This window comes from Coregonus lavaretus (assembly GCF_964263955.1).
Source record: "Coregonus lavaretus genome assembly, chromosome: 28".
NCBI classification, from domain to species: Eukaryota; Metazoa; Chordata; class Actinopteri; order Salmoniformes; family Salmonidae; genus Coregonus; species Coregonus lavaretus.
The window spans coordinates 17179150-17244095 of record NC_140015.1 but is presented as its reverse complement, the minus strand read 5'-3'; the positions used below and the strand labels follow the sequence as shown (position 1 = coordinate 17244095).

Genomic DNA, 64946 nt, shown 5'->3' with positions numbered 1-64946 from the left:
AGAAGAAGTTACAGGTCTGTGAGAGCCAGAAATCTTGCTTGTTTGTAGGTGACCAAATACTTATTTTCCACCATAATTTGCAAATAAATTCATTAAAAATCCTACAATGTGATTTTCTGGAGAAAAAAATTCTCAATTTGTCTGTCATAGTTGATGTGTACCTATGATGAAAATTACAGGCCTCTCTCATCTTTTTAAGTGGGAGAACTTGCAGAATTGGTGGCTGACTAAATACTTTTTTCCCCCACTGTATATACAGATACTGAGTTCCACAGCAACGTATGGCCCTCATCTCAATAATTTATAGCCACTATAGGGCAATAAATATGTAAAGTGCACATCTTTATAGTTGCAGAAAAAATGGCCTTTACTGACCATATGTCAAAAGTTAACTCTTTACTATCATTGTAAAGGTTTGACAAACTCCACTGTCATTCTCAAATAGTGTTAATTATTGTGTAGAGTTTTTATTCAGTTGTGTTTCTGTATTGTTCTTGTTTTTCGTGTGTATTTTAAAAATAAGCTATTTGATCTGTGCATTTGTATGTCATAGGGGAGAAACAAAACAAGCTCCGAATCTGAGAGGAGGTACAGTGGGGAGAACAAGTATTTGATACACTGCCGATTTTGCAGGTTTTCCTACTTACAAAGCATGTAGAGGTCTTTAATTTTTATCATAGGTACACTTCAACTGTGAAAGACGGAATCTAAAACAAAAATCCAGAAAATCACATTGTATGATTTTTAAGTAATTCATTTGCATTTTATTGCATGACATAAGTATTTGATACATCAGAAAAGCAGAACTTAATATTTGGTACAGAAACCTTTGTTTGCAATTACAGAGATCATACGTTTCCTGTAGGTCTTGACCAGGTTTGCACACACTGCAGCAGGGATTTTGGCCAACACCTCCATACAGACCTTCTCCAGATCCTTCAGGTTTCGGGGCTGTCGCTGGGCAATACGGACTTTCAGCTCCATCCAAAGATTTTCTATTGGGTTCAGGTCTGGAGACTGGCTAGGCCACTCCAGGACCTTGAGATGCTTCTTACGGAGCCACTCCTTAGTTGCCCTGGCTGTGTGTTTCGGGTCGTTGTCATGCTGGAAGACCCAGCCACAACCCATCTTCAATGCTCTTACTGAGGGAAGGAGGTTGTTGGCCAAGATCTCGCGATACATGGCCCCATCCATCCTCCCCTCAATACGGTGCAGTCTTCCTGTCCCCTTTGCAGAAAAGCATCCCCAAAGAATGATGTTTCCACCTCCATGCTTCACGGTTGGGATGATGTTCTTGGGGTTGTACTCATCCTTCTTCTTCCTCCAAACACGGCGAGTGGAGTTTAGACCAAAAAGCTATATTTTTGTCTCATCAGACCACATTACCTTCTCCCATTCCTCCTCTGGATCATCCAGATGGTCATTGGCAAACTTCAGACGGGCCTGGACATGCGCTGGCTTGAGCAGGGGGACCTTGCGTGCGCTGCAGGATTTTAATCCATGACGGCGTAGTGTGTTACTAATGGTTTTCTTTGAGACTGTGTTCCCAGCTCTCTTCAGGTCATTGACCAGGTCCTGCCGTGTAGTTCTGGGCTGATCCCTCACCTTCCTCATGATCATTGATGCCCCACGAGGTGAGATCTTGCATGGAGCCCCAGACCGAGGGTGATTGACCGTCATCTTGAACTTCTTCCATTTTCTAATAATTGCGCCAACAGTTGTTGCCTTCTCACCAAGCTGCTTGCCTATTGTCCTGTAGCCCATCCCAGCCTTGTGCAGGTCTACAATTTTATCCCTGATGTCATTACACAGCTCTCTGGTCTTGGCCATTGTGGAGAGGTTGGAGTCTGTTTGATTGAGTGTGTGGACAGGTGTCTTTTATACAGGTAACGAGTTCAAACAGGTGCAGTTAATACAGGTAATGAGTGGAGAACAGGAGGGCTTCTTAAAGAAAAACTAACAGGTCTGTGAGAGCCGGAATTCTTACTGGTTGGTAGGTGATCAAATACTTATGTCATGCAATAAAATGCAAATGAATTACTTAAAAATCATACAATGTGATTTTCTGGATTTTTGTTTTAGATTCCGTCTCTCACAGTTGAAGTGTACCTATGATAACAATTACAGACCTCTACATGCTTTGTAAGTAGGAAAACCTGCAAAATCGGCAGTGTATCAAATACTTGTTCTCCCCACTGTATTTCCTCAAGGCTGCCAAAATATACTGTATATTTCACCACAGTCATATTTCAAGATGTACAGTTGAAGTCGGAAGTTTACATACACCTTAGCCAAATATATTTAAACTCAGTTTTTCACAATTCCTGACATTTAATCCAAGTAAAAATTCCCTGTCTAAGGTTAGTTAGGATCAACACTTTATTTTAAGAATGTGAAATGTCAGAATAATAGTAGAGATAATTATTTATTTCAGCTTTTACCCAGTGTGTCAGAAGTTTACATACACTCAATTTGTATTTGGTAGCATTGCCTTTAAATTGTTTAACTTGGGTCAAACGTTTCGGATAGCCTTCCACAAGCTTCCCACAATAAGTTGGGTGAATTTTGGCCCATTCCTCCTGACAGAGCTGGTGTAACTGAGTCAGGTTTTTTAGGCCTCCTTGCTCGCACACGCTTTTTCAGTTCTGCCCACACATTTTCTATAGGATTGAGGTCAGGGCTTTGTTATGGCCACTCCAATACCTTGACTTTGTTGTCCTTAAGCCATTTTGCCACAACTTTGGAAGTATGCTTGGGGTCATTGTCCATTTGGAAGACCCATTTGCGACCAAGCTTTAACTTCCTGACTGATGTCTTGAGATGTTGCTTCAATATATCCACATAATTTTCCTTCCTCATTATGCCATCTATTTGGTGAAGTGCACCAGTCCCTCCTGCAGCAAAGCACCCCCACAGCATGATGCTGCCACCCCCTTGCTTCACAGTTGGGATGGTGTTCTTCGGCTTGCAAGCGTCCCCCTTTTTCCTCCAAACATAAGGATGGTCATTATGGCCAAACAGTTCTATTTTTGTTTCATCAGACCAGAGGACATTTCTCCAAAAATTGCAATCTTTGTCTCCATGTGCAGTTGAAAACCGTAGTCTGGCTTTTATATGGCGGTTTTGGAGCAGTGGCTTCTTCCTTGCTGAGCGGCCTTTCAGGTTATGTCGATATAGGACTCGTTTTACTGTGGATATAGATACTTTTGTATCGGTTTCCTCCAGCATCTTCACAAAGTCCTTTTGCTGTTGTTCTGGGATTGATTTGCATTTTTCGCACAAAAGTACGTTCATCTCTAGGAGACAGAACACGTCTCCTTCCTGAGCGGTATGATGGCTGCGTGGTCCCATGGTGTTTATACTTGCGTACTATTATTTGTACAGATGAACGTGGTACCTTCAGGCGTTTGGAAATTGCTCCCAAGGATGAATCAGACTTGTGGAGGTCTACAATTTTGTTCCTGAGGTCTTGGCTGATTTCTTTAGATTTTTCCACGATGTCAAGGAAAGAGGCACTGAGTTTGAAGGTAGGCCTTGAAATACATCCACAGGTACACCTCCAATTGACTCAAATGATGTCAATTAGCCTATCAGAAGCTTCTAAAGCCATGACATCATTTTCTGGAATTTTCCAAGCTGTTTAAAGGCACAGTCAACTTAGTGTATGTAAACTTCTGACCCACTGGAATTGTGATACAGTGAATTATAAGTTAAATAATCTGTCTGTAAACAATTGTTGGAAAAATTACTTGTGTCATGCACAAAGTAGATGTCCTAACCGACTTGCCAAAACTATAGTTTGTTAACAAGAAATTTGTGGAGTGGTTGAAAAACGGGTTTTAATGACTCCAACCTAAGTGTATGTAAACTTCCCGACTTCAACTGTATTTCAATGGATCCAGGTTGTATATTTTCTTGTTTTCAAACTAAGAAAGTAATATTCCAATATTATGGAGTTATGATTATAAGCACTCACGAGTTGAAGTGTTGGATTGCCAATTTAAAATTGCATGTTAAAATAGTTTTGGGCCAGTCAGGCTTTATTCATTCCTTCTGCTTTTGAATGTTGAGAAGTAAAAGGCCTTGAAATATACCTGTGCATCAGATTGTTTATGTCCTTATTTTGTCTCTCTAAAACTAGATTGCACACTGTCCATGACATTTTGGGGTATGATTTTGATTTAGTTGCAACGTTTTTATGGTTTATCAAGAGTCTGTGCAATATCAGCATCTTTTGCATGCATAGATGCTAACTTGGCCTAACATCACACAAAGGAGGTATTATAGCAGCTCAACATGCAGCTCAACAATTTTCCTCCTTTACCTCTGCCATCCATTTTGCCTCCCAACATGTTGCTGTGGTCTGTTGTCGAGATGCTTCCTCCTGTGCCAGTCATGGCAGCTATAGAAAGCAACTCCAGAACAGCCCGGTTTACCTGAAACCAGTGTGAGGGGTCATAATGCTCACCTTCAAACAAGCATTTGTTCTTCAATAAGCTAACAAAAGAGCAGTAGACCACTGTAGCTACACAGCAGTCAGCAGTACCTCTGTACAGCATGAATATGTAGATAAGTTGTGTGCACCTGCTTTTGTACTTGCTTCCTCTCCAATAAATCTAAACCCCAAAATGTATTGATCCTGTGTGCTAGGTGTTCTTTCTGAACTTACTGGGGCAGCATCCTCTGTTTCCCCAACCAGTTGCCACTACACACTGCAATATGTTTCTGTCTCGGGTGCATGTGTCAGTCTAAAGTGGCTTCATCTCCGCTCCATGACCTGCACCAATCTGGTAGATCTAGACAGTTGAAAGCAAATCAACACTAGAAAAAGTGCACTTGATTGAACAATGTTTTTATTAAGGAAATTCGAACAGCATTGAGCCTTTATGCCACATAGATGTGTAGGGGTTCACTGACAAATGATCAGCATTTGATATGAAGCACAGAAAAGCAAATTAAGTTTTTCAATATTAATTAATCTTGAAGTTCAGTAATGCTTTCAGTGATGGGACATTTGTGTGAATTATCTTTAAAAATTACAAATGTACCTGTTTGTATGCACAACAATCAATTTAATATTATGCAAAAAAAAAATACTTGATTCAACATGACAAGCAGTTTGTATTGCAAAGGACAGTACAGAATGGTACAGTAAAGGAAGGCATAAAATGTCAATTAGTTGCAGCAAATCCCTGACCCAGTTTTTAAACACATGGGACAAATAATTATTGACCCTTATTACACATTCCTTACTTTTGCTACATCAATTAAGCTTTGTTGCATGTATTGGATTGCTTTGACCTAGATTAATAATTTGAGCCAGATTTATTATTACAGTAACTTTGAACAATCAAGTTATATCTTCATCTCTAGTAATACTGGGGCTTGTTCCATTCCTCTTGCGACTCTTGAAAAACAAATATGGAATAAATACATTAGATTGAATTTGTTCTGAAGAATGATAGCTAACATATTTATAATCTGGTAAAGTGCTTGACTCTACCTCCATTTGAGGACCTTCGACCCATGAGTCCAACAAACATTTCTCCTTTATTTCCTGATGAAACACACACAATATAAGTATATATAAGTACAGAATATAGGCTATAGCACAAAGCAGGCCAATTAATAATTTAATTTAAAATGCTTTCAAATTTGAAACACCTACTTTTCTGACCCAGACGCATCGGTTGAGAGTCTCCTAAATCGGGAAATGAAATGTGTTTAATTTATTCGAATTTTAATCATTTCTATAAATTATAGCCTACAAAATCATTTTACTATGACCCAAAAAAACATGACCAAATCAAAAGATATGAAAGTTGAATTTACCTGAGCTTCGCCCCATGAGTCCGTGAAACTGCTGCGATTTTGACCTCTTGATGAGGTCAGCCACGCGGATGGCCAAGCCACTCTCCAACGGATCCCGCTGTAACAATAATTGTCAAAGAGAATAAAAAACAGAAGCCTTCTATCAACCATTGCCATATCAGATGTCCTAAACGTGAAACCTAAAAATAATAGCTTGGACGCAGCAGGACGCTACAACATTCCATTTGAGAGAGACCGATTTGCGCTGTCCATGCTGCTAACTAACTAGCTATGCGCTTCAGAAGATGGACGTGCGTTTTACCTGCCAGTTTTCAATCGACCAAATATCTCCATCGTCGCTGGTTGGAGTTCCCAGGGCACCGTATACCTGCGCAAACACTGCAACTATCAAAACCACAAACTTTAAAACGTCCATATCGGTAAATTTGAGGGAATAGATGATAGGCTGCAGGTGTTTCTTCTGTTTGAAACAAACAGATATCTATTAAGCAAAGCCAAAGTTGTAACGGACTTTATAGTGTTGTCTCTCTCGTGTGCCTGTCAATCGATAGCGCTGTGGTCAATTTATATTCCAATGTTTTGCTCCGCCCCACTCTCTATATAGCATCAAATGTGAATTTTGATGAGAATAGATAATGTGTGTGACATAGCTTTGTGCGCAACTGGTGAGCAAACTCACGATTGTCTAACGCCATCTGACCTTTTTCTCATGATGCATGTGTTGTTTTTTCAACTAATTTGTTTTACATGGTGTGTTCGTATTGTTCACCTCTGGATAAATGATCATCCAATAAGGGCAGAAACCCAGAGGCGAGGACTATTGAGTTAGCCTATAGAGAGAGCACATCGTTGCATCCAAAGCAATTACTTATTGAAGAAATATACATTGCAGTTGCAGTTGACTTGATGAAAAAAGGCTAATGGAACCAATGTTGGACAAATCAAACCCTCTTCGGAAAGTATTCAGACGCCTTGACTTTTTCCATATTTTGTTACATTACAGCCTTATTCTACAATGGATTAATACAAAAAAAAAAAACATCAGCAATCTACACACAATACCCCATAATGACAAAGCAAAAACGGGTTTTTAGAGATCTTTGCAAATGTATTAAAAATAAAAAACAGAAATACCTTATTTACATAAGTATTCAGACCCTTTGCTATGTGACTCGAAATTGAGTTCAGGTGCATCCTGTTTCCATTGACCATCCTTGAGATGTTTCTATAGCTTGATCGGAGTCCACCTGTGGTAAATTCAATTGATTGGATATGATTTGGACAGGTTTGTATCGAGGCACAAATCTGGGGAAGGGTACCAAAAAAATTCTGCAGCATTGAAGGTCCCCAAGAACACAGTGGCCTCCATCATTCTTAAATGGAAGAAGTTTGGAACCACCAAGACTCTTCCTAGAGCTGGCCGCCCTGCCAAACTGAGCAATCAGGGGAGAAGGGCCTTGGTCAGGGAGGTGACCAAGATCCCGATGGTAGCTCTGACAGTGCTCTAGAGTTCCTCTGTGGAGATGGGAGAACCTTCCAGAATGACAACTTTGCAGCACTCCACCAATCAGGCCTTTATGGTAGAGTGGCCAGACGGAAGCCACTCCTCAGTAAAAGGCACATGACAGCCCACTTGGAGTTTGCCAAAAGGCACCTAAAGACTCTCAGACCATGAGAAACAAGATTGAACTCTTTCGCCTGAATGCCAAGCGTCACTTCTGGAGGAAACCTGGCACCTTCCCTACGGTGAAGCATGGTGGTGGCAGCATCATGCTGTGGGGATGTTTTTCAGCGGCAGGGACTGGGAGACTAGTCAGGATCGAGGCAAATATGAACTGAGCAAAGTACAGAGAGATCCTTGATGAAAACCTGCTCCAGAGCGCTCAGGACCTCAGACTGGGGCGAAGGTTCACCTTCTAACAGGACAACGACCCTAAGCACACAGCCAAGACAACGCAGGAGGGGCTTCGGGACAAGTCTCAGAATGTCCTTGAGTGGCCTAGCCAGAGCCCGGACTTGAACCTGATCGAACATCTCTGGAGAGACCTGAAAATAGCTGTGCAGCAACACTCCCCATCCAACCTGACAGAGCTTGAGAGGATCTGCAGAGAAGAATAGGAGAAACTCCCCAAATACAGCTGTGCCAAGCTTGTAGCGTCATACCCAAGAAGACTTGAGGCTGTAATCGCTGCCAAAGGTGCTTCAACAAAGTACTGAGTAAAGGGTCTGAATACTAATGTAAATGTCATATATATATATATATATATATATATATTTTTTTTTTGTCATTTAGCAGACGCTCTTATCCAGAGCGACTTACAGTTAGTGAGTGCATACATTTTCATACTGGCCCCCCGTGGGAAACGAACCCACAACCCTGGCATTGCAAGCGCCATGCTCTACCAACTGAACTACAGTTGGTAGAGCATTAATACATTTTCTTTGTCATTATGGGGTATTGTGTGTAGATTGATGAGGGGGGGGGGGAACAATTTAATCAATTTTAGAATAAGGCTGTAACCTACCAAAATGTGGAAAAAGTCAAGGGGTCTGAATACTTTCCGAAGGCACTGTATGTATTGAAAAAGGTTTCTTAGATCTTAACAGTTCTTATTTGGTAATTTCACTCTTTCTATTTCTGTGTCAGAGAGGGGCGTCATGCAGCCCAAAAACCTGAGGGTGCACAAAGTATGTGAGGATCGCTGGTGGGTGGGCCAGAGGGAGCTAGGCCCCCGTATGGAATTTGGAGAATTTTGCATTTTTCAAACACCTGAAACAGCTTTTATTTTCTGCAATCTAGAGCCATAAGCATTATGATTAATTATTTCTGCATATCTAATCATACCTCTTGAGCTGTCTGTATCCTACTGACTTGTGTTTTATTTTATTTAAGAAACTAAATATGCTACTCTGCATCTCTGCTAAAATCTGAGTAAAACATTGAAAGGAATTAGTCTTATTCAGTACATTTACTAATTGCTTGCTTTTCTAGTCTACCAACCTTGCCAGCAGGCATGCCAGCTAAGATAGTTAGACAAGCTACTCTAACTTGATAGCCTGAAATGTCTTCTTGGTAGCTAGTTATGAGGTTGGGAGATTGGGAACATATTTTTATTTTTTTATTTCACCTTTATTTAACCAGGTAAGCCAGTTGAGAACAGGTTCTCATTTACAACTGCGACCTGGCCAAGACAAAGCAAAGTAGTGCAACAAAAACAACACAGAGTTACATATGGGGTAAAAAAAAAACATAAAGTCAGAAATACAACAGAAAATATATATACAGTGTGTGCAAATGTAGCAAGTTATGGAGGTAAGGCAATAAATAGGCTATAGTGCAGAATAATTACAATAGTATTAACACTGGAATGCTAGATGTGCAAGAGATTATGTGCAAATAGAGATACTGGGGTGCAAAAGAGCAAATTAAATAACAATATAGGGATGAGGTAGTTGGGTGGGCTAATTTCAGATGGGCTGTGTACAGGTGCAGTGATCGGTAAGGTGCTCTGACAACTGATGCTTAAAGTTATTGAGGGAGATAAGAGTCTCCAGCTTCAGAGATTTTTGCAATTCGTTCCAGTCATTGGCAGCAGAGAACTGGAAGGAATGGCGGCCAAAGGAGGTGTTGGCTTTGGGAATGACCAGTGAGATATACCTGCTGGAGCGCAGACTACGGGTGGGTGCTGCTATGGTGACCAATGAGCTAAGATAAGGCGGGGATTTGCCTAGCAGTGATTTATAGATGGCCTGGAGCCAGTGGGTTTGACGACGAACATGTAGTGAGGACCAGCCAACAAGAGCGTACAGGTCACAGTGGTGGGTAGTGTATGGGGCTTTGGAGACAAAACGGATGGCACTGTGATAGACTACATCCAATTTGCTGAGTAGAGTGTTGGAGGCTATTTTATAAATGACATCGCCGAAGTCAAGGATCGGTAGGATAGTCAGTTTTACGAGGGCATGTTTGGCAGCATGAGTGAAGGAGGCTTTGTTGCGAAATAGGAAGCCGATTCTAGATTTAACTTTGGATTGGAGATTCTTTATGTGAGTCTGGAAGTTGAGTTTACAGTCTAACCAGACACCTAGATATTTGTAGTTGTCCACATACTCTAGGTCAGACCCGTCGAGAGTGGTGATTCTAGTCGGGTGGGCGGGTGCTAGCAGCGTTCGATTGAAAAACATGCATTTAGTTTTACTAGTGTTTAAGAGCAGTTGAAGGCTACTGAAGGATTGTTGTATGGCATTGAAGCTCGTTTGGAGGTTTGTTAACACAGTGTCCAATGAAGGGCCAGATGTATACAAAATGGTGTCGTCTGCGTAGAGGTGGATCTGAGAGTCACCAGCAGCAAGAGCGACATCATTGATATACACGGAGAAAAGTGTCGGCCCAAGAATTGAACCCTGTGGCACCCCCATAGAGACTGCCATAGGTCCAGACAACAGGCCCTCCGATTTGACACACTGAACTCTATCTGAGAAGTAGTTGGTGAACCAGGCGAGGCAGTCATTTGAGAAACCAAGGCTATTTAGTCTGCCAATAAGAATGCGGTGGTTGACAGAGTCGAAAGCCTTGGCCAGGTCGATGAAGACGGCTGCACAGTACTGTCTATTATCAATCGCGGTTATAATATCGTTTAGGACCTTGAGCGTGGCTGAAGTGCACCCGTGACCAGCTCGGAAACCGGATTGCATAGCGGAGAAGGTACGGTGGTATTCGAAATGGTCGATGATCTGTTTATTAACTTGGCTTTCGAATACTTTCGAAAGGCAGGGCAGGATGGATATAGGTCTGTAGCAGTTTGGATCTAGAGTGTCACCCCCTTTGAAGAGGGGGATGACCGCGGCAGCTTTCCAATCTCTGGGGATCTCAGACGTTATGAAAGAGAGGTTGAACAGACTAGTAATAGGGGTTGCGACAATTTCGGCGGCTAGTTTTAGGAAGAAAGGGTCCAGATTGTCTAGCCCAGCTGATTTGTAGGGGTCCAGATTTTGCAGCGCTTTCAAAACATCAGCTGTCTGAATTTGTGTGAAGGAGAAGCGGGGGGGGCATGGGCAAGTTGCAGCAGAGGGTGCAGAGTTGGTGGCCGGGTTAGTGGTAGCCAGATGGAAAGCATGGCCAGCTGTAGCAAAATGCTTGTTGAAATTCTCGATTATTGTAGATTTATCGGTGGTGATAGTGTTTCCTAGCCTCAGTGCAGTGGGCAGCTGGGAGGAAGTGCTCTTATTCTCCATGGACTTTACAGTGTCCCAAAACTTTTTGGAGTTAGTGCTACAGGATGCAAATTTCTGTTTGAAAAAGTTAGCCTTTGCTTTCCTGACTGCTTGTGTATATTGGTTCCTAACTTCCCTGAAAAGTTGCATATCGCGGGGGCTATTTGATGCTAATGCTGTACGCCACAGGATGTTTTTGTGCTGGTCAAGGGCAGTCAAGTCTGAGGAGAACCAGGGGCTATATCGGTTCTTAGTTCTGTATTTTTTGAATGGGGCATGTTTATTTAAGATTGAGAGGAAATTACTTTTAAGGAACAACCAGGCATCCTCTACTGACGGAATGAGATCTATATCCATCCAGGATACCTGGGCCAGGTCAATTAGGAAGGCCTCCTCGCTAAAGTGTTTTAGGGAGCGTTTGACAGTGATGAGGGGTGGTTGTTTGACCGCGGACCCGTTACGGACGCAGGCAATAAGGCAGTGATCGCTGAGATCCTGGTTGAAGACAGCTGAGGTGTATTTAGAGGGTATGTTAGTCAGGATGATATCTATGAGGGTACCCATGTTTAAGGATTTAGGGTTGTACCTGGTAGGTTCGTTGATAATTTGCGTGAGGTTGAGGGCATCTAGCTTGGATTGTAGGATGGCTGGGGTATTAAGCATATCCCAATTTAGGTCACCAAGCAGTACAAACTCAGAGGATAAATGGGGGGCAATCAATTCACATATGGTGTCCAGGGCACAGCTGGGGGCTGAGGGGGGTCTGTAGCAAGCGGCAACAGTGAGAGACTTATTTCTGGAAAGGTGGATTTTTAGAAGTAGAAGCTCAAACTGTTTGGGCACAGACCTGGATAGTATGATAGAGCTCTGCAGGCTATCTCTACAGTAGATTGCAACTCCACCCCCTTTGGCAGTTCTATCTAGACGGAAAATGTTATAGTTGGGGATGGAAATTTCAGAATTTTTGGTGGCCTTCCTGAGCCAGGATTCAGACACTGCTAGAACATCAGGGTTAGCAGAGTGTGCTAACGCAGTGAATAACTCAAACTTAGGAAGTAGACTTCTGATATTTATGTGCAAGAAACCAAGACTTTTGCGATTACAGAAGTCAACAAATGATAGCTCCTGGGGAGTAGGAGTGATACTGGGGGCTACAGGGCCTGGGTTAGCCTCTACATCACCAGAGGAACAGAGGAGGACTAGAATAAGGATACGGCTAAAGGCTTTAAGAACTGGTCTTCTAGTGCGTTGGGTACATAGAATAAAGGGGGCAGATTTCCGGGTGTTATAGAAAAGATTCAGGGCATTATGTACAGACAAGGATATGGAAGGATATGAGTAAAGTGGAGGTAAACCTAAGCGTTGGGTAACACTGAAAGAGATAGTATCTCTAGAGGCATCAATTGAGTCGGTCTCTGAGTGTATGGGTGGAGGGACAAAGGAGCTAACTAAGGCTGGTTTAGCTAGGCTGGGGGGTCTACAGTGATATAGTACAATTAGAAATAACCGAAACAACAATAAACTAACCATGTTTGGGCTGAGGCTAAACATAAACAGGATGTAGTACCGTAAAAAGGAACAGTCCAGCAGATATCAGCTGTATAGCTGAGTTATCATAAGGTCCGGTGGTGAAGTGCTAGTGAGTAAGAGGCCACGGCTAGCGTGTGCTACGTCCGTTTTGTTGTAGCCAGCTGGTAGCGAAGAATCCGGAGTTAAAGGTCCAGTGATTCCGGCGGAAAAACTGATATGTTCTGGGTCGATAACGCGCAGTGCTGACTGGCCGAATATCCGGTGATCAAAGTCCAGTGATTAAAATTAATCCCGCGGAAAAAAAATCAAATGTTCTGGGTGAAACACTGCTAGCTGTGGCTAATAGCAAGTAGCTAGTTCAGTAGCTAGTTCAGTTTAGTGAGTAAGCGTGTGCTAACGGGCCAGGGCTAGCAGATGGATGGAATCTTCGTGGTTACGTCGTAACCACATCAGACGATTTCGTCGGCAGACCAGTCGTGTAGGATCGGCGGGGCTCCGTGTCAATACTATGTGGTCCCGTCCGGTTGATAGAGAGGTAGATAGCCGGGAGATGGGCCTAGCTCAGGTTGATTAGCCAGACCACAGCGTCCGTTTTGTTGTAGCCAGCTAGTAAAGGTCCAGTGAATCAGTGATTCCGCGGAAAAACTGATATGTTCTGGGTCGATAACGCGCTGTGCAGACTGGCCGAATATCCGGTGATCAATGTCCAGTGATTAAAATTAATCCCGCGGAAAAAAATCCAATGTTCTGGGTGAAAACACCGCTAGCTGTGGCTAATAGCAAGTAGCTAGTTAGCTGGCTAGCTAGTTTCAACTGGAGATTCTAGATTCTAGATAAAAGGTAAGTCAATAATAGAATCCGTTCCACATTGAGTGAGGCGGGTTGCAGGAAAGTATATTTTGTAGAAGGATGAAAAGTCTGATAGGGAAATATGTACGAAAAATACAAAAAAACAGGGTATTTACAGGGTATTGTAGCCAACTTCATAAAATTGCTACAGATGTAGGATCTTAATTTGATCACCCTGTTGCAGGATAACTTTCCTGCAATGCAGGAAATGTAAAACTTGTAGTGTATTTCGAATGGCGCCGGAGTTGATGGCTGCTGTTTTACGGGCTCCTAAACAACTGTGCTATTTTGTGTGTTTTTTCGCATTGTTTGTAACTTATTTTGTACATAATGTTGCTGCTACCTTCTCTTATGACCGAAAAGAGCTTCTGGATATCAGAACAGCGATTACTCACCTCGAACTGGACAAAGATTCTTTCATTAATGAAGGATATACTGTTTCTCCGAGCTGCCGCTTTCAAGGAGCGGGACACTAATCCGGACGCTTATAAGAAATCCCGCTATGCCATCAAACAGGCAAAGCGTCAATACAGGACTAAGATTGAATCCTACTACACCGGCTAAATGCCTTTTATGCTCGCTTCGAGGCAAGCAACACTGAAGCATGCATGAGAGCATCAGCTGTTCAGGATGACTGTTTGATCCCACTCTCCGTAGCTGATGTGAGCAAGACCTTTAAACAGGTCAACATTCACAAGGCCGCGGGGCCAGACGGATTACCAGGACGTGTACTCAGAGCATCCGTGGACCAACTGGCAAGTGTCTTCACTGACATTTTCAACCTCTCCCTGACCGAGTCTGTAATACCTACATGTTTCAAGCAGACCACCATAGTCCCTGTGCCCAAGAAAGCGAAGGTAACCTGCCTAAATGACTACCGCCCCGTAGCACTCACGTCAGTAGCCATGAAGTACTTTGAAAGGCTGGTCATGGCTCACATCAACACCATCATCCTGGAAACCCTAGACCCACTCCAATTCGCATACTGCCCCAACAGATCCACAGATGACGCAATCTCATTAACACTTTTGTCGTTACTACATGATTCCATATGTGTTATGTCATAGTTTTGATGTCTTCACTATTATTCTACAATGTAGAAAATAGTAAAAATAAAGAAAAACCCTTGAATGAGTAGGTGTTCTAAAACTTTTGACTGGTAGTATACATTAAAATACAGGCTGGATATACACCACAAGAATGAACAAAATAACATGTTAAACAGATGTTAGTTATATCATCCCTCTAATGATAGATGTACCAATTCCAGGCTGAAGTACAGGTGCTATTGGATGTGCGTGACAAGAGCAGTCCAATCAGCACATAGCCATGTGCTCTGCATTCAGTATCCCAGCCAGTCCAAAGGGTTCCTAATTTCCTCATTGTCTTATGGTACATTGGGGTCAACTCTAGGGATGAATCTGTAAAATGAGATTGCCACTCTATCCAGCTCAATCCCACCCAGGCCACAGCGGTAGTTTCAGTGAAATGGCAGGTCTCATTGAGTAGGCAGTCAATCTCAGGCATGTTGCTGCCTGTCTCATGTCTAGAGGTTTGAATATGTGCCAGGAAGATCAGGCTGGCTGGGAAGTTAACTTAACTTAAAGTCTTTGACATGATTAGCTTTTAAAATTTGATTGCTAAAATGCTAAAAAAGTGTATGTAATAAAATTATTGTATCATTGAAGTAGAATGATTGATACAGGTGAGAGGTTATATAGAACCTACCAGAATGACATGATAGAAGCTCAAATGTCTGTAATCAAGCTGCATTGAAAATCAGACCCAATTGAAAATAATACTCCATTGAAGTCATAAGGGTCAGTATCAATGGCCATTGTGGAGATAATTACATTTTTCTGTAAGATAAAAACCAGAAATAAATGTTTAGTCATCTTTATTTTTTGTTTTACAGTCCTGTTTCAGCTGGTATTTGGTATTTAGTAAGACATGGTAATACCGTATAACTGAAACAACATTTTGGTAACATAGCTGTGTTGTGTTTATCATATCTAGCACAGCTCAAGAGATCAGCCAAATTAGATGGAGACATAGCAGCCATGTTGTTTAGTAGTTTTCTCCCAGCTATCTGACCTTTCAGAATCATAAAAACACACGGCATTCTGCACATCGATGCGCGCACATCATTTTTGTGACGTTGTCAGGCAACCCATCTACAAATAGCAATAAAGAGCAATAAAGAATGTCAGTCTTCATGTTTTCAACATCTGACGACAACTTGAAAGCTTCTTCATTAGTTATCGTAATTAATTAGGAAATTAGCCTACTAATTTGGATTGTTACGTAACCCTACCTAACATATGCTACATCTTATAACTCTAAGGGTATTCATGAGTAAAAAAGTGTTCCTAGAATTTGATCTCATTGAAAAGTAATCCCTCCTGGCCGATACATGGCAGTCATTTCTATTACAGGTATCGAGGAATGCATAGGTTAGATTGACTTCAAGCCAATTAGGATGAGAATTTATGTCAGTTCCTTCTCATCACTTCTGCCTTCAGTCTGGGATGTCACACTGCCAACTAAAACCCTCCTGAGGGAGAGCATGATTAGTCCCTCGTGTTATCTCTCCTGTTCCACCAATCAAATCAAATCAAATCAAGCTTTATTTATGCAGCACATTTCAGACATGGAATACAACGCAATGTGCTTTACAGGAAAAAACGAATAAAAAACTATGAAAATAAAAGCTGAAATATTTACTACTCAACAAACATAAGATCAAAAACAAAAGAATGACACAAACTGAACAAGTAAAAAGCAACCCGAGGAAAAGCAAAGATAAAAATATGTTTTAAGATCTCTTTTAAATATGTCCACAGTTTCTCTGGCAGGCTATTCCAGAGGCTGGGGGCATAATAACTAAAGGCTGCCTCTCCACGCCTCTTGGTCCTAGTCTTTGGGATTGGTCAAAAGTGGTGTTTCATTTTTATTGCCCGTGAATTAAAATGTGCGGCCAGATTCTCTCTCTGTGCTTTGGCTCCAACAATAAGTACCTCAGTCTTGTCTTGATTTAGCTGGAGGAAGTTGTGAGCTATCCAAGTATTTAAATCACTAATACAGTCTAATAACTTATCCGTGGAGCTAAAATCCTCTGGTGACACAGAAATGTAAAGTTGTGTATCGTCTGCGTAGCAGTGAAAACCAATGCTGTGATTTCTGATAACGCTGCCAAGAGGCAACATATATAAACTGAACAGTACCGGACCCAAAATCTAATCTTGTGGCACGCCACATGTGATATGTATTTTCTCTGAGTTATGTTCCCCAAGGGTGACAAAAAACTATTGACTGGTTAAATAGGTCCTAAACCAATTTAGAACTGGACCAATGGCTTTCACATAACTCTCCTGGACACTGGCATTAATAAAGTTAACCAGTCCACCATCAACTATCAAGGGATTAATTTTAGGTTAACAAATGTAAGATATCAATCTTATTGAATTGTAGACAAGAACTTTCAATTTGATTGGTAATCATCTTTGTTTGTGCTTTTAGCACGCATAATTCTCACAGATGCCAACATTTTGTGAAGGCACACATCTAATGAAAGGAACCTTTAGGTGAGGTAAGACATTTCTCTCTGACAGTTTCTGGTGATTGAAAGTAGTCAGACATCTCTGGCCATGTTTAGGTGTGGAGTGATGAGGGAAGGGTCAGAGGATGCAGAGAGATGAGATGAGTTAGACCAGGCGAAGGCTGATTGAGGCGGTGATCTAAGGAGGGTCGTCAGATGATCTGAGTGTCCTGATGAGAAACACTGTCACCGCTCTCCAAACTGACAGGGAATAAATTAGGCTGCTGCTGTCCATATGAATTCTTGACAAAAAGGAACGACAATACCATCATATCACTGCACATAACCATCTCTACAGTAATGTGGCTCCAAATATTCTGTAATTCCTTGTCTACAAGGGTAATACTGGTGCTATCTGGAGGCGAAAGAAACGCACACCTGTTTAGGTACTGGCTAGCGGAGTAGAACACTTGAAAAAGAAAAGGATAGCTGCACACTAGGAGCTCAGATGCAATAATTTTATAACCAACGTTTTGACAGCCAAGCTGTCTTCATCAGGGTATAGTACTGGTGCTATATCATATTTATGCACATATATGTTACATATAAATGTATCCTGAGCTGGCACACCTACTAAAATAAGTAGTTCTTATTTCCTACATTGAACACAAAGTGCAATATGTCAAATATCCTTAAGGAATCCTTAGTGTCCTTACATGCCACATCAAAATGATCAATTATTGCAATTTCTTTTTCACATATCTTTCTTCCCCTTTATAAATCAAGATTGTTTGTTCCTAGGGGAATATGAAGAGACAGTGTACATACAATACCTACACAAAAAGTAGCTTCAGCGTCACTAACCTGTCTATTGCACAAGATTACAATAGAAGGCAACATATTTTATAGGCCCATTAAGAGAGCTTACTCCAATGAACACGTCATTAATATGACTGGGCATTTCCCTCATTGATGGATTGACTCAATCATTTGCCTGAGAGACCAACATGTGTCTTTGAGGCATGTTTCCTCTAAAGTCCTCGACTGATTGGAAAGCAGTTAAACTCAAAACAAACATCAGTCTGTTAGTTGGTGTGTTGCAGTATGGCACACACTCGCTCTCCACTGCAACGTGTGTGTGTCACATATGGGCTAGATCTCACTACCTGCCAGACTGAGCTGTGAGGTACACCCACACTGTGGGGAAATTGTCTTTTAAAGAGCGAGTCACTGAGAGGCATCCGCCTTCATCTCCTCTCCACACCACTAGCCACTGTGTGGTAAACTACTGACGTACCCTGGCTTTATAATCAAGTCAACCCCTTTTCACTAAACTATAACTGTCACATCAGAAGATAAGCAGTGTTAAATCACACATGGGATGGCAAGCCACTGTACAGAGTCAATGAATGAGTTGTGTATTCAATACTCAGCAGGATCTTGCCATTTAGTCCGACCTTCTGTATATTATATGAAGATATCAGGGTAACGCATACAGTGGTGTCATTTTATATTAAAGTAATAACTATATAACTACATTATTTTATAGATCATTTATAAATCAGCAATAAACATTTTCTGCATATTCAGGGGAAAGATAACCTTGTAAATAGGTTAATCCCTGAGACATTTCCAAGCTCCTAACTGCTTTCCCTATGCTTCAATTTGGCAAACAAATATGATTTCCCAGGGGCAAAGAGTGTGTACAGTGGGGTCCGAAATTATTGACAGCCACCCATGTCATAGACTGTTCTCTCTGCTACTGCACGGCAAGCGGTACCGGAGCACCAAGTCTAGGTCCAAAAGGCTCCTTAACAGTTTATATCCCCAAGCCATAAGACTGCTGAACAGTTAATCAAATGGCTACCTGGACTATTTGCAATGACCCCCTTTTTTACGCTGCTGCTGTTCGCTGTTTATTATCTATGCATTGTCACTTTACCCCTATCTACAGTGAGGGAAAAAGTATTTGATCCCCTGCTGATTTTGTACGTTTGCCCACTGACAAAGAAATGATCAGTCTATAATTTTAATGGTAGGTTTATTTGAACAGTGAGACAGAATAACAACAAAAAAATACAGAAAAACGCATGTCAAAAATGTTATAAATTGATTTGCATTTTAATGAGGGAAATAAGTATTTGACCCCCTCTCAATCAGAAAGATTTCTGGCTCCCAGGTGTCTTTTTTATACAGGTAAAGAGCTGAGATTAGGAGCACACTCTTAAAGGGAGTGCTCCTAATCTCAGCTTGTTACCTGTATAAAAGACACCTGTCCACAGAAGCAATCAATCAGATTCCAAACACTCCACCATGGCCAAGACCAAAGAGCTCTCCAAGGATGTCTGAAACAAGATTGTAGACCTACACAAGGCTGGAATGGGCTACAAGACCATCGCCAAGCAGCTTGGTGAGAAGGTGACAACAGTTGGTGCGATTATTCGCAAATAGAAGAAACACAAAAGAACTGTCAATCTCCCTCAACCTGGGGCTCCATGCAAGATCTCACCTCGTGGAGTTGCAATGATCATGAGAACGGTGAGAAATCAGCCCAGAACTACACGGGAGGATCTTGTCAATGATCTCAAGGTAGCTGGGACCATAGTCACCAAGAAAACAATTGGTAACACACTACGCCGTGAAGGACTGAAATCCTGCAGCGCCCGCAAGGTCCCCCTGCTCAAGAAAGTACATATACAGGCCCACCTGAAGTTTACCAATGAACATCTGAATGATTCAGCGGAGAACAGGGTGAAAGTGTTGTGGTCAGATGAGTCCAAAATTGAGCTCTTTGGCATCAACTCAACTCGCCGTGTTGGAGGAGGAGGAATGCTGCCAGGACCCCAAGAACACCATCCCCACCGTCAAACATGGAGGTGGAAACATTATGCTTTGGGGGTGTTTTTCTGCTAAGGGGACAGGACAACTTCACCGCATCAAAGGGACGATGAACGGGGCCATGTACCGTCAAATCTTGGGTGAGAACCTCCTTCCCTCAGCCAGGGCATTGAAAATGGGTCGTGGATGGGTATTCCAGCATGACCCAAAACACACGGCCAAGGCAACAAAGGAGTGGCTCAAGAAGAAGCACATTAAGGTCCTGGAGTGACCTAGCCAGTCTCCAGACCTTAATCCCATAGAAAATCTGTGGAGGGAGCTGAAGGTTCGAGTTGCCAAACGTCAGCCTCGAAACCTTAATGAATTGGAGAAGATCTGCAAAGAGGAGTGGGACAAAATCCCTCCTGAGATGTGTGCAAACCTGGTGGCCAACTACAAGAAACGTCTGACCTCTGTGATTGCCAACAAGGGTTTTGCCACCAAGTACTAAGTCACGTTTTGCAGAGGGGTCAAATACTTATTTCTCTCATTAAAATGCAAATCAATTTATAACATTTTTGACATGCGTTTTTCTGGATTTTGTTGTTGTTATTCTGTCTCTCACTGTTCAAATAAACCTACCATTAAAACTATAGACTGATCATGTCTTTGTCAGTGGGCAAATACTTTTTTCCCTCACTGTACATGTACATATTACCTAAATTAACCTGTACCCCGCACATTGACTCTGTACCGGTACCCCCTGTATATAGCCTCGTTATTGTTATTTTATTGTGTTACGTTTATAAACTGTAGTTTTTTTGTGCACATATTTTCTTACTTTTTTAATTTGTTTAACTCTGCATTGTTGGTTAAGGGCTTGTAAGTAAGCATTTCACGTAAGGTCTACACCTGTTGTATTCGGCGCATGTGACAAATACAATTTGATTTGAACCTGAGTCGTATTGAAAATTAATAATAGTAAGATTTCATAATGCATTATTTGTTTTTTGGGGGGGGGAAACCAAAATGCATTATTTGTGTTTTATAATATATTCTTGTTCAAGTTGATATGACAAATGTGTTTGAACACACACATTACTAGAAAGCTAACTCCTGAATAGGTAACCAAAAGTAAAGTCAGAGTTTTGGGCAGTAGCCAGTGCGGTCAATCTCCCCTTGTCATTCAGACATTAACAAAGCAGCAACAGCAGCAACACTTCAGTAAGCATAAACAAAGCCAAAAGCAAAACATGAAACTAGTTATATATCATCTCACTTATACCATCTGACTGTTGTGAATATTGAGCTGTCTTTTCATGGTTTTTAAAATAAAAGGAAAGTAAAACCAATACTATATCAGTAGGCTTATGAGATGCCATCCTTACACTGAACGTGAACCTAAGAAAATCCTGATCGTTGGAAGCACCATTGGGGAAGCAGGGAAGCTGCTCACAACTGTGTTGGGCACTGGTCACATCAGTGGTGCTCTAGCTGCTGCTGCTGCTGCCGCCGCCACTACTGTTGTCTTCCTCACTCTCCTCTCTGATGTCATCCATGATGAGGTCGTACAGGTTCTCCAGGCTTCCTTGGCTCAGGCAGGTGTTGACGGTGGAGCCGGAGCTGATGTGGATGGAGCTGGGGTTCACCACACGAGGCTTCCTGTTCCTCTGGCGACTGCGGGGGTGGACACACTCTGTCCCAGGAACATGGGGCTCTGGAATGGAAGCACAAGTCCAGTTAGTTGGCTGGAGCAAGCAGCCAGACAGACATGTAAAAGGACACCATCTGGTGGTACTTGTTTGTAGTAACGCACACTACAAACTACAGTACATTGAGCTGTACAGCAATCCTGTGTGTGTGTGTGTGTGTGTGTGTGTGTAGTTTAACCTTGTCTGTTGTAACAGTCCTCAGCGAGGCAGCTGTGTGGGATAGGTTTCCTGGGTCCTACTATTCCTACCACTCCCTTGCGTGGAGGAAGAATCTCTGTTGGGGTCACCAGAGTTCGGCAGGAGTAGCAGGGGGAGCCCAAATCCATTCTCCCAAAGCCCCTGATGGACAAATCAAACCAAGGTAATAACAAGTGCATAGAGATGAAATCACATTGAGAATTTCTCATTAGTTCTCATAATCACACATGTACAGGACAGCTCCAGCTTTTACCTGAAGGAGCGTGTGCATTTGGTGCAGCAGAACTCTCCAATACCCCACATTTTGTCATAAGGGACAGGGTCATATTTTTTCTTGCACAGGTGACAGCGAGATACCTAGGAGATGACAGCCAGTGGAGACCCTAGTTAGTAGATGAACTGGCCATGTGAAATACACATGATAAGACAAAGTAACAAGGTAACAGGAACACAGTTACAGACACAGGCATGGATAAATAAGTTTGAACTATTAGGAATGGATTTGGCATGCATATCAAACAGTGTGTACAAATGTGTGAAGAAAACGGTGGATACCAGGTGGGTATGTATGGAAGAGTATTACCCTTTTCCTCTGGGGTACCCGACGCCACCAGTCCTTGTCACAGGTCTGGCAGGCAAACTGGTGCAGGACAGAGGGGGTGAGGTGGCGCTGGGCATTATCAAACATTCGCTTGTTCTTCTCAGTGAGAGGCAGGACCCGCAGACGCTCTCCCAGCTCCTGAAGACACAACACACACGCGCAGGGATGCACGCATGCGCACACACACACACACACACCTACTGTTCAGTTCGCCATCCACTTAACCTTCATCCTTTTCCCCACCAGTTAAGTCGGTAAATAGCCTGTGGATGACTGACCTTAATATCATTATCGTCTTCAGGGTGTCTGCTACCTCGGGGCTGTAGGGATGACAAATGTACATCATAGAATTAGAAATAGTCAAGGCAACCAATTTACCAACCTGATTATCAGATTGGATATAGGACCAGGATAATATGATAGGAGTTTTATTCCCTCTTTCAGCCCTTGAACAGTGTTGTTATAATAGCTCACAAATCTATTCCCAATTAGTTATTACCCATTACCAATATGGTTATAGAATATGGAACTTCAAAATCAACAGAGACTTGCCTGAAATCCAGGTGTCTTCTGATGAACATTGACTCTTTAACCTAATGAAAAAGGGACTAACTAAGACTGTGACTGTTTTGTACCTGTTGTGCAGGAGGGACCTGACGTTCCCTCTCCTCAGCTGTGAGTCTCTGCACCACGTTCTGAGAGAGAGAGAGAGAGAGAGAGAGAGAGAGAGAGAGAGAGAGAGAGAGAGAGAGAGAGAGAGAGAGAGAGAGAGAGAGAGAGAGAGAGAGAGAGAGAGAGAGAGAGAGAGAGAGAGAGAGAGAGAGAGAGAGAGAGAGAGAGAGAGAGAGAGAGAGAGAGAGAGAGAGAGAGAGAGAGAGAGAGATGGGTCAAGGGTACAACTGAACTATCATGTTTATGACCACAAAAAAACACGTTCAAAGACATACAGACCCGCCTGGATACACCCCTAAGCCAAATAAACACACACAAAGCGACAGAGAATAGTATGGAATTTATTAATGTAACCTTGACAGCCTGATCCGTCTGTAAGCATTTTCTGTCCTCATCATCCAGCTCTACATGGCAAGAGTTGAGAAAGAGGAAGAATCAGAGATTAGATTGTCAACATGGCCAACCCTTTAACGCAAATAAAATAGGTATGGTTGTTAAACCACCAGAGACCATGTCTGAATAGAGGTTAAAGAGCCAATCAGCAGTTGAAACAATAACAAAGTCTCTTCCCTGCCCGTTTCTGTCAAAAATGGAGGGATGGGGCTGGAGAAATGTAGCCACTTTTAAATTTATACACAGAGCTACGGATGCAAGGACTGACCATTCATTATATAAAAATGATAGTTTTAACCATGTTTTGAGGCTATATAGTGTTTGTTTACATTTACTTTGTTTACAAACAATGGAGTAAAACAAGCTTATATTTTGGGTTCTAATGGGGTACGACAGTTGAACTAAGCTCATAAATTATATTCTTCAAGAATCAATGGGTACATATCATAAATGTATAAATCCAACAAATGGATGTATCAACTGCAGATTACCCCTTTAAGGGATAGTTTCCAGGACAGATTAATCATAGTTCTGTTCCTGGACTAAGAAGCACGTTTAATGGAGAATCCCCATTGAACAAGCTTTTTAGTACAGGACCCTGTGTCTTGGAAACCACTCCATAGGGTTTCCTATAGTGGTATGACTGGGGTTTGCATTTACTGTAAACCATTTCTTTACCGTTGCCTTTCTTCAGTATAACTGCCCAGGTGACCATGTGATGGTTGTTGGCATAGCGTCTCATCAGTAAGGTTGCCTTTTCCACTGCTATCTTTCCATGGAATGTCTCCCTGAACCGCCTGACACTTTTCTCCAGCTGAGTTAACAGACAAATAAGAAAATGACAATAAGGATCTAAAATAAACAGACTGGTCTCAAATAAAATAGAAGATCAGGCACATTCAACGGGAAGATCGACAGAACATTGCAACAAATGCAAATGCTCCTAAGGGCATGGTTTATTCAAAAACAACACAACGCACAATGAAACACACACTGCTTTTGCCCTGTCCTCTCTAACCTACTTATAAAGTGTAATAACTCTAGTGTTTGATGACGTTATTTATGTTTAGGCTATACTTATGAGAAATGTGATAAAAAAACATAATTCCTATCTAACGTTAAAAGTTTCACATCGACCAAAACACAAATTGGACATTGGATCCGTAGGACTACAATACAATCATGAAAGGCGCATGCAAATTGACCATATAAAACAGTGTTATTGGCCAAATGAAAACTAAGTTGACCGTAGCCTACCTCAAATTCATCTTGCAGACGGCTCATTTTATTATCGTCGAGGCTTTTTCTGTCCTTGTATATGTCGTTCTATGGCAAAATATTTTGCAACAATCGATCTATCTCCTTGTAGCTCTGCAGTTGCAGTGTGTTGTTGACAATCAACTTTCACTTTGATAAAATGCCGCCTTCAAAACAACTGGGAACTCGGAAAAATACGAGGTCAAATCATGACGTCAGTGATCTTCAGGTCAGCAAATCGGAACTCTAGAAAGAGTCCCGAGTTGGATGACCGTTCAAATCGATTTTTCCCAGTCGGAGCTCGTTTTTTCCCCTAGGTCCCAGTTGTTTTGAAAGCACTGAAGTCGGATTTTCCGAGTTCCCAGTTCCGAGTTGTTTTGAACGCGGTATTAGCCGCTGCTTTTTCTTCTTCTTCGGTATCATGCCGTTCTCACATTTTGTTTGTGCATGCCGCCACCTACAGTGCGGTAGTGTATGTTCAATCACGTTATATTTGTGATACTACACCTACAGTTGAAGTCGAAAGTTTACATACACCTGAGCCAAATACATTTAAACTCCGTTTTTCACAATTCCTGACATTTAATCCTAGAAAAAAATCCCTGTTTTAGGTCAGTTAGGATCACCACTTTATTTTAAGAATGTGAAATGTCAGAATAATAGTAGAGAGAATGATTTATTTCAGCTTTTATTTCTTTCATCACATTCCCAGTGGGTCAGAAGTTTACATACACTCAATTAGTATTTGGTAGCATTGCCTTTAAATTGTTTAACTTGGGTTAAACGTTTGGGGTAGCCTTCCACAAGCTTCCCACAATAAGTTGGGTGAATTTTGGCCCATTCCTCCTGACAGAGCTGGTGTAACTGAGTCAGGTTTGTAGACCTCCTTGCTCGCACACACTTTTTCAGTTCTGCCCACAAGTTTTCTATAGGATTGAGGTCAGGGCTTTGTGATGGCCACCTTAACTTTGTTTTCCTTAAGCCATTTCGCCACAACTTTGGACGTATGTTTGGGGTCATTGTCCATTTGGAAGACCCATTTGCAACCAAGCTTTAACTTCCTGACTGATGTCTTGAGATGTTGCTTCAATATATCCACATAATTTTCCTTCCTCATGATGACATCTATTTTGTGAAGTGCACCAGTCCCTCCTGCAGGAAAGCACCCCCACCCCCGTGCTTCACAGTTGGGATGGTGTTCTTCGGCTTGCAAGCTACCCCCTTTTTCCTCCAAACATAAAGATGGTTGTGGTGTCGAGTTAACGTTGCTAATTATGCTGTGATGACCAAGGAGGACCCGCTGACGCTGTATTTTTATCATAAGGTTTATTCATAACAAAGGGTTACAGCGTCGATTTACAGATACCTGCAGATACCCGGAGAATAATCGGCCCATCTCAAATCTGATTATTCTGCTTCTCCTCTGTCCTAACTGTGGTATATATGCTATGTAATCTGATATGGGTGTTCCCCTACAGACCAATCACCTATCTCCACACAACAGACTTCCTCTGTTCTATGGTGTTCCTCTAAAACGGCTCCCTCTAAAACTGAATAAACATCCTCTCAGGTTCCACTTGAAAACATTAGCAAAGTCATAATTCTTCATACACTACATGGTCATTATGGCCAGTTCTATTTTTGTTTCATCAGACCAGAGGACATTTCTCCAAATAGTACGATCTTTGTCACAATGTGCAGTTGCAAACCGTAGTCTGGCTTTTTTATGGCGGTTTTGGAGCAGTGGCTTCTTCCTTGCTGAGCGGCCTTTCAGGTTATGTCGATATAGGACTCGTTTTACTGTGGATATAGATACTTTTTAACCTGTTTCCTCCAGCACCTTCAGAAGGTCCTTTGCTGTTGTTCTGGGATTGATTTGCACTTTTCACACCAAAGTACCCGTATTTTCCGCACTATAAGGCGCACTTAAAAGCCTTTAATTTTCTCAAAAAACGACAGTGCGCCTTATAATCCGGAGCGCCTTATATATGGATCAATTGGTTAATTGGTTGATCCATACTGGTTGTACACGGCGCTCAAGGCGCTCTGTCAAAATGTTTCAGTATGAAAAACCAATAAAAACAATTTAATAATAATGAAATGTTTCAGTACGACTGGTAAACTACAAAGCCGCACCGCTTGCAGCATTACGGCTACCGTAGTCAGTAAACACCGGTACTGTGCTTACTCACAGTCCCACACCACTTGTGTGTGTATAAAGACCCCAAAATGGCACCTTTCAAGAGACACGCTTACGACGCAGAGTTCAAGCTCAAGGCTGTCGGTCACGCAGTAGAATATGGGAATAGAGCAGCAGCGAGAGAATTCAACATTAATGAATCAATGGTACGGAAGTGGAGGAAGCAAGAAGATGACCTGCGCCAAGTAAAGAAGACTAAACAGAGTTTCCGAGGGAACAAAGCGAGATGGCCACAGTTAGAGGACAAACTCGAACAGTGGGTTGTTGAACAGAGAGCAGCAAGTAGAAGCGTCTCTACAGTCACTATTCGAATGAAGGCAACAGCGCTAGCACGGGACATGATCATCGATGAATTTCGAGGCGGTCCTTCTTGGTGCTTTCGTTTTATGAAAAGACGTAATCTCTCCATCCGCACACGAACTACCGTCTCGCAGCAACTGCCAAAAGATTACCAAGAAAAGCTGGTCACTTTCCGCGCATACTGCAAAAAGAAGATCACTGAAAAGAAGATCCGGCCAGAGCACATCACCAACATGGACGTGGTTCCACTCACCTTTGATATTCCCGTGAACCGCACTGTGGAGAAAACGGGGACCAGTACGGTGTCTGTACGCACCACAGGGAATGAGAAGTCATCCTTCACTGTAGTTCTCGCCTGCCAGGCTAATGGCCAGAAACTTCCACCCATGGTTATTTTCAAGAGGAAGACCTTGCCAAAAGAGAACTTTCCAGCCGGCGTCGTCATCAAAGCTAGCCCGAAGGGATGGATGGATGAGGAAAAGATGAGTGAGTGGCTGAGAGAAATTTACTTCAAGAGACCGGGTGGCTTTTTCCACACAGCTCCGTCCCTATTGATCTACGACTCCATGCGCGCCCATATCACCGATGCTGTCAAAAAACAAGTGAAGCAAACTAATTCAGAGCTTGCCGTCATTCTGGGTGGATTAACTAAAGAACTCCAGCCGCTAGATATTGGTGTCAACAGGGCGTTCAAAGCTAGACTGCGAGCTGCGTGGGAGCAGTGGATGACAGAAGGCGAACACACGTTCACCAAGACGGGGAGACAGCGCCGGGCGACTTACGCCACTATCTGCCAATAGATTGTGGATGCCTGGGCTGATATATCAGTCTCAACTGTGGTCCAAGCTTTCACGAAGGCAGGAATAATCTCTGAACTGCCAGGCAACAGCAGCGACACTGACTCGGATAATGACGAGAGGGAGCCGGGCAGGTTGGATGCCGTAGTCGCCCAACTGTTCAATTCGGACACTGAAGAAGAAGAATTAGAGGGATTCGTGGACGGGGAATGAACTGAAAAAGTGAGCTTTACGTGTTATACGTAACTGAACAATGTTGAGTTATGCACTAACGTTTGATTTAGTGGTATCAGACTGTTTCTTTTACTACGTGTTTACTGAATCAGGGAAAAGTTCCCCTCCACGTTTGGGAGAAGAGGGAGCAAGGCTGGGAGATATTGTTAATATGCACATTAACGTTTGAACAACGTTACCATGGGAGTGAACGGAGTTGTCAGAACGCTTAATAAAGTTTGACTTTATCTGACTGTTTTGTTGACATTCCCTTTAGCACAGCTCCATCTAGTGGATGCATAACGCAACCCCAGTCAAACGTTTGACTGCAGTATCTTCTATTCTATGCGCCTTATAATCCGGTGCGCCCTATATATGAAAACAGTTCTAAAATAGGCCATTCATTGAAGGTGCGCCTTATAATCCGGTGCGCCTTATAGTGCGGAAAATACGGTACATTCATCTCTAGGAGACAGAACACGTCTCCTTCCTGAACGGTATGACGGCTGCGTGGTCCCATGGTGTTTATACTTGCGTACTATTGTTTGTACAGATGAACCTGGTACCTTCAGGCATTTGGAAATTGATCCCAAGGATGAACCAGACTTGTGGAGGTCTACAATTTTTTTTCTGAGGTCTTGGCTGATTTCTTTTCATTTTCCCATGATGTCAAGCAAAGAGGCACTGAGTTTGAAGGTAGGCCTTGATATACATCCACAGGTACACCTCCAATTGACTCAAATGATGTCAATTAGCCTATCAGAAGCTTCTAAAGCCATGACATCATTTTCTGGAATTTTCCAAGCTGTTTAAAGGCACAGTCAACTTAGTGTATGTAAACTTCTGACCCACTGGAATTGTGATACAGTGAATTATAAGTGAAATAATCTGTCTGTAAACAATTGTTGGAAAAATTACTTGTGTCATGGACAAAGTAGATGTCCTAACCGACTTGCAAAACTATAGTTTGTTAACAAGAAATTTGTGGAGTGCTTAAGTGATTGTGAACTTCCGAATTCAACTGTATATACACCACTATTTCATTAAAAAAATCTCTAAACAGCTTATAACTCTTCTGCAGTAAAATCTCATACATCCAGCTACCATCTACACTCATTTTTAAAAAACACTACCCCATTCCACTACTTTGACCCTATTTATTCCTGCACCATGCCAACGGCCTGGGAGGACGGGACACCCCCACTCAACACACCCTGTAACTCTTCTGAAGTCAAATCTCATATACCCAAATACTTCTCTGCAGCTGCCACCACAACATCTATTTCTGCGGTACAGTTGATAACCATTGCTATGAACGCTAAGAAGCCAACCTTACTGAAGCTCAAAACACTCTATGGCAGGGGTGTCAAACTCATTTTAGCTCAGGGGCCACATGGAGGAAAATCTATTCCCAAGTGGGCCGGACCGGTAAAATCATGGTATATATAACTTAAAAACAACAACTTCAGATTGTTTTCTTTGTTTTAATACTATCAACATAAAACATAAAGCTGGAGCCTGAGGACAGTGTGTCCAAATAGTACAAGCACAACATCACTATTAATCATAAAACACCTGAAGTTTATTTGAAAATTCTAAAGAAAAAGAACACACAAACACACAATGCCTCAGTGATTCACATAACTGTTTCACAGATCACAGAACTATATCAGGGTGTCATTTCTCAGGCAGAAATGTAGATACAAATAATGAAATCCTGTTCCCCAAACAAGTGCAAGAACCACAGAGTCAAGAATAGGTTAAATATACAAATAAAATAAAATCAATTAAAAACAATAGCACATCAACATAAAAACATAAAAACATAAAGCTGGAGCCTGAGGACAGTGTGTCCAAAAGCACAACATCACTATTAATCATAAAACACCTCAAGTTATTTGAAATTCTGAGGACAAACAACACACAAACACACAATGCCTCAGTGATTCACAGAAGTATATCACAGATCACAGAACTATATCAGGGTGTCTCATGCAGCACTTTAAGTGGGGTTGCATAGTTTATTTGACTCCTGATACCTGGCATCTTTTAGCTTTCACCAGCGCATCAATATCAGGCGTCACATCCTGAGTGGCAGCCAACTTCAGGATGTGATTCAAGTGCTTGTGCGTGAGCCTTGAGCGCAGCTTTGTTTTATTCATGACGTTATCCATCTTTAATGACTTGCAACACAAAGCCTCCTGGTGCAAAATACAGTGAAAAGTCCAAAAATCACGTCCTCCATTTGCAGATTGCACTTTCTCTCTGAACTTTGTCACAACGCCTGCTTTTTTCCCGATAATTGAGGGCGCACCATCTGTAGCCAGGCTGACAGCGCGGGACCAGTCCACTCCGACCCTGTCCAGCGCGCCGACGAGTGCAGTGAAAATATCAGCTGCTGTCGTTGTATCTGTCATCGGCACCAACTCCACGAACTCCTCGGTGACGGTCAATGTGTCATCAACTCCACGGATGAAAATGGCCAGTTGTGCAACATCTGTAATGTCCGTGCTTTCCTCAATTGCAACCGAAAACGCAATAAATGACTTTACTTTTTGCTTCAACTGGCTGTCCAAATCCACTGAAAGATCGGAAATCCTGTCTGCAACTGTGTTTCTTGTCAGGCTGATATTTGCAAAAAGCCTGGTGCTTTTCAGGGCACACAATCTCTGCTGCATTCATCATGCATGTTTTTACAAATTCACCCTCACTAAATTGTTTTGAAGCCACTGCGATTTCATTAGCAATGAGGTAGCTAGCTTTCACTGCAGCGTCACTGATGTCTCGGCTGTGAGTAAACACAGACTGCTGTTTCTTCAGACCCACCAACAGTTCATTCACCTTCTCTCTTCTCCGCTGTCCTTGAAAGTTGTCATATTTGTCGGCATGAAGACTCACATAGTGGCGACGAAGGTTATATTCTTTCAGCACTGCAACATGCTGTGAACACACCAAACATACAGCTTTCCCATTCAATTCCGTGAATAAATAGAAGGATGACAATTTTTCTTGGAACACTCTGCACTCTGCGTCCACTTTTCTCTTTTTTGACAGAGACATATTGGGGCAATGAGGGTGCCAAAGCACATAATGTTAAAAGTAGAAGCCGTAATAAATATCGCGGGCAAAACAAAGTAGCTCATCCGGACTGGCTGCACTTGCTTGACCTATTTGCTCTGCCCCGGTATAAACAGTTTGCTTGCTTAACACAATTGCTATTGCGCCATCCAGTGGACACAATTGGAACAGCAGTTTCTTTTATTGAAAAATTGCAGCTCATTTTTATACTTTACAAAATCATCTCGCAGGCCGGATTAAACCCGTTTGCGGGCCTGATCCGACCCGCGGGCCGGACGTTTGACACCCCTGGTCTACATCATGATTCCATATGTGTTGTTTCATAGTTTTGAAGTCTTCGCTATTATTCTACAATTTAGAAAATAGTAAAAATAAGGAAAAACCCTTGAATGAGTAGGTGTGTCCAAACTATTGACTGGTACTGTATATACTACTCACACACTTTGTTTGTATTGCATATTTCAAATATTTACCTGAATCCCTTACCACCCTACTAAATTTGTCACACTAAAGTTGCAATAAAGGGAGAACCATGCACAGTAGTGACCAAATTAACAAAATAGTAAAAACATGATTTTTGTACCTGATTTTCTAAACTTTAAAAATTCATTTAGAGAAATATAATCCTTATTGTTCTCTGTAAAATGTTCAGTGTTGATTGTATGAATCGTGTTGATTGATTGAATTACTTATGCATCTAATGAAGTATGTTGTTAGATGTTTAAATTATCACTCTACCTACACTATATATATACAAAAGTATGTGGACACCCCTTCAAATGAGAGAATTCGGCTATTTTGGCCACACCCGTTGCTGACAGGTGTTTAAAATCGAGCACACAGCCATGCAATCCCCATAGACAAACATTGGCAGTAGAATGGCCTACTGAAGAGCTCAGTGACTTTCAACTGGGCACCATCATTGGATGCCACCTTTCCAACAAGTCAGTTCGTCAAATTTCTGCCCTGCTAGAGCTGCCCCGGTCAACTGTAAGTGCTGTTATTGTGAATTGGAAACGTCTAGGAGCAACAATGGTTCAGCCGCAAAGTGGTAGGCCACATAAGCTCACCGAAAGGAACCGCAGAGTGTCCTCGGTAGCAACACTCACTACCGAGTTCCAAACTGCCTCTGGAAACAACATCAGCACAAGAACTGTTAGTCGGGAGCTTCATGAAATGGGTTTCCATGGCCGAGCAGCCACACACAAGCCTAAGATCACGATGCGCAATGCCAAGCGTCGGCTGGAGTGGTGTAAAGCTTTATTATCCATCCACGTGACCTGTGGCATATCAAGAAGCTAATTAAACAGCATGATCATTACACAGGTGCACCTTCTGCTGGGGACAATAAAAGGCCACTCCAAAATGTTCCATTTTGTCACACAACACAATGCCACAGATGTCTCATGTTTTGAGGGAGCATGCAATTGGCATGCTGACTGCAGGAATGTCCACCAGACCTGTTGCCAGATAATTTAATGTTAATTTCTCTGCCATAAGCCGCCTCCAACGTTGTTTTAGAGAATTTGGCAGTACCTCTAACTTGCCTCACAATCGCAGACCACGTGTATGGCGTTGTGTGGGCGAGCGGTTTGCTGATGTCTACGTTGTGAACAGAGTTCCCCATGGCGGTGGGGTTATGGTATGGGCGGGCATAAGTTACGGACAACGAACACAATTGCATTTTATCGATGGCAATTTGAATGCACAAAAATACTGTGACGAGATCCTGAGGCCCATTGTGAGGCCCACTGTGAGGCCCAATTTATTTAAGGTATCTGTGACCAACAGATGCATATCTGTATTCCCAGTCATGTGGAATCAATATATTAGGGCCTAATGAATTTATTTCAATTGACTGATTTCCTTATATGAACTGTAACTGTAACTAAAATCAATTAAATTGATGCATGTTGCGTTTATATTTTTATTCAGTATATATTAATTTAACAGTATGTTTGTTATTGCATTGGATTGAATTAGAACATATCATGATGTAAATAAATGTCCTAATTTTGGAGACTTAACTGTTTTCTTAAATAGTTTTTTTTGGGGGGGACAGCAATTTACACCACTTCTGTAGAATCACCCAGGTAACATAAATCTAAACTTTTTTCACAAGTAATAACATATCACAGATGCGTATGTGAATCAAACACGGAAGTAGAAAGGTTGAAAGGAGTCCTGCACATTGTGCATCTCTCTCTTTAGCCAGACAGACTAGTCAATGTTAGCCATGACTTTATCAGTTTTAAATTGATGACCTCAACTTCTGTGCCAAGAATAGATTGATTGTTAAGTTTTTATAATATATTTAAAAATCTCTGAGCATCATTTGGCAGCTAATGGATATGGAGTCCTCCTCTTCGCTCCATTCTGTCCTGTCATGCTTTCACCTGAACTCTATATTGAGATGATACTTGTGTACTGTGAATGGAGAAATGATCCCATATAGATCTAAATCTATCATCAACTTGACCATATTAGTAGTGATGTCATAAAGGAGGGTTGACCATAGAATTAGAATTAATTATATTCTATTGATTCTATGGGGCAAGACTTGTTGGCAGCCTTCTGTGACATCATAATCCACTGTATGGCACTACCATGACAACATACTGTAATTCCAACAGTCCAATCAAACATTCTGAACCTCATAACTCATCTTTCTTTCTAGAGAGTGGTTGATTTGGACATTTTCTCTAAGTTTACTCCTTGTACAGTATTTACAATGGCTTTGAAGTGTAGTACTGTTGTTTTGTTGGTGGCTCTTTACATGGTGGCATTACACGCTGGACTCCCTGACAGGCTCCCAGATGGCGAGGTGTTTCGGGACACCCTGTTACCCCCCATGATCCCTAAGGAGTGGTCCGCCACCCCTCGACTCCAGACCGACACTTACACCGTTCTAAATATCCTGTACAAACGACACTTTACAACTGAAGAGAACATGATCACCACCAAGACCGGACAGACTTTGACCCAGACAACCCAAGATGATGCTACACCTAGCTTTGAATTCCTGCGGACCCGTGTGGCTGACCTCCAGACTTTGGAGAATGCTGGAGCGAGTGAGATTGTATGGAGGAGGCTGGTTCGATTGATTAATGAGACTGAAGACCAAAAGCTGGAGACAGCAGGTTCTGTGATGTTGGGTCTCTCCTGTGTCTTGGGAGGACTGGGCCTGCTACTGAAGATCAGTTTGAAAGGCCTCCTACAGGTACAGTGATGTGAAGGGACACTGGGGCTAGGAGGGGGTCTGAGAAAGGCTTTGGGAAAACACCACAATGTTATACTTGCATTTTACCTGAATGAAAATATGATTCTGTTTTCCTACTGAGACTAATGGCCTAAACTCATCAAAGGCGAGTGTGCGAGGCGTGTGTGATTTATTTTAGAATGCATTGTTTTGAATTATAATGACCCAACCGAATCTGGGCGGGTGGGTTGTCCGCTTTGATGCCTCGCTTAATTAGAACCTTGCTCTGCTTGCGCCACCCGCCTGCTTCTGGTGAGTTTTTCACTTAAGAGCCATGTTTTTTTTCCCCTCAGGCCATGGTTGCTTTGGAGCTTGATGTTGACCAGGACAAGATGAAGGGAGCTGGTCAGACAGACTCCTGTACTGATGCTGCAGCTACTCCAGTGTTGACCTCTAAGAACAGTGGCTCTAGCAAGAAGACAGGTCGACTCTCCAAGAGGGGACACCACTGAATACCCTGCTGCAAATATGGGCCATTATTCTTTTTGCACTTGAAATATTTTGATAAAGATTTTGCTTATGAATATACTTGCTGTTTCCATTTCATTATTTCGCTCAATGGGTATTTTTTGTAGAAGTTTCAATCGTTTTCAAAATGACCTCATTCAACTGGGCATAAAAACAAGACAGAAGGTTGCTTTACCGTGGAGCGTTAAGGAGAGTGGACCCACATATTAAAAACAGTTGGTAGGTAACAACAACTGACACTGTGTATCCACCCAAAAGGACATTTACTTTTAAAGTGCAACGTTTCAGTCACATAGACCTTGGTCAGGCATCATTTAAGTGATATTGAAAATGAGGATGCAGCAGTCTGGCGTTGTGGTTATCTGTCATCATGCCCTGAGTTCATAGTGAAGCACTCGACTAGACCAGACTGCACTTGCCTTTTCTCTCGCTCTCCTCCTTCTCTTTCGCTCCATCTCTCTGAGGACAGAGGGACTAGCATGATGTATTGGTCCTGATGGAACAGAGGAGAGGACTGAACTGAACCAGAATTGACCTGGCGACAACCAAGACTAAACACTTTAGGAATGTGTCTGACGGTGTGAATGCCAAAGATAATGTTTTAGCTACTCCCTGTGTGTGTGTTTTTGTGCGCATGTGCATGTGTGTGCGTGTGCATGCGGGCTTGTGTGTTCTTTCATAAGTGCAAGTGAAGGTTATATAAGTCTACACCAGGGGTGTCAAACTCATTTCAGCTCAGGGGCCACATGGAGGAAAATCTATTCCCAAGTGGGCCGGACCGGTAAAATCATGGTATATATAACTTAAAAACAACAACTTCAGATTGTTTTCTTTGTTTTAATACTATCAACATAAAACATAAAGCTGGAGCCTGAGGACAGTGTGTCCAAATAGTACAAGCACAACATCACTATTAATCATAAAACACCTGAAGTTTATTTGAAAATTCTAAAGAAAAAGAACACACAAACACACAATGCCTCAGTGATTCACATAACTGTTTCACAGATCACAGAACTATATCAGGGTGTCATTTCTCAGGCAGAAATGTAGATACAAATAATGAAATCCTGTTCCCCAAACAAGTGCAAGAACCACAGAGTCAAGAATAGGTTAAATATACAAATAAAATAAAATCAATTAAAAACAATAGCACATCAACATAAAAACATATAAACATAAAGCTGGAGCCTGAGGACAGTGTGTCCAAAAGCACAACATCACTATTAATCATAAAACACCTCAAGTTATTTGAAATTCTGAGGACAAACAACACACAAACACACAATGCCTCAGTGATTCACAGAACTATATCAGGGTGTCTCATGCAGCACTTTAAGTGGGGTTGCATAGTTTATTTGACTCCTGATACCTGGCATCTTTTAGCTTTCACCAGCGCATCAATATCAGGCGTCACATCCTGAGTGGCAGCCAACTTCAGGATGTGATTCAAGTGCTTGTGCGTGAGCCTTGAGCGCAGCTTTGTTTTATTCATGACGTTATCCATCTTTAATGACTTGCAACACAAAGCCTCCTGGTGCAAAATACAGTGAAAAGTCCAAAAATCACGTCCTCCATTTGCAGATTGCACTTTCTCTCTGAACTTTGTCACAACGCCTGCTTTTTTCCCGATAATTGAGGGCGCACCATCTGTAGCCAGGCTGACAGCGCGGGACCAGTCCACTCCGACCCTGTCCAGCGCGCCGACGAGTGCAGTGAAAATATCAGCTGCTGTCGTTGTATCTGTCATCGGCACCAACTCCACGAACTCCTCGGTGACGGTCAATGTGTCATCAACTCCGCGGATGAAAATGGCCAGTTGTGCAACATCTGTAATGTCCGTGCTTTCATCAATTGCAACCGAAAACGCAATAAATGACTTTACTTTTTGCTTCAACTGGCTGTCCAAATCCACTGAAAGATCGGAAATCCTGTCTGCAACTGTGTTTCTTGTCAGGCTGATATTTGCAAAAAGCCTGGTGCTTTTCAGGGCACACAATCTCTGCTGCCTTCATCATGCATGTTTTTACAAATTCACCCTCACTAAATGGTTTTGAAGCCACTGCGATTTCATTAGCAATGAGGTAGCTAGCTTTCACTGCAGCGTCACTGATGTCTCGGCTGTGAGTAAACACAGACTGCTGTTTCTTCAGACCCACCAACAGTTCATTCACCTTCTCTCTTCTCCGCTGTCCTTGAAAGTTGTCATATTTGTCGGCATGAAGACTCACATAGTGGCGACGAAGGTTATATTCTTTCAGCACTGCAACATGCTGTGAACACACCAAACATACAGCTTTCCCATTCAATTCCGTGAATAAATAGAAGGATGACAATTTTTCTTGGAACACTCTGCACTCTGCGTCCACTTTTCTCTTTTTTGACAGAGACATATTGGGGCAATGAGGGTGCCAAAGCACATAATGTTAAAAGTAGAAGCCGTAATAAATATCGCGGGCAAAACAAAGTAGCTCATCCGGACTGGCTGCACTTGCTTGACCTATTTGCTCTGCCCCGGTATAAACAGTTTGCTTGCTTAACACAATTGCTATTGCGCCATCCAGTGGACACAATTGGAACAGCAGTTTCTTTTATTGAAAAATTGCAGCTCATTTTTATACTTCACAAAATCATCTCGCGGGCCGGATTAAACCCGTTTGCGGGCCTGATCTGGCCCGCGGGCCGGACGTTTGACACCCCTGCTCTATGGTCTATCGCTCTGTGCTGACACATATCTACTACTCACTGGGATCCTCTCAGGATTACTCACCCTTGACCCATCCGCCTCTACTTTCTTCACTGCCTCAGCATTCGACACCTTCTGCACTACTCTTTGGCCACTTCAACCTGACACCCCTACAGTTGAAACACACAACTTTGCCGAAACTACACAATCCTCTGTCCCACGCCCTCCTGCACACTTCCCACATCTTGGAATCTCCCTACTACACACTGCTGCGACATGACCATAAACGTTGCACCTGAAACAGCGCAGTGGATTCGCCACAAAAGCTCTAACAGGATAACTGAGATATCCTAACATGACCTTATCGGGTAAAGACTGACTCAAAACTCAAAAGGACTGACAGTGACTCCTCTGTTTCACCACGCTCCCCACCGGGTCTGCGTCACACCAAACGGCAGGCTTCACAAACACCGGGAATCTTCAACTTCAATTGCCCCACCACCACACTTAACGCTACCCCAGAAATCACTCCTTTCAACGGTGCCCTGTTCCTAAGAGCAAAGCACGAAACAGATCTTGACCCAAGTTGTGTGACACGGAGCGCCTGCTCCCTCTGGTCAGAAGAAACACAAACAAATATCAGAAGTCCACTACAGGTTATCTTCACGGATTCTAATGCACCCAACTACTTTCCATCCATCCTGAAACCACAAATAGATCTGCCAAAAGGCAAGGATCCACTTACATCCAAAAATGTCACTACTATTGAACTAGATTATTTTTTATCATGTCCAATTTTTTTTTTTTTTTTTTTTTTTGTCATTTATCAGACGCTCTTATCCAGAGCGACTTACATGAGCAATTAGGGTTAAGTGTCCTTGTTCAAGGGCACATCGACAGATTTTTCACCTAGTCGGTTCGGGGATTAGAACCAGCGACCTTTCGGTTACTGGCACAACGCTCTTAACCACTAAGCTACCTGCCACCCCCAGATGTCATCTCCAATGATGTCAAGCTCTTCACCACACCTTCCACCTCACTTAACTCGCCCTCATTCACTTCAATTTCTCCTCCAGAACTCGGTCTGGCGCACGGCTCACTCTTTGCACTTGACACCAATCTTCTTCAACACCCCATCTCCATTTTTATGGCCATCTTCCTCAAATTCAAATCCAACCTCTGCTTTCCTCATTCTCTTCAACCACATCTTCCTCTTTTCCCGCCTCCATTCCTCCTCAGATATCCACATTTCTGTGTCCCTGTCCCAATTTTCCTGTTCTGGTTCCATGTTTCCTCTTCAGAGCCCCTTTCATTTACATTTACATTTTAGTCATTTAGCAGACGCTCTTATCCAGAGCGACTTACAGGAGCAATTAGGGTTAAGTGCCTTGCTCAAGGGCACATTTACGTCATTTAGCAGACGCTCTTATCCAGAGCGACTCACAAATTGGTGCGTTCACCCTATAGCCAGTGGGATAACCACTTTACAAATTTTTTTTTGGGGGGGTAGAAGGATTACTTTATCCTATCCCAGGTATTCCTTAAAGAGGTGGGGTTTCAAATGTCTCCGGAAGGTGGTGAGTGACTCCGCTGTCCTGGCGTCGTGAGGGAGCTTGTTCCACCATTGGGGTGCCAGAGCAGCGAACAGTTTTGACTGGGCTGAGCGGGAACTATGCTTCCGCAGAGGAAGGGGAGCCAGCAGGCCAGAGGTGGATGAACGCAATGCCCTCGTTTGGGTGTAGGGACTGATCAGAGCCCGAAGGTACAGAGGTGCCGTTCCCCTCACTGCTCCATAGGCAAGCACCATGGTCTTGTAGCGGATGCGAGCTTCGACTGGAAGCCAGTGGAGTGTGCGGAGGAGGGGGGTGATGTGAGAGAACTTGGGAAGGTTGAACACCAGACGGGCTGCGGCATTCTGGATGAGTTGTAGGGGTTTAATGGCACAGGCAGGGAGGCCAGCCAACAGCGAGTTGCAGTAGTCCAGACGGGAGATGACAAGTGCCTGGATTAGGACCTGTGCCGCTTCCTGTGTAAGGCAGGGTCGTACTCTCCGAATGTTGTAGAGCATGAACCTGCAGGAGCGGGTCACCGCCTTGATGTTGGCGGAGAACGACAGGGTGTTGTCCAGGGTCACGCCTAGGCTCTTCGCACTCTGGGAGGAGGACACAGCGGAGTTGTCAACCGTGATGGCGAGATCATGGAACGGGCAGTCCTTCCCCGGGAGGAAGAGCAGCTCCGTCTTGCCAGGGTTCAGCTTGAGGTGGTGATCCGTCATCCATACTGATATGTCTGCCAGACATGCAGAGATGCGATTCGCCACCTGGTTATCAGAAGGGGGAAAGGAGAAGATTAGTTGTGTATCGTCAGCGTAGCAATGATAGGAGAGGCCATGTGAGGATATGACAGAGCCAAGTGACTTGGTGTATAGGGAGAAAAGGAGAGGGCCTAGAACTGAGCCCTGGGGGACACCAGTGGTGAGAGCACGTGGTGCGGAGACAGCTTCTCGCCACGCCACTTGGTAGGAGCGACCGGTCAGGTAGGACGCAATCCAGGAGTGAGCCGCGCCGGAGATGCCCAGCTCGGAGAGGGTGGAGAGGAGGATCTGATGGTTCACAGTATCAAAGGCAGCAGACAGGTCTAGAAGGACAAGAGCAGAGGAGAGAGAGTTAGCTTTAGCAGTGCGGAGAGCCTCCGTGACACAGAGAAGAGCAGTCTCAGTTGAATGACCAGTCCTGAAACCTGACTGGTTTGGATCAAGAAGGTCATTCTGAGAGAGATAGCAAGAGAGTTGGCTAAAGACGGCACGCTCAATAGTTTTGGAAAGAAAAGAAAGAAGGGATACTGGTCTGTAGTTGTTGACATCAGTGGGATCGAGTGTTGGTTTTTTGAGAAGGGGAGCAACTCTCGCTCTCTTGAAGACGGAAGGGACATGGCCAGCGGTCAAGGATGAGTTGATCAGCGAGGTGAGGTAGGGGAGAAGGTCACCGGAGATGGTCTGGAGAAGAGAGGAGGGGATGGGGTCAAGCGGGCAGGTTGTTGGGCGGCCTGCAGTCACAAGTCGCAGGATTTTATCTGGAGAGAGAGGGGAGAAAGAAGTCAAAGCATAGGGTAGGGCAGTGTGAGTAGGACCAGCAGTGTCATTAGACTTAACAAACGAGGATCGAATGTCGTCAACCTTCTTTTCAAAGTGGTTGACGAAGTCATCCACAGAGAGAGAGGAGGGGGGGGGGGGGATTCAGCAGGGAGGAAAATGTGGCAAAGAGCTTCCTAGGGTTAGAGGCAGATGCTTGGAATTTAGAGTGGTAGAAAGTGGCCTTAGCAGCAGAAACAGATGAAGAAAATGTAGAGAGGAGGGAGTGAAAAGATGCCAGGTCGGCAGGGAGTTTAGTTTTCTTCCATTTCCGCTCCGCTGCCCGGAGCTCTGTTCTGTGAGCTCGCAATGAGTCATCAAGCCACGGAGCTGGAGGGGAGGACCGAGCCGGCCGGGAGGATAGGGGACACAGAGAGTCAAAGGATGCAGAAAGGGAGGAGAGGAGGGTTGAGGAGGCAGAATCAGGAGATTGGAGGGAGAAGGATTGAGCAGAGGGAAGAGATGATAGGATGGAAGAGGAGAGAGTAGTGGGAGAGAGAGAGCGAAGGTTGCGGCGGCGCATTACCATCTGTGTAGGGGCAGAGTGAGTAGTGTGGGAGGAGAGCGAGAGAGAAAAGGAAACAAAGTAGTGGTCGGAGACATGGAGGGGAGTTGCAGTGAGATTAGTAGAAGAGCAGCATCTAGTAAAGATGAGGTCAAGCGTATTGCCTGCCTTGTGAGTAGGGGGGGACGGTGAGAGGGTGAGGTCAAAAGAGGAGAGGAGTGGAAAGAAGGAGGCAGAGAGAAATGAGTCAAATGTGGACATAGGGAGGTTGAAATCCCCCAAAACTGTGAGGGGTGAGCCATCCTCAGGAAAGGAACTTATCAAGGCGTCAAGCTCATTGATGAACTCTCCAAGGGAACCTGGAGGGCGATAGATGACAAGGATATTAAGCTTAAATGGGCTAGTGACTGTGACAGCATGGAATTCAAATGAGGAGATAGACAGATGGGTTAGGGGAAAAATTGAGAATGTCCACTTGGGAGAGATGAGGATTCCTGTGCCACCACCCCTCTGACCAGATGCTCTCGGGGTATGCGAGAACACATGGTCAGACGAGGAGAGAGCAGTAGGAGTAGCAGTGTTTTCAGTGGTAATCCATGTTTCCGTCAGCGCCAGGAAGTCGAGGGACTGGAGATTAGCATAGGCTGGGATGAAGTCAGCTTTGTTGGCAGCAGAACGGCAGTTCCAGAGGCTGCCTGAGACCTGGAACTCCAGGTGTGGGGTGCGTGCAGGGACCACCAGGTTAGAGAGGCAGCAGCCACGCGGTGTGGGGCGTTTGTGTAGCCTGTGCAGAGAGGAGAGAACAGTGATAGGCAGAGGCATAGTTGACAGGCTGTAGCAAATGGCTACAATAATGCAGAGGAGATCGGAATGAAATGAACTAAACATCTGGGAGAGTAGAGAGCAGGGCCTCCCTCACCAAAAACTTCTACCTCAGAAACTATAATTGTTTCACTGAACCACCCGAACAAAAACTCTACCAACTTCCACCTTTAGAAATCAGAATTGTTGTGAACCACAGCGGTTCAATGTTTAAAGGAATAGACTCAACCCACTTTATTCAGCTAGCTAACTATGACACCATAGTTAGCTTTCAAGTGAACCGTTCCAACCAGCACCTTCTGCTTCTTCTTCTTTGGGATTGAGTTGGCGGATCACATCCAACTTTTAAGGTGCATACACCACCACCTACTATACTGGGGTGTAAGGCCAGTCACGGCCTACCAAAATGTAACTTTCTTCATTAGTCCTGTTCCTCTAAGAAAGTGAAATACCACTTCTCCCCCCTTTACACCACCCAAACCCCAATCCCGTCCAGCCTCTCAAAGCCTATCACACAATCTCTCCCTATCTACATCATACAGTTCACAAAATATCAACACATGCTCCACCGTTTTGTCCACTAAACACTCATCACACAGACCTGTTTCTTGTCTCCCTATCATCCACAATTTGGCATTCAAACCTGTGTGTCCAAACAGTAGTCTACTCCACACAACTTCCTCTCTCCTACATCCCATACTCCCCACCTCTTCCATTACTGACCGTTGCACGTGATAAAATTGCCTCCCCTTACTACTAGCATCCCACTGCCTTTGTCAAAGATTGAGCCCTTTTGCCCGGATCAAGGACTTGACTTCCCTGTGGCCCAGCAGGACCTGAATATCTACCCTCTCTCTCCTCACAGCACTCTTAGCCACCACATCAGCCTTCTCATTACCCTCCACACCAACATGGGCGGGAACCCAGCAAAAGCTTACCACCACTCCCATCCTCTCCAATCCCATTAACAGCACCATCCTCTCCACAAACAAGTCTCCCCTATCCGACCTGCCCATCTTCACAATACTCAACACTGCAGCCGAATCAGAGCAGATCACCACCCTGAGTGGTTTGACCTCCTCCACCCATCTCAAACCTATAATCATGGCCATCAACTCGGCCGCATACAGTCGTGGTCAAAAGTTTTCCTACTCACATCAAGTGAACACGGACTCTGTTACGAGCCGCTCTCTCCTCTCTCTATTTAATGCTTTGCCTGGTGCTCCAATTCCTCCCCTCCCCCAAACCTTCTGCATCTGCCTCTACAGTCATGGTCAAAAGTTTTGAGAATGACACAAATATTAATTTTCACAAAGTCTGCTGCCTCAGTTTAAAAAGTACAGCCCTCTACATGCTTTGTAAGTAGGAAAACCTGCAAAATCGGTAGTGTATCAAATACTTGTTCTCCCCACTGTACACAATCCATGTCTCAATTGTCTCAAGGCTTAAAAATCCTTCTTTAACCTGTCTCCTCCCCTTCATCTACACTGATTGAAGTGGATTTAACAAGTGACATCAATAAGGGATCATAGCTTTCACCTGGATTCACCTGGTCAGTCTTTGTCATGGAAAGATCAGGTTTTCCTAATGTTTTGTACACTCAGTGTATATACCTACAGTATATCTACTGTACAGAAGTCTACCATATAAGTAAGTGTGTGTTTATTCACTCTTACCAATAGGGTCATGGTTTGAGATGACTCAAGGGGGTCTTCATGGACACCCCCTGTCTAGGGAGCAGGTTTACGTTTGGGGAAATGGTTGAGAAGAAAATAGGAAATGGACATGGTCAAACTGCAAGGTAAGGCCTCCACTTATGGCAGGATAAGGTATCTGTCAATGGGGCTAGTGTTTATCTTTGTAAATGTTTACATTATTTAAGCAATAAGGCACAAGGGGGTGTGGTATATGGTCAGTATACCATGTCTAAGGGCAACACAGAGTGCCTGGATACAGCCCTTAGCCATGATAAATTAGCCATATACCACAAACCCCTGAGGTGCCTTATTGATATTATAAACTGGTTACCCAGGTAATTAGAACAGTAAAAATAAATGTTTTGTCATACCCGTGGTATACAGTGAGGGAAGAAAGTATTTGATCCCCTGCTGATTTTGTACGTTTGCCCACTGACAAAGACATGATCAGTCTATAATTTTTATGGTAAGTTTATTTGAACAGTGAGAGACAGAATAACAACAACAAAATCCAGAAAAACGCATGTCAAAAATGTTATAAATTGATTTGCATTTTAATGAGGGAAATAAGTATTTGACCCCTCTGCATAACATGACATAGTACTTGGTGGCAAAACCCTTGTTGGCAATCACAGAGGTCAGACGTTTCTTGTAGTTGGCCACCAGGTTTGCACACATCTCAGGAGGGATTTTGTTCCACTCCTCTTTGCAGATCTTCTCCAAGTCATTAAGGTTTCGAGGCTGACGTTTGGCAACTCGAACCTTCAGCTCCCTCCACTGATTTTCTATGGGATTAAGGTCTGGAGACTGGCTAGGCCACTCCAGGATCTTAATGTGCTTCTTCTTGAGCCACTCCTTTGTTGCCTTGGCTGTGTGTTTTGGGTCATTGTCATGCTGGAATACCCATCCACGGACCATTTTCAATGCCCTGGCTGAGGGAAGGAGGTTCTCACCCAAGATTTGACGGTACATGGCCCCGTCCATCATCCCTTTGATGCGGTGAAGTTGTACTGTCCCCTTAGCAGAAAAACACTCCCAAAGCATAATGTTTCCACCTCCATGTTTGACGGTGGGGATGGTGTTCTTGAGGTCAAAGGCAGCATTCCTCCTCCTCCAAACACGGCGAGTTGAGTTGATACCAAAGAGATCCATTTTGGTCTCATCTGACCACAACACTTTCACCCAGTTCTCCTCTGAATCATTCAGATGTTCATCGGCAAACTTCAGACGGCCCTGTAAATGTGCTTTCTTGAGCAGGGGGACCTTGCGGGCGCTGCAGGATTTCAGTCCTTCATGGCGTAGTGTGTTACCAATTGTTTTCTTGGTGACTATGGTCACAGCTGCCTTGAGGTCATTGACAAGATCCTCCTGTGTAGTTCTGGGCTGATTCCACACCGTTCTCATGATCATTGCAACTCCACGAGGTGAGATCTTGCATGGAGCCCCAGGCCGAGGGAGATTGACAGTTATTTTGTGTTTCTTCCATTTGCGAATAATCGCACCAACTGTTGTCACCTTCTCACCAAGCTGCTTGGCGATGGTCTTGTAGCCCATTCCAGCCTTGTGTAGGTCTACAATCTTGTCCCTGACATCCTTGGAGAGCTCTTTGGTCTTGGCCATGGTGGAGAGTTTGGAATCTGATTGATTGATTGCTTCTGTGGACAGGTGTCTTTTATACAGGTAACAAACTGAGATTAGGAGCACTCCCTTTAAGAGTGTGCTTCTAATCTCAGCTCGTTACCTGTATAAAAGACACCTGGGAGCCAGAAATCTGTCTGATTGAGAGGGGGTCAAATACTTATTTCCCTCAGTAAAATACAAATCAATTCATAACATTTTTGACATGCATTTTTCTGGATTTTTTTATTGTTATTCTGTCTCTCACTGTTCAAATAAACCTACCATTAAAATTATAGACTGATCATTTCTTTGTCAGTGGGCAAACGTACAAAATCAGCAGGGGATCAAATACTTGTTTCCCTCACTGTATGGTCTCATAAACCACGGCTTTGAGCCAATCAGCATTCAGGGCTCAAACCACCCAGGTTTTAAATCCATATAGACATGTGGTGCGCACCAATATTGATAATTTGCAGTGGTGGATAGAGTATCCAACTGTCATACTTGAGTAAAAATAAAGATAACTTAATAGAAAATAACTCAAGTAAAAGTGAAAGTCACCAAGTAAAATACTACTTGAGTAAAAGTCTAAAAGTATTTGGTTTAAAATATACTTAAGTGTATGAAGTAAATGTAATTGCAAAAATATTCTTAACTATCACAATTAAAAGTACAAGTATAAATCATTTCAAATGGTTTATATTAAGCAAACCAGACGGCACAATTTTCTTGTTTTTACTGATCGATATAGTTTCTATATTGGTGCCCATTTGTAAATGGTACATAGATACATTATGTTGCACTTGTATGTGTTATAGTTAGTGTTGGTCCGGTTATAAATGCTATATAACAGATACATGTAATTAATTTGATCAGTTTGATCCACACATATGTTTGTCAATGGTGATGTCACTAATTACAGGTATCTTGGGATGTTCTCTGGCAGATGAGAAGGAGATCACAACTGACTGGATTAAAGCTATTACTGTGTGCTCTTAGATGGGTACAGAGGGAGAGAAGAAATTAGAAGAAATTAAAGGAGTAAAGGAATAAATATTATTTGTCATCTGGAACAAAAATTATCCAGCGCTATCCCCTGTCCCCCAGAACTTGGAGAGATGACCAATGCCTTGGATTACTACTACTATCAGACCTATCAGATGCTGTTGACAGTGCTGGAGCTGATGAAGAGGTCTGGAGAAGAAGACATTGGCTTGTCCACCATCACCAACCTCGAGAAAATACTGAAAGGTGTGCCAAACAAAGAATGGCACTGTATCTGGTTCTGTATCCAGTCACAGTGACAACTAGGATGGTTTGTGATGCTGCTGCTGATGACAATAAGATACTGTAGATTGGTCATACTTGTTGTACTAGTAGTATTTGTAAGAGTAGTATTACTATAGTAATATTCCATCTGTCTACTTTGCAGACAAACCAAATTAGACCAAGACACATTTTACACTGGAGCCAGAGAGCTTGAAAAAGAAAAATATATATATTTGAGGCAAATCTACCTTTAATTTTTCCCTTAGAAATGTCCTTTGATGTATAATACTACATTTCAATTCAAATGTGACACCCCCAGCCTAGATGGTTCTGCCACATTCAAAGGTTGCATCTCAAATGGCACCCTATTCCCTATCTAGTGCACTACTTCTGACCAGAGCCCCTGGTCTTGGTCAAAAGTAAAGCACTATATAGGGAATAGGGTGCCATTTGGGACGAAGCCTAATACCATCTTTACCCACAGATGGCGATGCACGCCAAGGACTATGCAAAGTTGATGGCAAAGCCTTTCCACAAAATAGACGACAGTGTGACAAAGGACAAAGACCATCCAAAGGACTGCCACGTGTTTGAGGGGCAACCGAGTGACCCCAACATCATATAAATGCACCTCTTCAATATGCAGAATTGTAAAGGTATTCAATCTCATTCTATGCTTTCCTTCTATTTGTGTATCCTTGTTTGCATGATGTGTCTGATCCTGATGTTTCTTATCCTGTCTCTAGAATATTAGTATTGACATTAGTGGCAACATGAGCAACATGAGTTCTCATAGGAACCCATAAATGCCAGTGGCCCCAAACTCCTCCATTCTGTCATACAGCATAGGCCTACCCCTTAGATCAACACCTGATACAGGGGAAAGCTGACTACCAGTTATAGTGTCCCAACAATAATTGTTTTCTCAACTCAATTACAGTGGGGAGAACAAGTATTTGATACACTGCCGATTTTGCAGGTTTTCCTACTTACAAAGCATGTAGAGGTCTGTAATTTTTTATCATAGGTACACTTCAACTGTGAGAGACGGAATCTAAAACAAAAATCCTGAAAATCACATTGTATGATTTTTAAGTAATTAATTTGCATTTTATTGCATGACATAAGTATTTGATACATCAGAAAAACAGAACTTAATATTTGGTACAGAAACCTTTGTTTGCAATTTCAGAGATCATACGTTTCCTGTAGGTCTTGATCAGGTTTGCACACACTGCAGCAGGGATTTTGACCCACTCCTCCATACAGACCTTCTCCAAATCCTTCAGGTTTCAGGGCTGTCGCTGGGCAATACGGACTTTCAGCTCCCTCCAAAGATGTTCTATTGGGTTCAGGTCTGGAGACTGGCTAGGCCACTCCAGGACCTTGAGATGCTTCTTACAGAGCCACTCCTTAGTTGCCCTGGCTGTGTGTTTCGGGTCGTTGTCATGCTGGAAGACCCAGCCAGGACCCATCTTCAATGCTCTTACTGAGGGAAGGAGGTTGTTGGCCAAGATCTCGCGATACATGGCCCCATCCATCCTCCCCTCAATACGGTGCAGTCGTCCTGTCCCCTTTCCAGAAAAGCATTCCCAAAGAATAATGTTTCCACCTCCATGCTTCACGGTTGGGATGGTGTTCTTGGGGTTGTACTCATCCTTCTTCTTCCTCCAAACACGGCGAGTGGAGTTTAGACCAAAAAGCTCTATTTTTGTCTCATCAGACCACATGACCTTCTCCCATTCCTCCTCTGGATCATCCAGATGGTCATTGGCAAACTTCAGATGGGCCTGGATATGCGCTGGCTTGAGCAGGGGGACCTTGCGTGCGCTGCAGGATTTTAATCCATGACGGCGTAATGTGTTACTAATGGTTTTCTTTGAGACTGTGGTTCCAGCTCTCTTCAGGTCATTGACCAGGTCCTGCCGTGTAGTTCTGGGCTGATCCCTCACCTTCTTCATGATCATTGATGCCCCACGAGGTGAGATCTTGCATGGAGCCCCAGACCGAGGGTGATTGACCGTCATCTTGAACTTCTTCCATTTTCTAATAATTGCGCCAACAGTTGTTGCCTTCGCACCAAGCTGCTTGCCTATTGTCCTGTAGCCCATCCCAGCCTTGTGCAGGTCTACAATTTAACCCTGATGTCCTTACACAGCTCTCTGGTCTTGGCCATTGTGGAGAGGTTGGAGTCTGTTTGATTGAGTGTGTGGACAGGTGTCTTTTATACAGGTAACGAGTTCAAACAGGTGCAGTTAATACAGGTAATGAGTGGAGAACAGGAGGGCTTCTTAAAGAAAAACTAACAGGTCTGTGAGAGACGGAATTCTTACTGGTTGGTAGGTGATCAAATACTTATGTCATGCAATAAAATGCAAATGAATTACTTAAAAATCATACAATGTGATTTTCTGGATTTTTGTTTTAGATTCCGTCTCTCACAGTTGAAGTGTACATATGATAAAAATGACAGACCTCTACATGCTTTGTAAGTAGGAAAACCTGCAAAATCGGCAGTGTATCAAATACTTCTTCTCCCCACTGTATATCCAAGCCCTATAAGTGTTGCAGTGGAACTATGTTCAGTATAGTCTATCTTGGGTAGAATACCTCCATGTTTGTACAGTCGTGGTCAAAAGTTTTGAGAATGACACAAATACTAATTTTCACAAAGTCTGCTGCCTCAGTTTTTATGATGGCAATTTGCATATACTCCAGAATGTTATGAAGAGTGATCAGATGAATTGCAATTAATTGCAAAGTCCCTCTTTGCCATGAAAATGAACTTAATCCCAAAAAAATTTATACTGCATTTCAGCCCTGCCACAAAAGGACCAGCTGACATCATGTCAGTGATTCTCTCGTTAACACAGGTGAGAGTGTTGATGAGGACAAGGCTGGAGATCACTCTGTCATGCTGATTGAGTTAGAATAACAGACTGGAAGCTTTAAAAGGAGGGTGGTGCTTGAAATCATTGTTCTTCCTCTGTTAACCATGGTTACCTGCAAGGAAACACGTGCCGTCATCATTGCTTTGCACAAAAAGGGCTTCACAGGCAAGGATATTGCTGCTAGTAAGATTGCACCTAAATCAACCATTTATCGGATCATCAAGAACTTAAAGGAGAGAGGTTCAATTGTTGTGAAGAAGGCTTCAGGGCGCCCAAGAAAGTCCAGCAAGAGCCAGGACAGTCTCCTAAAGTTGATTCAGCTGTGGGATCGGGCCACCACCAGTGCAGAGCTTGCTCAGGAATGGCAACAGGCAGGTGTGAGTGCATCTGCACACAGAGTGAGGCGAAGACTTTTGGAGGATGGCCAGGTGTCAAGAAGGGCAGCGAGGAAGCCACTTCTCTCCAGGAAAAACATCAGGGACAGACTGATATTCTGCAAAAGGTACAGGGATTGGACTGCTGAGGACTGGGGTAAAGTCATTTTCTCTGATGAATCCCCTTTCCGATTGTTTGGGGCATCCGTAAAAAAGCAAACAAAAACCCACAAATTCTGACAAACTCCAAGCATTGATTATGCAAGAATGGGCTGCCATCAGTCAGGATGTGGCCCAGAAGTTAATTGACAGCAGGCCAGGGCGGATTGCAGAGGTCTTGAAAAAAAAGGGTCAACACTTCAAATATTGACTCTTTGCATAAACGTAATGTAATTGTCAATAAAAGCCTTTGACACTTATGGAATGCTTGTAATTATACTTCAGTATACCATAGTAACATCTGACAAAAATATCTAAAAACACTGAAGCAGCAAACTTTGTGAAGACCAATACTTGTGTCATTCTCAAAACTTTTGACCACGACTGTACACTGACACATAATCAGTTAACAGCTTACATACTCTATCATTGAACTCTGGGATATACACCCCTGCCCCCACCCTACCACTGACTGGATCCTTTGAACCATCTGCATATATCCTTAAAAACAAATAAAAATGATTATCTATACATCTCTCCACACACCGTCTCACGTCTATAATTAATTAATGGTAGGTTTATTTGAACAGTGAGAGACAGAATAACAACAAAAAAATCCAGAAAAACGCATGTCAAAAATGTTATAAATTGATTTGCATTTTAATGGAGGGAAATAAGTATTTGACCCCTCTGCAAAACATGACTTAATACTTGGTGGCAAAACCCTTGTTGGCAATCACAGAGGTCAGACGTTTCTTGTAGTTGGCCACCAGGTTTGCACACATCTCAGGAGGGATTTTGTCCCACTCCTCTTTGCAGATCTTCTCCAAGTCATTAAGGTTTTGAGGCTGACGTTTGGCAACTCGAACCTTCAGCTCCCTCCACAGACTTTCTATGGGATTAAGGTCTGTAGACTGGCTAGGCCACTCCAGGACCTTAATGTGCTTATTCTTGAGCCACTCCTTTGTTGCCTTGGCCGTGTGTTTTGGGTCATTGTCATGCTGGAATACCCATTCACGACCCATTTTCAATGCCCTGGCTGAGGGAAGGAGGTTCTCACCCAAGATTTGACGGTACATGGCCCCGTCCATCGTCCCTTTGATGCGGTGAAGTTGTCCTGTCCCCTTAGCAGAAAAACACCCCCAAAGCATAATGTTTCCACTTCCATGTTTGACAGTGGGGATGGTGTTCTTGGGGTCATAGACAGCATTTCTCCTCCTCCAAACACAGCGAGTTGAGTTGATGCCAAAGAGCTCGATTTTGGTCTCATCTGACCACAACACTTTCACCCAGGTCTCCTCTGAATCATTCAGATGTTCATTGGCAAACTTCAGACGGGCCTGTATATGTGCTTTCTTGAGCAGGGGGACCTTGCGGGCGCTGCAGGATTTCAGTCCTTCACGGCGTAGGGTGTTACCAATTGTTTTCTTGGTGACTATGGTCCCAGCTGCTTTGAGATCATTGACAATATCCTCCCGTGTAGTTCTGGGCTGATTCCTCACCATTCACATGATCATTGCAACTCCGCAAGGTGAGATCTTGCATGGAGCCCCAGGCCGAGGGAGATTGACTGTTCTTTTGTGTTTCTTCCATTTGCGAATAATCGCACCAACTGTTGTCACCTTCTCACCAAGCTGCTTGGCGATGGTCTTGTAGCCCATTCCAGCCTTGTGTAGGTCTACAATCTTGTCCCTGACATCCTTGGAGAGCTCTTTGGTCTTGGCCATGGTGGAGAGTTTGGAATCTGATTGATTGATTGCTTCTGTGGACAGGTGTCTTTTATACAGGTAACAATCTGAGATTAGGAGCACTCCTTTAAGAGTGTGCTCCTAATCTCAGCTCGTTACCTGTATAAAAGACAACTGGGAGCCAGAAATCTTTCTGATTGAGAGGGGGTCAAATACTTATTTCCCTCATTAAAATGCAAATCAATTTATAACATTTTTGACATGTGTTTTTCTGGATTTTTTTGTTGTTATTCTGTCTCTCACTGTTAAAATAAACCTACCATTAAAATGATAGACTGATCATTTATTTGTCAGTGGGCAAATGTACAAAATCAGCAGGGGATCAAATACTTTTTTCTCTCACTGTACATAAGTACTCAGACCTATTACTCAGTACCTTGTTGAAGCACCTTTGGCAGCGATTACAGCCTTGAGTCTTCTTGGGTATGACACTAAAAGCTTGGCACACCTGTTTTTGGAGTGTTTCTCCCATTCTTCTATGCAGATCATCTCAAGCTCTGTCAGGTTGGATGGGGAGCGTCGCTGCACAGCTATTTTCAGGTCTCTCCAGAGATGCTCGATCGGGTTCAAGTCCCGGCTCTGGCTGGGCCACTCAAGGACATTCAGAGACTTGTCCCGAAGCCACTCTTGCATTGTCTTGGCTGTGTGCTTAGGGTCGTTGTCCTGTTGGAAGGTGAACCTTCACCCCAGTCTGAGGTCCTGAGTGCTCTGGAGCAGGTTTTCATCAAGGATCTCGCTGTACTTTGCTCCATTAATCTTTCCCTCGATCCTGACAAGTCTCCTAGTCCCTGCCGCTGAAAAACATCCCCACAACATGTTGCTGCCACCACCATGCTTCACCATAGGATGGTGCAAGGTTTCCTCCAGTCGTGATGCTTGGCATTCAGGCCAAAGAGTTCAATCTTGGTTTCATCAGACCAGAGAATCTTATTTCTCATGGTCTGAATGTCACGCCTGCTCCCGCTTCCCCTCCCTGGTGCTCGAGGGTGCCAGGCTGCCCATCATTACGCACACCTGTCACCATCATTACACGCATCTGCGCTTCATTGGACTCACCTGGACTTCATCACTGTTTAATTACCTCCCCTATATCTGTCTGTTCCTCAGTTGTGATCCCAGTGTCAGCTATGATGTTGTTTCGTTTCCCCTGTCCAGACGCTGTCCGTGTTTTAATCCATGTATTTTATTTATTAAATCATCAACCTGTACTTATTTCCCATCTCCCAGCGTCTGTCGAACTGAGATCGTTACAGAATGCAGACGCCAATATTGGAACCATCAGGAAGTTTTGTTTTAGTTTTTATGTTGGTGACGTCGGGTCCGGGTGCCGCGTCCGAAGGAACCGGGGGTGCCTCAGCTGGCTCGTCGGGCTTCCACGCCTTAGCTGGCTCGAGATGTTTCCTTGTCTCGGTTGGCTCAGCAGGCTCCCATCCCACGCCATGCCTCAGCCGGCTCGTCGAGCTCCCACTCCTCAGCCGGTTCATCAGGCTCACATCCTACGCCTCAGCCGGTTCATCAGGCTCACATCCTACGCCTCCGCCGGTTCATCAGGCAAACATCCTACGCCTCCGCCAGTTCGTCAGGCTTCCATGCCTCGGCCGGCTCGTCAGGCTTCCACGCCTCGGCCGGCTCGTCAGGCTTCCATGCCTCGGCTGGCTCGTCAGGCTTCCACGCCTCGGCCGGCTCGTCAGGCTTCCACGCCTCAGCCGGCCCGTCAGGCTTGACAGGTTCCCACTCCTCGGCCGGCTCGTGAGGCTCCCATGCCTTGGCCGGCCTGTCAGGCTCAACAGGTTCCTGTGTCTCAGCCGGCTCCCATGCCTCGGCCAGCCCATCAGGCTCGCCCAGGTGGGATGCCGGGTGGCGTCCCTAGAGCGGGGGTACTGTCCCGCACTACCTACCTGGTGCTCGAGGGCACCAGGCTGCCCATCATTACGCACACCTGTCACCATCGTTACGCGCATCTGTGCTTCATTGGACTCACCTGGACTTCATCACTGTTTAATTACCTTCCCTATATCTGTCTGTTCCTCAGTTGTGATCCCCGTGTTAGCATTGATGTTGTTTCGTTTCCCCTGTCCAGACGCTGTCCGTGTTTTGTCATCACCCTGTACTTGCTTCCCATCTCCCAGCATCTGTCGAACCGAGATCGTTACACTGAGTCTTTTAGGTGCCTTTTGGCAAACTCCAAGTGGGCTGTCATGTGCCTTTTACTGAGGCGTGGCTTTTGTCTGGCCGCTACCATAAAGGCCTGATTGGTGGAGTGCTGCAGAGATGGTTGTCCTTCTGGAAGGTTCCATCATATCCACAGAGGAAATCTGGAGCTCTTTCAGAGTGACCATCGGGTTCTTATTCACCTCCCTGACCAAGGCCCTTCTCCCCCGATTGCTCAGTTTGGCCGGGTGGCCAGCTCTAGGAAGAGTCTTGGTGGTTCCAAACGTATTGCATTTAAGAATGGTGGAGGCCACTGTGGTCTTCGGGACCTTCAATGCTGCAGATATTTTTTGGTACCCTTCCCCAGATCTGTGCCTCGACACGATCCTGTCTCAGAGGTCTACGGACAATTCCTTCGACCTCATGGCTTGGTTTTTGCTCTGACATGCACTGTCAACTGTGGGACCTTATATAGACAAGTGTGTGTGCCTTTCCAAATCATGTCCAATCAATTGAATTTACCACAGGTGGACTCCAATCAAGTTGTAGAAACATCTCAAGGATGATCAATGGAAACAGGATGCACCTGAACTCAATTTCGAGTCTCATAGCAAACGGTCTGAATACTTATGTAAATAAGGTATCTGTTTTTTGTTTTGTTTTAATTTGCAAATACTTCTAAAAACCTGTTTTCACTTTGTCATTATGGGGTATTGTGTAGATATGAGGGGGGAAAACAATTTAATCAATTTTAGAATAAGGCTGTAACATAGCAAAATGTGGAAAAAGTCAAGGGGTCTGAGTACTTTCCAAATGCACTGTAGAACCCATTCCACAGAGGGTTCTACATGGCACCCAAAAGGGTTCTCCTATGGGAACAGCAGAATAACCCTTTTGGAACCCTTTTTTCTAAGTGTACCTATATCTTGACCATATATTTTCAGCCTGACGTCTTTAGCCTTCCTCCTAGAATACACCATAAACCAGGACTTGGCCACAGACATTCTAAACCCTCATGTTAGAGACCAATCTTCCACAACTCCCACAACTTCTTGCATCTTCCTCATCACATATTTCACATTCCCACCTCGCTTCCATACAGCTCCCTCTCCTGAACCCACTCTGTGCTACGCTCATCAAACCCCTAACTTCCAAGAGATACATAATCCTACTCACTGTGATCTTTTCCATCAATTAACACATGTTGGATGTCAGCGCAACAGGCCTATTACCAGTGTTGCCAAATAATTGTCAGGGGAAGTTGCTAGAGGCAGGTCGATGGGAAAAAAAAAAAAATGATGTATGCACTCACTAACTGTAAGTCACTCTGTATAAGAGCGTCTGCTAAATGACTAAAATGTAAAATGTAGATTTGTTGCTAAATGACGTTGTGATGTCATTGCGTGTGGACGTCATTACGTAATAACATAAAACTGCGTCATTACGTAGAATACACATTTTACGTTTACATTTTAGTCATTTAGCAGACGCTCTTATTCAGAGCTACTTACAGTTTGTGAGTGCATACATTTACATACACAATAACGTTACTCAAATTGACTGCCATCTCGGCGACAAATATGATTTCACATTTGTTAGTTTAGATTTATTATTATCTTTTTATTTGTAAAAGTAATATAAACACAACACATTTTATATGATCATATATATATTTTTTAAAAACACAACACATTTAATTATTGAACAATTACACATTATTGAACAATTACATTCTATGTATTTTCTTATTAACTAGTAAACCTACACATTCTGAACAATTATAGTTTTAAGCATTGTATTGGTAGTTAGTTAACATGCTACCTAACTGATCAACAATTATAGGTACAAGCTAATAACATGGTATATATGCTATCTTATTGAACAAGCAACTTTACTCAAATAATGATGTGTGCGCTAGGCATCTCTCTTCAGCTCTCTCCAGGTTATTATGCTGCTTGGCTGGCCTGCTGCTGCCTGTGCACGAGCTGAGCGCCTGCTGCTGACGTCACTCACAATGCACTTTTGCAGCCAGGCACATGTGTTGTGACTGAGTGTGTGACAGAGAAAATCGTTTTTGTGTCATTTAGAGGGAAAATGCGTTCATTTTAGCGTTTGAGTCACTTTTCAAAAGTTGCTAAATGTTCCAAATACATTTTTAAAAGTAGCTACATTTGTTGCTAGGTGCTGTTTGAAAAAAAAGTTGCCAGGGTAATCTGCGGCAGGTAGTTTAGTGGTTAAGAGCGTTGTGCCAGTAACCGAAAGGTCGCTGGTTCTAATCCCCGAGCTGACTAGGTGAAAAATCTGTCGATGTGCCCTTGAGCAAGGCACTTAACCTTAATTGCTCCTGTAAGTCGCTCTGGATAAGAGCGTCTGCTAAATGACTTAAATGTAAATGTAAAGTCCTCCACACCTTATTATACAACCCTAACACTGCTTCCAACACACTGTCCGGTGCATTCTTAAACATCACATAACGATTAGTTACCGGAGTGTAACTCCAGTTCTATGAGTGGAGCGGAGCCCCATAGGGGAGCTCTGCTCCTATTGGTTTACCCACTGCCCTAAGGCAGCATCAGCCTGAGACAAAATTATGCACACACCTGCAGCCAATAGGAGTACAGGTGTCCCTATAAGAGGGGATGCCTCCCCTCAATCTGCCTCCCGAGATATTTATCTTCAGCGAGACTAGAGAGGGTCGGCAGGGCCTTAAGTCCTATGGGGCTCCGCTCCACTCATAGAACTGGAGTTACACTCCGGTAACTAATCGTTCTATATCGTGGAGCTCCGCCCCATAGGGGAGCTCTGCTCCTATTGGTTTAAGGCGGAGCGTAGCGCTCCAAAATGTACTCCCTGCCGAGCCCAACACTTCCCATCGAAACGAGAAGGTCAGGCCTAGCAATGGCTGCAACCAATTCCCGCAGTACTGCAACCACTGTATAAAATACAAGTGTCACAATATACTGCGTCATCGGTTCAAGACCCGCCCCAGCTAGTCTAATGGCAAAACCAATGACTAGTGGGCAGATCACCAGAATACCGGCCATACTAATCTGTACTAGCAGATAGATGATACCTCAATATTCTGATACATCACTACCAGTCACTAATGGAATGACACAAAGGTGTCACTCTACATTGTGAACACGGTAGGCCGCCCCACTTACTCAATGGAACCCCAGAGATTAGTGGGCAGATCCCAGAACATGACCCATACTATTCTGAACAAGCAGATAGATGACGTCACACTCTGTCAACCTACATGCCTTCTACTGTACTGAACCTGTCAGTCAGGAGTCATGTCAAAAAATATGTCCTTCTATCAGAAGCGGACCTGATAGAGACCTTGTCTCTACAGTCCTGCATTCCTCTCCTCCTAGCTCAAAGTCTCCCTTCAGCCACGCTGAGTACAGACTGAGCCAAAGAGTTAGAAGACATATCCAAGAGATAGAAACGGATAAATGGAGACGGTGTCGACCAAGACGCCGCTCTACATATATCCTCTACCCCTGTTCCTCTGAAAAGGGCAGTAGAAGCTGCTACTCCACGAGTGGAGTGAGCTCTGATACCCTGAGGCAACTGTCGCCCCGCTGCCTCATAAGCTGTCTCAATGCCTTCACAAAGCCAATGAGACAGACGCTGTTTCGAAAGTGGTCTACCTAGTGCAGCAGCACCGTGACACACAAACAGCTGAGGCGAAGACCTAATCGCTGCTGTGTGCTCGACGTAACACGCCAAAGCGCGTACTGGGCACAGGCGATGGAGCTTTTCCTCACTCCTCTCTCTATGAGGAGGAGGAGAAAACGCCCACAGCTCCACGGTCTGTGATCTATATGAACTCCTAATAACCTTCGGCACAAATGCCGGGTTAGGACGTAACACCGCTCTGCTCAGGTCACCATTGATGGCCAGGCAGTCAGGTCTCATCGAAAGAGCACACAAATCACTGACACGCTTAGCTGTAGTCAAAGCGAGCAACAGTGCTGTCTTCATAGACAGCATCTTGAGGGGTATTTGATTCAATGGCTCGAACGGCGACTTACATAGCGCTTCGAGTACCAAAGCCAAATCCCACTGAGGAAGCGTGACTCTAGGTGTTGGCCTAAGTCGCCGCGTTCCTAATAGGAAACGTTTCACTAGAGGGTGGCTAAAGACATTGTCTCTGCCAAACCCCTCATGACAAGCTGAAATCGCTGCTGCAAACACCTTAATGGTGGCGGGCGATCGCTGCTTATCAAACATAAGCTGTAGAAAAGAGAGAATACTCTCCACCTGACAGCTCATGGGGTCTACACCTTGTGTGACACACCATCGTGAAAACACGTTCCATCTACTGGCATACATCTTAGAAGTGGAACTGGCACGTGAACCCTGTATGGTCCTGATCACTGCATCAGATAACCCACGGCGCTCTAGCCTGTCCCTCTCAGCAGCCAGGCCGTCAGTGGTTGGCAGATTATGGGCAATCGCCCTATCGTGCCCCCCGCCTGAGACAACGCGTCCCGTCGATGTGGAATTGGCCAAGGTGGCGCAATCAACATCTGACTCATCTCCGCAAACCAAGGAGCCCCTGGGCGATCGGGGAATATCAGTATCACTGACAGCCCTCCTGACCTCACCCTGGCTAACAGTGGGAGAATGCAGGACAGCGGAGGGAATGCATACAGGAGAACTCTCGGCCACGGTTGGTGCGCGAAAGCGTCTCTTCCCAGTGGCGGTTCGTCCTGTTCCCTCAGAGAGAACCATAGAGGACATTGCGCGTTCACGCGTGACGCGAATAGGTCCACCTCGGCTCTCCCGAACTGTTCCCAAATTTGGAGAACAATGTCCGGATGCAGACACCACTCGTCGTCTCGAGGACCCCCTCTTGACATGAGGTCTGCTCCTACGTTCAAGTAGCCCGGAATGTGTGCTGCTCTCAATGAGCGAAGGTGCTCGTGAGCCCACAGCCACAATTCCTCTGCCGCCCGATGGAGAGCAGGAGACCTGACTCCTCCCTGGCGATTTATGTGAGCTACTGTGGTCCGGTTGTCTGACCAGACCAGCACATCGCGACCCCGAAGGGTAGACGCGAAGTGGGTCAGAACCAGTCGAACCGTTTCCAACTCCAAGAGGTTGATGTGGCGACTCGAAAGAGGCCACACACCTCCTATCGCTTGAGTCTGACATGTCCCTCCCCATCCCGTCAGAGACGCGTCTGTGAACACTGGGATGTAGGAGGACACCTTGCCTATCGGGACTCCGTGCGTAAGAACGCGCGGGTTTCTCCAATAGTTCAGATCTGCACTGAGCGAGAGTGGAACCACCACCAACCGATGACGTTGACGCAATGGGTCTAGTCTTAGTTGGGCGAACCATCGCTGCATCCTGCGCATATGCAGGAGTCCCAGCGGAACCACAAAGTGGGCTGACGACATGAGACCCAAAAGTGACATGATCGACAGCGCCGTCACCGTGTGATTCGGACGACACTTCCTCAGGGCTAGCAACAAGGCTACCCTTCGGGGGTCCGAAATTCGAGCCCTCATCCTCACAGTGTCTAGCTGTATCCCCAGGTAGACAATCTGATGAGTGGGCCAGGGCGCGCTCTTTTTCCAATTCACAGCGAACCCCAGACTTGTGAGATGAATCACTGTCTGTGTTGTGTGAGTGATCGCCAGCTCTGCTGACGGGGCGAGAACCAGTAGATCGTCCAGGTAGGCTAGTAGCCGTATCCCCTGACGACGCAACGGTTCCAATGCCGCCTCCACACACTTGGAAAATGTGCGAGATGCCAGGGCGTACCCAAATGGCATCCTCGTGTATTCGTACGCCACCCCTTGAAAGGCGAACCGCAGAAACTTCCTGTGACGCGGCTGAACCGGCACATGAAAGTACGCGTCCTTTAGGTCTATGCTCGTACAAAAGTCCCCTCTCTGGACACATTCCAGCAGACGTTTTGTCGTTAGCATTCGGAAGGGCCGTTTGGTTACGCTCTCGTTGAGAATGCGTAAATCCAAGATCGGCCTCACCCCTCCCGTCTTTTTGGGCACCAGGAAATAGGGCGAATATAGCCCCTTGTTCCTGGGAAACTACTGTGACCGCCTCCTTCGCCAAAAGTTCCGTAATCTCTGAAACCAGAGCGGCCACTTTTTCGGGCATTTTCATCACCGTCTCCACCACTCCCCTGAACGGGGGTGGGGTCCGATGGAATTGGAGAGCATAACCCACGGGGGTGGGGTCCGATGGAATTGGAGAGCATAGAACCCACGTCTGTTCTAGCCAGCGTGAGAGGGTACAGCTTCTTCGCCACTGCCAGCAATGCAGAGAAAGCGGCTGAGCGCGAAGCTGTGGTGCATTTAGTAGGAAGGACCTGTATTCCTCTATGGCCCTTACCGCCACTGTTCCCCAACACTGAAGTGGTGGAACAGCCCAAGGTGGGCCTCCAGAGAAAGGGAGAGGAACCATCAATGCGTTCTGAAAGAGAAAGAGGAGCAGAGACGTCGGTTAAACTCGTAACCGTCGTATTCCTGCCCTCCTTGAACGCATCGCGGGTCTGAATTGCACTGACCGAGGCCACAGCCTGCGACAGGGCACCATCCCCAGCAAGCGATTGCGTCATCTTAGGTGACTGCAATTCGCTATTAGAGCCCTTCACTACAGCACTCCTAGAAGTCTGTAATATGAGGTCTCTATGAGGTAAAACAAGGCGGTGCCTTGATACCCTCTTAACCTTCACCTTCTGTGTGTGTTCAACTCTGCACCCCTGGTGGGTTGATTCACACTCAGTGTGGTGAGTACTAGCTCGTTTTGCCAGAGTAGCCGATACGTTGGTTATTCCCCTAACCTTAGTAATCCGGCCCTTCGTGAACGTAGCATGGGTCTGAATCGCACTAACCGAGACCTTAGTCTGCGATAGTGCGCCATCCCCAGATAGCTGCTGTGTCATAATGTCTGGGGGCGCCGATACTCTGGACACCTTCGTGACCGCGGTAATCGGACCCTCTGTGAACGCAGCATGGGTCTGGCTCGTACTAACAGAGACCCTAGTCTGTGATAGTGCGCCATCCCCAAATAGCGGCTGCGTCATCATGTCAGAATCTGACAGAGACTGCTGCCTGCTATGTAGAGCACTTCTTATACATGAAGTGTTATGTGTACCTACTCTGAGTGCCTGTTCAGCAACGCACCCTCGGTGGGCTGAACGGCTCTTAGAGTGGTAAGGAAGAGAGGGTGAGATTTGAACGCTCTCGGACGTATTATGGAAAAGGGGCTCTTTTTTGACAAAGTCAGGTGGAGCCAACTCTTTATTGAACACATCAACAATAGCAATCACATCACCCATCCCTTCAACCGAAGGGTGGGGGGGAACAGTGGATACGTTCGATGTCGACGGATCCTCTATTCTCTCCCCCGCGTCCCGTCATGTGCGCCTCCTCTTGCCTCCCTTGGGAGGCCAGGTCGGCGTCCTCACCACCTCCCTCGCCGGCTGTAACGGGGCTACCGTGGCTGCTGGAAGGGCGGGGCCCGTTCCCTTGCTGCCTGCAGCCGCCGGATGACGCCGAGTACGCCGCCTCGCTGTAGATCCCTGTCTACTCTGAGGGGCGGAGGTAGATGGCCTCTGTGACGGTGCCGGGCCCAGTCGCTCTGCCAATGGCAGGTGCTTGGCCAGCTGCTTCTTGTCCTCCTCCAGCTTAGAGAACCTCTCCGTCGCCTCTTTGACAGCGACCCCAAAGAGGCCGTCGTCAGAGAGGGGGGCGTTCAATAAAGACGTCCTGTCTGCCTCTTTCATGGAAGTCAAAGACAACCAGAGGTGTCGTTCCCCGACCACCGAAGTGGCCATGGACCTCCCCGCGCAGACTGCAGACGCCTGTGTTAGGTGAAGTATGGCGCCAGAAATCCTGGACGCCTCCTCCACCTCCTCCGGTACCAGCTCTGTCTTACCCGTGGTTAAACGGGACAGAGCGGCCGCCAAGAGGGCAATATTATTAGCTGCTGCTACAGCTTGGGCTCCCAAACTGAAGGACTTCTCTAACAGCAATGCTGTGAGACGGTCCTTCTGTGATGGCAACGTGGCCTTCTTGGAAGAGGGCCAAGGACTCGAACCCGGTACGAGATATGCCGCCATGGCGCTCTCTAACCTGGGGATTCCCTGACCCTGGAACCTTCCCTCCACTCTCGTGAATGGGAGGTACGCTTTAACCGGTAAAGGTGCCTCCCACGAGCCCTCGACGTACCTAGCCAAAGAAGGCATGGCAGGAGCCACTGGCTCTGCCGCCCTCCTTGGCCTGGAATAAGGTCCGCCCTCCATCATATCAACCTCCGGTGCGGAGGGAAGAGGGGGCAGCTTTATGTCCAGACGTCTGGCAGCTCTCTCAATGAGACCCGGAAAATCCGATCTCAGAGAGGCTGCAGCAAAAGACAGAGCTTCTGATCTCTCAGAGCTCGTACCCTCTCGCTATCCAAAGGAAAGGGGGGCTTGAAAGTATGAGGGATGGGGTCTGACTGTTCCATCGGAATGCCAGACCCCTCCTCAAAGTCCCTATCTTCCCCCGAGTCTGCGCCGTCAGACGACGCCTCTGAAGCAGAGGCTAGTATTGACAGCACGTCCTCAAGGGGGATGTCCTCCCTGAAAAACGCCCAACGCTGCTTCCTCTCCTTCAAAGAAAGGAGGGCGCAGGAGGCGCAATTCGGGGGACTGCAGACGCCTTCTTTGGCATGCTGGGACCCCAAACACACGAAACATAGGTCGTGGTGGTCACCGGCCGCCATGGAAGAGCATCTGCACTGAGCTCTGAAAAGAGCTTTTGGGGGTGGGAAATCTCCCGGTGTGCTCATTTAGACGACGTTGATGACTGGAGATCAACGGCGTTTTCGTCCTGAGTCTTCTTCGTGCTTCTTTGTCTCTTCTTGGCTCTTCAGTCTAGTCCAGTCGCTGAAGATAAAGGGAGGCAGATTGAGGGGAGGCATCCCCTCTTATAGGGACACCTGTACTCCTATTGGCTGCAGGTGTGTGCATAATTTTGTCTCAGGCTGATGCTGCCTTAGGGCAGTGGGTAAACCAATAGGAGCAGAGCTCCCCTATGGGGCGGAGCTCCACGATATAGAACACACCCTATCTTCTCCAGGAGCAGTCTGTCCGCAGCCCTCCAACGCCCTTGTCATCTCAAACATAGAGAACTCTGCTTCTCATGGCTCCCCTTTTCTCTTTAAGACATCCCGGAATTACCAGCCCCCTCTCCTAAACCAACAATGTGGTCCTCTGTAGCTCAGCTGGTAGAGCACGGCGCTTGTAACGCCAAGGTAGTGGGATCGATGCATGCATGACTGTAAGTCGCTTTGGATAAAAGCGTCTGCTAAATGGCATTAAAATTTAAAACCTAATGTAAATTGGCGACGAAGAACTACAACTCCCAGTAGAGCAGCCACAGTTTACAAAATGACATGACCCAGTTAGGTCATCGGGCTAGCCCCTGCTCAGTTGTCGTTATGTGACGGTTTACTTTGCTTTAGCTTTAATTAGAATAACCTGAATGTTTAGACGTTGCTCTAAATTGGCAATCTTTACCTAAATGTATATTAGACTACAAATTTACGTGGGATATATACCTGCACGGTAGCAAATTAGCACTATTTCCCACACTTCAGGTTAGTATACCGGTACACTATAGCCGTTTCTAACGGGTGTAGCTATAGCCTACTGTAGCTATATTAAAACCGGGACATGGGACAATTACATTAATTGCAAGCAACGCAGCTGTCAACTTCTGCAACTTTGTGTTGCAGCCTCTTAGGCTGATTTGAACTTGCATAACGTTCACTATTACGTTATAATATGATATGTATCATAATGGGTAGCATGTGTGTATGCTATGTACTTAAAAATTTATATTCGAAATGTATTTAGATTTGTAAAGAGGTGCAGACCCGTTGTCATGAAATAATGTGCATATGTAATGCCCAGCAAACATATTTTAAAGATTGAAATTAATTTAGGGTCCTGAGGGGAGGCTTTGTTACTGAAATCCACATAGCCATCCATATAATGAACCTAACCCTTTAGAGTGAAACGAAGTAATCAGCAGGCTACTGACAGTTGAATTAAGTGGGGCAAGCAGCGCCACCACAGACCCGCTGTACAGCGTAGATGGGCTAGCTGACAACGTCACGAAAACGATGTGCGCGCTTCCATGGGGCGTGTTATTGTGATTCTGGATGGACAGATTGCTAGCAAGAATGACAAGAAACTGCCATGTGGGGAATCGTAAGTGTCTCGTTTCATCTTGTTCTTGATACCATCTCTTGTTTTGGTAATATGGCTAAAATTCGCTAGCTAGCTAACCAACAACTGTAACGATGTATTTGAGAGACAAGTGCTCATTGTGCAAATTGATTTATGTTTTCAATAAAAATTGTCAACGAAATATAGTTTACATGTTGTCAACAATCTAAGCCAACCCCGTCAGTTTTTCCCCATAGTTGCGCACGTTTCGGTTTTATTGCTAAACATCCTACCCCTCTATGGAGCTAATGCGTTCCCAGGATAGACACATAGGATTACATGCTACCCAGACCGCACGCACAAGTTGATTTTGTCCCCCTACACCAGACGCGATCAGGACATGCAGGTTGAAATATCAAAACAAACTCTGAACCAATTATATTAATTTCGGGACAGGTCGAAAACCATTAAACATTTATGGCAATTTAGCTTGCTGTTGCTAGCTAATTTGTCCTGGGATATAAACATTTGGGTTGTTATTTTACCTGAAATGCACAAGGTCCTCTACTCCGACAATTATTCCACAGATAAAACGGTAAAAGTTTGTTTTCTAGTAATCTTTCCTCCTTCAGGCTTCTTCTTCTTTGGACTTGATATGGCGGTTGGCAACCAACTTTATGGTGCATTACCACAACCAACTGGACTGGAGCCTAGACCTCAGTTCATCTTTCAATCACCCCATGTGGGTAGATGCACCTAAAAACCAAT

General features: G+C 44.5%; 1 protein-coding gene across 1 annotated transcript; it reads right to left on the bottom strand.

Moving 5' to 3' along the window:
* Window positions 1–16034: 16034 nt before the first annotated feature.
* On the bottom strand, window positions 16035–24765 carry LOC311104190 (shiftless antiviral inhibitor of ribosomal frameshifting protein homolog). Its single transcript, XM_084145893.1, has 9 exons — window positions 24614–24765; window positions 24035–24170; window positions 23318–23367; window positions 22927–22986; window positions 22570–22611; window positions 22274–22429; window positions 21944–22047; window positions 21671–21831; window positions 16035–21497 (listed from the first exon to the last, which is right to left on the bottom strand). The coding sequence occupies exons 1-9, from the start codon at window positions 24638–24640 to the stop codon at window positions 21271–21273; spliced, it is 963 nt and encodes a 320-aa protein (XP_084002019.1). The 5' UTR covers window positions 24641–24765; the 3' UTR covers window positions 16035–21270.
* Between the last annotated feature and the right edge of the window lie 40181 nt (window positions 24766–64946).

Excerpts from the sequence above, each read along its gene's own strand:
- LOC311104190 (XM_084145893.1), bottom strand. The coding sequence starts at position 24,640 with ATGAGCCGTCTGCAAGATGAATTTGAG. Across the intron at positions 22,987-23,317 it reads AGACGGATCAGGCTGTCAAG|AACGTGGTGCAGAGACTCAC; the intron begins GTTACATTAATA and ends TCTCTCTCTCAG. Across the intron at positions 22,430-22,569 it reads AAGACGATAATGATATTAAG|GAGCTGGGAGAGCGTCTGCG; the intron begins GTCAGTCATCCA and ends TTGTGTCTTCAG.